The following is a 60,948-nucleotide window of genomic DNA, read 5'->3' as shown; positions in this document are numbered from 1 at the left end:
AACAGCAATTTAGGTATAAGCTATATTTAAAATATTTTCTCTGCTGTACACAGCCATTTCTGATGGGGAACTGAAGCCATTCAGTACAAAGCCATTCATTTACTGTTTGCTGTGCTACCACCGCTTCAATCAATTAAGGTAGACGTTAGGTCAGATCCAAGCTAACCATTTAAAACACCACAGTCACCATTAACAAAAGCAAACTGATGCATTGGTAGACTAGCAACTCCCATGTTCTGCCAAGTTACTTTCACTGTTTTTGTCAACTCAGTCAGGCTTTGAAGCGAGCAAAGAGAAAAGAGGAGGAAGGATTCAGTTCCCCAATGGAAAGGGCTGTCTGATGGTAATGGTAAGTGGTGAAAATATTCCAAATATAGCCTACACTTAATCTGATATTCTTTTTTTTTTAGGTGGCTTTTCCTCCTGCCCCCATCCACAGCAGTACATTGCTTAGCCAGTACTCCTGCCTGCCGACATCTACTATAAGTAATTAACTAACTATGGATAAATACTGCCTCATTTCAAATAATAGTAATTATACTTTTAAATCCTAGATTCTCTAAAAAGTGCTGTCAAAATCCCGGAAAGTCTTAAAAGTGTGCCCTTGTTCACTTTGCTATTTTGACACAAACTGCTACAGATAAGTGAAGACACAAAGAATCCTTGAATCTCTGGATCTGAGACACAGAGCGGCCCTGCTGCTTTTCCGATGTCAGATCAAATACACTGTACTGCATATCCCTGTAACACACAGACTTAGAAACTTAGCTCGTCACATGATTTTGAATCTGACCAAACTGGCTCATTTTCAAAGAGTCACATCTCGAGGAATTTGCTGAAATGTGAAAATATCTGTGACCCCTCAGACCCTTCATGAGCAGCTACAAGTCAGGCTAAGAGGCTTCCCCTCGCAAATCAGCACTTGATTGCTATATGTGAACTGTTCAAAGATGTCATCAGAGAACTGGCCGATGCCTGGCAGAGATACAAGCAGCCTAAATATCTGGACGTGTCGGGGAGCCATGCAACGAGCCACGGCCAGTGAGAGCAGACAAAGGCTGTGGGATGGAAGAGTTGAGAAGGAGAGACAGAAGAGCACCGGAGTAGCAGACAGAAACCACATGCAACAGCAGCTGCCACAATAAAATTCACAAACCATCACTTCAAGATTCCCGATTATAGGACAGGAAGTTGTGTAGTGTCAATAGTACAGTACAGTCTGACGAATTTGAAAGTCATGTAGTGTGACTAAGCTTTAATTCATACGCTATATGAACTGTAAGGACTACAAATGGAGATGTGCTGAGTCCGCTGGCCTGTGATCAGATTTCATTTTCGCTTACTCTATCACACTTTTGGCCAAACGATGTTGGTTTAGAAGAGCTCAGACAGTGTCTTCACTTCTTCTGTCAAAGCTCATTTTTCTCTTCTTAAATCTGTCATTCAGAATTTTTTTTTTTTTTCTTCACTAAGGATTGATTACATATACAAAATACTGATTTCTTCAGTTTAGGTGAAAAACCCTGAAAGTGTCCTGGAAGATCACACACTGCAGTATTTGACACAATGAGGTTTGCCCACCATTAATCCTAAATTTGACTTTACTTGACATCGTATCCACTAAAGCAGTCATAACCATTTTTCTATTTTTCTGTGTTTACTTAAAGAGCACTGGGTTCCATGGCTAAGAAATGGTTAATTATATTTTCTCCACACTCTCTTTGCCTTTCTGTGTGACAAACTAATGAAAGATTAAATGACATGGACCTGATGGAGACTTGCAGATAGTTCAGATAGTTTCTTGTGGGTACATAGCACCCCCTGGATGGCAACGGGCTCCAAGGGGTATTTTTTTTTTAATGTCTTATTGACGTAAATCCTCTTGGGTGATTTGGAGCTGTGAGTCAGCTCTGGCTCGGGCCACTATGGCTTACTGGATTACTTTACTTTCTGAAACATTTGGCCTACATACCAGGCTATAAATTAATGAGTACATTACTATGAAAATGAGGCAAACAATGTGAGAAGTGGGGGGCTAGGGACCAACGGGAGGCTGACGGAGCAAACAAAATGGAACAGAATTGTGACATAGAGTATAACGTGAATGTTAATGTTTCCCCTGTGGTGCCTGTGTGACTCACAAAGGAACCACACCTCTCTGTGGGCATCATTAAATCAATAAGATCTCAAACACAGTGGCGAGTTAAAGGACTGCACGTCTGTCTAACTTCTTTTTTCTTTTCTCCTTTTTCTGCCTTCCTGAGTTGTGTGGCCTGGAAACTTGTAGGTGTGCTGGACTGACTTTGAGTAACAAGAGACGGAGAAAACATGCGATTAAGGACAAACATTGTTTGACATGAACAAAACCTTGCTTTGTATGTTTTTCCTTGAGTGAGAATAAAGCTTTTAGAGCAACAGGGTTCTTTGTTAAACTTCCTTTCTGTTCCAAGTGTGGCCTTTCGTTTATGTGTATGTGTGTGTGGTTGTAAAGCTTGTGTGGGTGTATGTCTGTATACACAATGTACTACAATTGGCCCTTTTTCTCGTCCCCCTCTGAAATCCACACAGCTGAGTCTCAAAGGACACAGCTTTTCCCCTGGCTTTCATCCCATTGTCTTCAAGGAGAAGGGGTTTGTTGCACATCCTTAGCCAGTTGGGGGGCTTTGCAGTGTGCTGACACACAAGATGGGCGGGGGAAGTAGTGGGTGGTTGGGTGGGGGGCTCGTGACAGTGTATTACTCACTGGTGGAGTGAATCTGTGAATCAGCGTGGTTGGCCCATAGTGCAGGATGGGCAGCCTGGGTGAGGGCAGGGTACCAGATCCAGACTAAAACAAACACTACAGCAAAACCAAATACAGTCCCAATCATTCTCTTTTTTCTTTTTCATCTTCTTCCTCTATCCCTCAGTGACTTCATCTTTTGCTTATATCACCTCTCTCCCCTTGACTGATGAACTGGGCATGCATCATCCCTGTCCTCAAACCCAGTTTTTGTTAGGCACATATTACCCAAAACATCTTCTACAGTGTTGTGTCAAAGTGATGTGCTGGCTACTATATCAAGAGTTTAGTTAGGAAAGAAAAAAACATTTTTAGTCAACGCTCAGATTCCTGGTTTAAGAGGAGGTCAAAGTTCATAATATCACTCTGGTTCCTCCTCTTTTTCCCCTGAAGTCTCTGATTGTGGAGGGATTTCCTCTTCCTCTATAGCCGGCACCTCTTCCCTTTCATCAAGGCCGTCAGTCGACTCCTCCTCTTTGCTTGCTTGCTCCTCTTCTTCCTCGTGAATGGCTGTGATTGGATCAGTGGGGCTGCTGATGCAGTTCAGGTCCTCTTTCTGGGCCTCCTCCTGGGCTTCGGCAGCAATGACCCTTTTCCACATTTCATGGTTTTCCAGGATATGCTGCGTGATCTTGCAAAACACTTTCCTCCTGCTCACCTTTTTGGTTTCTCGCCGCTCTGTCAGACACAAAGCAAACAGTTAGACAAGCTACTGAGAAAACTGGGCACAATCTCGCTCACTTGCCGATAGTTAAATAAAGTGATTGGTATCACTCTCCTGTCTGTACATTAAATATGAGGCTACAGCCAAGATACAGTTAGTTTAGCTTAGCTAAAGTGAGCAAATAGGGTGAAGTGTCAATGTTTAAAAAATCTACAATCTCCTATAAAGCCTTCTTGTCATCAAGCTATCTAGTTGGTTTATTGCATACGAAAACCTAAATGTTCAAAAACAATTTGCCAAACTATTTCTTTTGTTGGGCTAGTGACTTCGTGAAGTTGCCGCTCACTTCCTGGCATCGCGACTACAAGAAGTTGTGATTTTTGTACATGATACACATTATTCATGCATGTTTATGCATGTTTATTGGTGAGTTTTGAACAGAGTTAGGCCAGCTGTGTCTGACATCTACAGCTCACCTTTGCACTATTTTGAAAGGGCCTGTACCGTGAAGGTTATAAAACTAGTTATAACGTGACACAATGTGCCGCATTATAAACCATAATAAGGGTGCTCTGATCAATCATCCACTGACTGATAATGGCTGATATTCTTTCTAATTAGTTTGATCAGTGGTTTCTATAAAGGCCAATCAGAGAGCCAACTAGACGAAGCAGGTCCTGTTTGATTGACAGGCCGTGGGGAATTTAGACATGGAGACAGCTGTTGCATCCCTGCAGAGAGGTGAGCTGAGGCATGATGAGCTGATCTTTGTTTTTAGCCTGGGAGGCTAATGCAACAGGGCCGGCATCTGTCTCAGTAAGTCTAGTAACAACGGAGGATTTTACTGGCAATCTGAAAACTAACAAGCATGCAGACAAAACTATACAAAACAGCTGGAGGTCCATCCGAGGTTTTATCTGCCAAAATCCTCTACTGTTGCTGGTCCACACTTTACATGTTGATGCTGTACACACACAACAGACGCCCGAAGCTAAAAACAAAGATCAGCTGTGCAGACCTGACACTGGCTAACTAACCTGTGCGCCTAATTCTTAGTTCCTTCTAATATCTAAAATCAAATGACTTAGTTGTTTTTTATATATATTTTTTTACCATTCAACTACTTTTCAACTAAGGTTTGTCACCAAAATAATAATAGAGGCCACACACAGCTCATTCTAATCAGTGTGATATTTTCTGCTACATAAACTATCAAGACGTTGACATACGGGAGGTGTCAGAACTTGTTGATGCGTCTTCATCTGCCATATCCTCCTCTTCTTCTTCTTCTTCTTCTTCTTCTTCTTCCTCTTCTGTGTCTTGTTCCTCCTTGGCCTCCTCTGACTCTGTCTCTCCCTCCGGTGGGTCAACCCAGCGTCCCGGCATAAGAGCAGCAGAGTTGTAGGAAGAGCACAGAGGTCCCACTATGTGAGTGATAAATGACTCCTGTAGTTTAGCGAGCTGCGGAGCCGACCGGTCCATGAATGGGCTGATGGGAAGGCCCAGGCTTGCTTCTTCATCGCCCTAGAAGGCAAATATGTGAAAAATAATTACATGTAAATGTCCTGGAAGATTTAATATTTATGTATTCATATTAAATGTATTCATATATTCATATATATATATATATATGTTGTTACAGCCCCAGGACCCAAAAGTTGGCTTGAAATGAACCCTGCAGTCTCTTCAGTCGACTGAACATCAGCTCTTGAGAATTCATGGAAACTTTGAATTTGAAAGATTCAAAATTAGTAGAAAGTAAAGCAGAAACGTTTAGACTTCTATTTCTTATCTGATCTGATCAGCGCATGGACACAAATAGTTTATTTTTATTATTTTAAATCGTTTTTATAGCTTTTAGCTTTTAAAGAGTTTTGAGCGAATATTTCATGTGTGATGTGTTTTGTTGTTGCATGATGACTATAGTATGCTTTTCTTTTCCATTTTTTGCTCGTGAATGTTTCTCTATATTTTATTTTTTTTAGTGTATTTCTCCTTGAAGAATTAAAATTATACATATATAATACAAATATTTGAATATATAGCATAATAAAATTTTATCAAGCATTCACATGTAAATAAACTCTGCATCACTGTTACATATATACATTTTGTCCTCTGTACAGCTTCATGGGCAAACACACAACCTCTAGGTCTCCTGAAAGTAGGTCAAGAGGACAACAAATGGAAAAATATAAATTCAAACCATGACGGTTCTGTAGGCATCAATCATATAAATGAGACCGTCGCCGGAGATTTGTCTCGGTAATGATGACTACAATCAGGGGACAAGATCAACACTAATAGATACTGACATGAATATTCTGACTAATTATCTTTGGTCACCAAATATGCATTGAGCGGACGCAACAGCCAATCCTGACTCCCCACAACATCAGATGTTTGGAACTGTATTTGTTGAAGAAGCCATTTGTAGAGCAATCATCTCCCTTTAATGGAGGCCAGACAGAGGCAAGCCAAAGTGGGACCATGCTGTTCCCATTCACTTCCTTGGGATATTTGTCATTTGTGCCATTTTCATTTTCTCATGTTTGGATTTATTGTGCAGATTGTGATCCTGGTGGCATGGTTCAGCTTCACACAAAGGTTATAACTACAGTTACCTTCAAAATACACCTGTTCAGTGCATGTTTCAGCAAAATGCATTGTTCCATCATAGAAAACAAATGAGAATAGAATTGTATGAATTGGTTTCCGGGCAGCATGGTGGTGCTGTGGTTAGCACTGACATACACATTAGGTTAATTGGTAACTCTAAATTGCCCGTAGGTGTGAGAGTGAGTGTCTGTCTGTCTGTATGTGGCCCTGCGATTGGCTGCCGACCAGTCCAGGGTGTACCCCGCCTCTCGCCCGAAGTCAGCTGGGATAGGCTCCAGCGGTATAGAAAATGGATGGATGGATGGATGGAATTGGTTTCCTAAACAGAATGTAAGGCCATTAATATTTTAGGATATTTTCAATTAATTTCGCCACTTCTTGACAATAAATGTAGCTGTGATTTACGTTACATTTTATCTGATGTGAAATAGCTTGTGTTGTAGTTTAATATGTTGTAATAGTCATATAGGCGTATTTTGCCTTTGCGTTTGCTTTCTCATGTCAGGGCCTTTAAAATGATTCAGTAGGAGGACAGACGCACGAGGGCTCCCATTGCTATGGCAACGTGAAACCTGGATGGTGTGGCGTCAGTGCACCGTAGTAGTGGCTTGTGTGTATATATCTATAGCATGAGCATAAGCGGGGAGAGAGAGGAAACTGTTTATCACGACCAGAAATAGCTAATATTACATTAAATTGGTGCCTTGCAGAACATAATGTACTATGTGTGTGCATGTATAATATATAATAATATATATGTGTGTGTGTGTCTGCACATCTGTACTGACTCTCTTGCCACTGAGAGCCTCAGTTCCATCCCTGTGATCTTCCTCAGTGTGACTGTGAATGAGCGCTGTCAAGGATGACACATTTAGGTCATCTGTCTCCCCTCTGAAGAGAAATACATATGCACACCCACTGTCTCTCACCCACTCTCTCTCCTTTCACCCCTCCCCTCCGATGGTCTTGCTCAGAGAACATACATAATTCTCAAAGCTATTATGAGAATTGAACAGAAGGTATGAGAGCAATAGCAGAATGCTAAGCTTAAGACACGGATCAGATGGGGAACATTTTCCTCAGTAATCATCCCAACGATGATTAGAGGTTTCTGGCTGCTACACAGCGTTCTGATATGCTTGGTACGCACATTCCTTTCATTAAAAATGGACAAAATAAACCAAATCCTGATAATGAGTTTTTCTGATTGTCAAACAAAACGTGATATGCAATCTGTTACAGCCTGTACATCTGCATACAAATACAAAGAGAACAATGAATACTGTGAATGCCACTGAGGAAAAAATCATTTCTTTTCATCTTTGCCTTTTATGAATGCACAGCATAAAACAGCTTCAATTATGGCACAAAAGTCTCAAATTAGTGTTATTATTCTCACAGCATGTCGTTGCTAGGCAAATAATCATATCTCGCTGGCTAATCAGATTTTATCTTTGAAGTGAACTGAGCTGACCAATAAGTGGTATTTTTAGTTAAGAACAGGATTTGTTGCCAGGGATCCGTCCAGTGTACTCGAACAAATTTATAAGCTAGTAAGTAGGTGTTTTGATTATTCTATTTCTGGTCAGTGGGACCATCCTGTTGCAGGCATTAAAAAGCGTCACTGAGCAAGAAACTAAATGCCTATCAGCTGTATCAGTCCTGTTATGCCTTTGCAATGAACTATCACATTTTTTTGTAATCCTTATTATTATTTTCCTACATTTTCTGTCATCAGAGTCTGATGATAGTATGTGGGTTGTTAAGTTGCTCACTCAAATCTGATCAAAACACACCTAATGAAGCTTCAGAGGTTTTGACTGTTAACTAAATAATACTTTAAGATGTTTTATGTTCTATTTTAATTAACTAAAGTGAGATATGTACCTTTTGAAAGGGGATACAACACATTCTTTCTTTTACAAATGAAATGTTGGATTCATAAGCAACTAGAATAGTGCACTTAGTAGATTGTATATCTCCAGCAGTTGATCCCTGCTTTGCTTAACCATAACCATAACTTAACCTAAACCTAATCCAGCTGCAGAGGGCACCACTCTGGGAAAACACTATCTGATGACAAGCAAAAATGGTGCTGAATATAATGTTTCATTTTAGTTTGCCAAAGATTTATTTCATTTCTATCAGCAACGGTTTTTGTACATTTTTATCATTGGGTCGTAATGCTAACTTCCAATACACTCTTATCTATGTCTGAGGTGTTCTCTGTCTAAATGCTAATAACATTGAGAGAGATGATTTTGTTCTCTATAGACCATCTAAAGACTATCTGTTCCTGTCAGATTGCAGAGATTTATAAGCGTACTTGTTCATAGAACTCGTTGACGATCCCCTCTGTCCACTGCAGGTGCAGCTCCTTACACTTCAGTGGTCCATTGACATCAGCCAGTTTGATGCACATCTGGCACACCAGCAATCGGTCGTTTTCGTTGGTCCAATCAATACCGGACACTCCTTCATCACCCACCTGTGGAGATGTGCACAGGAAGGTTTGTGTAAAAAAGAGAAACCCAATCATGGATTGCAAAGGATGCCCTACTGATGGCCTGTCAACATGAGTTTAGGATGATCTTGAAGAAAAGACAATTCTTATTACAGGAAAAAACCAAAAGAAAAGCGATAACCAATGATAACAGTAATTGTTGATGGGTGATAGATGGTTACTTTTTGTTTTACAGATTTAAATGTTTACCTTTGCATTAAATTCTGCTAAGAAGTCAAAGTGCTTTTTGAGGTCAGTGGCCAGGATGGCTTCAATAACTAGGAAGCGGAAGCGCTTGAACTCCACATGTTCAAGGTTAGCCAGGAAGTTATACTCGGGTCGAGACATGAAGAGGTTCCACGCTGAAGCTGCATGGTGATTTTCCAAGACTGAACGGTCATTGTAAAGAAGTGCCTACAGTGGAAGAGCAAGAGGAGAAAGTGATACTAACATTTAAGCTTGATATTCAATGTGAGACACAAAAGAGCTAATGTGGCCTTATTCATCACTTTGCAGCTTTGTTTAGATTGCAGTGTGGGATGAAATACAATTCATAGCCATATTTCAGGCCTGATCTTCAGCAAGATCCTAAATCTGGGTAAAAGAGAATAAGCTAGTTTCATTTTGCTATTGCAGGACAGTATTGCGAAACAAAATTGCAAAAGTTACATTGTTGTGAGCCAAAAAGTTTGTTGTTTGCTTTTTTCACCAATAAAGAGTGGCTGTTCTATATTCATGACCTTCCATTTCCTGGTGGTCAAAATTTGTCAAAAAGTGGGTTCATTTGTCTGTTTATGATGTCTGGTTCAGGAGATATGAAAAAAAGTGTTTGACATAAAACTTTTAAAAATCAAGTAGATCCCATTATGGACCTTAAAAAACAGGTTACAAAAGTATGCCATGCGACTACATGGGAACCTATTTTCTCCTGTTAGACTAATATTTTGGTCCCCACAGAGGTGGCTGCTGAAAAGCATGAATTTGATTTTGTCCATACACATGTGAATGGATGTTTGTTATCTTTTCCGGAATAAAGTTGGAGGTCGTGGTCATTTCATATTTTCCTGTGAGGTCAGGTTGGCATATTAACACTGGTGCCCACTGGTGTTTATCAAACATAATAAGTCGTTGTATTTCACCCTCACCCTGCCTAGCTTCAGTGCATCATAAAATACTGGGTAAAGGATTAATCTGCTGAAGCGCCGGTTCAAAATGTGATCCAACATTTATATGGATGTCAGGTATTGAGTTCAGCGATATCGAGATTAGCTGCGGACTGAGAGGTTCATAAACTCCTGCACACATGACCAAACACATGATCCCCTTCAGGCTGACACCTGGCAGAGATGATTATCTTTAATCTCTCATCAATATCCATCAGTGCCACCTCCCTGTCAATCCATCCCCACAGCCGCTCCCTTCTCTCTCTTTATTTACCTGTGGTGCACTGGTAGCTACTAGAAAGGCGTTGGTTCTTCCAGGATGGTCATAATCGTGCATGGCAGCAGCTACATATAGGGCCATGAGCTCCAGGCCAGGAATAAGACCAGAAAGGGAGCCATAGCCTTCCTCCGCCACAGAGTTCATCTTTGACATCAGGAACCCTGCGGCACCAGGTGTAATGCCATTCTCTGAGTCTGCGGGCACAAAGAGAACACTCTCTTAGCTCTTAGGTTGTTTATTCAGAAAGATACTTTCAAAACTTCAACTCTTACTCTAGTATCTATCTCCTAGATGTTGTTGAGTGTTAAGTGACAAAACAGTATAAAGTAGCAACAGCAGAGAGACAATAATAAATATAGTACAGAAATGTGAAGGTGAAGGTATGTTGTCACATTAAACCTGTGACGCTTTCCTTGAAGCTGTTGAGGTCCATTGTTGTGCCACTAAGTTGAGAAGATGTAAGTGTAACCCGTACTGTTAATCTGTTGAATATACAGACGTACAGTAGGGGAGGGAGTGTGGAGGGTATTTACTCAAATGTGTCACGTTGGTGTCACTATGTTTAACACAATTAATCATTATCTAACACACCAGCATCTGTCAACTGATTACAATTGACTGTGATACCCAATGACGGCCACATGGGTGCTCCGAGGGTGGACTTTTTTGACAATGACATCCATGATATGCATCACTCCAGCCAATCAACATGCTGCTGCAAGAGTCCAAGAGTGGAAACAAAAACAAGACATTTCATTTGCCCAAAATATGAGTGAGTAAGAAGAAGTCCTCACCCATGTGTATCCCATTCTCAGTCAGCAGGATGGGCAGGCCTGGCACGGGCTGAGTGGTGAGGTACCAAACAGCATGCAGCACATCAGTAGCATGGATCCGATTGTGATCTGTGGAGCAAAAAACAAAATGCTAATTCACACAAGTGGAGGGCAGTAAGACCTTTAGTTTTACAGTTTTAAACGTGACGTCTGAGGAGTGGCTTTATTCAACTGGAAAACAACAAACCCTAAAGCCCCCTTTCAGACAAGGAATCTGTAATACTGCTAAAGTAACGGTTTTCTGCCTTTTAACATAGTTGCATGTTGACCCAAATTGAAATATGTGAGAACACACTCTCAAGTTACTCGGCATCTGACAAAGGAGAAGGCAATGTAATAAGTTTCATTAAATGTACACAACAAGTAATTGGTAAAATCTCCATGATGTATGATGCAAAATTAGCTCACAGAGCAGAAACAGTTTTTCCTGTTTTCGGAGGAAGTGAACATGTTCCATGGACGGATACAAGGATAATATTTCAATGAAAATGTACAGACCATGTTATCAAAAGCACTACTACAGTGTGTCCTCAGTTCCAATAAGAAACACAAGGAAAAACATTTTTAGAGCTTCAGTCTAGACATGAATTGACATAAACACCGTAACTAATTAGATATGATCATCTTCTGATACTAAAAACTTATAAATTTGACCAAAGGTAACTTGATATTCCTTTTTTCAGCACATTTCTGTTTCTGAAAAGAATGCAATGACCAGCTTCAATGGGTAAACTTACAGACATGACAGAACACTGAGTATCCTCATGTACCAGGGATTGCAACATAATATGTCCATAATCCTCAACCCCAACATCTATATAAAAAGGAATCCTTGCACCGTTGTATTAAGCATTAACATAAAAATAGGGTGAAGATCAGTCCAGAATTCTCTATAAGGTGCTAAAGCAACATGCTTGATATTTTATTGGGGGGGTGATCGGTCATTTTGTTGTCTTTGACATGAATTGCTTTGAAAACCCTTTCTGCTTTGAAACTTGAGCATGTCACAAATGACTGAAGCAGAAAGCAGGCCTATTAGTGGTGCTTTATTTCTCTGGCAAAGCAATACATCCACCTTGTGGCAGATAAAGGAAATGCTGGATATCATAATTCACTAATGCCTGATGCTTGCTCATGTGGGGATTCTTGAATCCTTAATTTTGAATTCTTAAATTGTTGGGTCTCTCATAGATTTTCGTCTATGGAAAGCATCTTTAGATAACATTTGATATGAATTGGTGCTATATAAATAAAGACTGATTGATTGATTGGTTGACTTAAACAATTTTATAAATATGGAGATCTTCTACTCACAAGGGATGACCCTGTATCCGTTCTCCAAAGCATGGAAGTAGTTCATGAACTCTTGCACAGGAATTTTGAAGGTCTCAAACAGGCCTGTGTCTTCAAAGAGCCTGTAGGCAACCTGGGACACAACATGAGGAAAACACACTGTGTTACAATCACATCTCATCTCTAGAGATGTACAGTTAGGCCTGGTATCCTGATTGATATTAACAAAGAGCTGAGCTATGGTGTTATTCACACCTGTCAAGTCACTCTTTACTCTGCAGCACACGTTTTGTTCATCTAAAGGGTTACATAAGAATTTTCGAAATAACACATTCCCAGCACATGTCACTACCACATTAAGCTGCAAACTGCATAGATGCGAACATTTCCGTCAATATGAGTTCCTTTTAATTAAATCAGTATTGATATGTTTTAATTAAATAAATGTCACATAACATTTGCTCACTAATTAATTAGTGTTTACCTGACTGAGGATGCAGCCTGTCTTGCCATGAGTCTTCTCCACTAGACTGAAAATAGGAAAGTTCCAGTTGTTGAGTTGACTCATCAGAGGCTCCAGCCCTGGCATCAAAAGAGGCTCCGGGGCCAAGATCGGCTTGTCCTGTCAGGTAAAGGTTTGGGTGCAGAGGAGAGGTCAGAAAGATGCAGACAAGCACGTGCACGTCCGTCAGACTGCACCACTGTTTGATTTTCCTGCATTTAGGAAAAGCATTTTCAAAATATGATATTATTATGAGTCAGCATATCTACCTAATGACAGAAAAATAAAGGATAAATTATTATTAAAATCACTCTTATTGAGAAAGAAATTATCAATCTTCATTACTACTTGTTGTTAGAGGAAACACATTAAAGCACACATCAAGTAACGGTGGCTTGTTTCTTTCTCCATTACCAAATGAAGCCTGTCTGATTGCCCACCTCTGGTGATGGCAGGAGTGGGTGAAGAACGATGCCCTCTGTCAGATACTCCCTGCAACCTTCCCTCGCTTCAGGTGGCTTCTTGCCTCCTTCCCCCTCCTCTTCATTCTGTGCAAAGTCACTGCTGTCACTGTGGTTGGTCTCATAGGTGCTGTCGTAGGTGCTGTCATAGTCTGAGGAGGCTATGACACGCTCATCTGGGGAGACAATAGACGTGTTTGACAAAAAAGGCAATTTAGCGTAACCGTGTCGGTTGTCATCCAAAGTTACAATGAGGGCAGCCGTGGAGAAGGTGTGAGTGAATCAAAAATATCAAATTGTCAACCTAGAAAATAAGATGGAAGCAGTCTATATTTATCAATCAGGTTAAATTCTGGAAGCATTTCCTTTTATATCATTCACGTCATTGACTTCATTAAGATTCACACCAGAAACCTCTACTTCATCCATCCATAGATAAGTGGATATACCACTTATCCTTAAGGGTCATGGGGGGGCTGGAGCCAATCCCAGCTGACATTTGGCGAGGGTGCACCCTGGCCTGGGCCAACAAACAGAGACACACAACTACTCTCACACCTTAACACATTAACCTAACCTGAATGTCTTTGGACTGTGGGAGGAAGAATTTCCCCTGTAAAAATCACTTCTCCAGCTCAAACGGATAGATATAATGTCATTCGCTTGCAGGCTGTACTCTGCTGTTTACCTGGATGGGGTATTCTGTCTCCTTTGTCGACAGACTCTACCCCGTGGTTTAGTCGGTTGTTGAACGGCCTGCCACAGCTGATAGAACGAGAGCAGAGGAATACAGACACATTCAGGGGACACATGTTAGTCCACTACTGCGATATTTCGAAATCTGAGCTTTCTAGATTTAGAGCTGCTCATCAAAATGTTACCTGCTGCAGAGTGGTGGAGGCCGCCAGTGAGGGGTGGTGGAGCTCGGGGCACTCTGGCTGTGACTTAAGGCTCTGTGGTGGCTCTTGGGGGCCACAGAGCCAGGGGTCCGCTCTGTCAGGGGCCCAACCGGCTCAGGAAGCTGCACTGAACACGTCTTGGTAGTGGGGCTGGAGACAGGAGTGCCCTGGACGGGAGGAGACGGGCACGGAGACCCCAGAGGTGACACGTTGGAGGGGGGGAAACCTGAAAAAGAAAGCAGTCCTGACTCTCATGTTTCAGTCTTGAGTATTTGAGTATTTATCTGTCTTTATTAAGTTTAAGTGGTCAAGTTCTGAAAAGAATTTCTTTTGTAAATTTAAAAGATCTAGTGTAAACATATTTTCCCCAAGTAACTTACTCTAAATATATATAGACGCGCACGCACACACACACACACACACACACACACAGACACACACCTGGTCTTCCCAGTGGTTTGCTGTAGAGGTGGTTGGAGGTGACAGAGGCAGCACAGGAGGCAGACATGGACCGACTCTTTGAGATGGTCATCATCACTGAGTTGTTCCATGATTCACTGATTTAATGTAAGAAAACCATCAGATGAATAAATTATTGTAACCCTTAAATGCTTGATCTGTTACTGTTCAAAGCTATTGCATACCTTTCTGTGGTGTGTTTGATGCTGGCTGAGCGGTCTCGGCGTACAGGGCCAGGCTCGATGGTAGGCAGCCCTGTAGCTGAGGTGGTTGTGGTCCAAGTTGATGAGATTCTCCTAAGCAACCCCGGGGGCAGACTCCGTCTTAGACGCTGTAATGCAGATGAACAAAGACATGTTTACACACTCACAGATGTTTTAACAGTGGTAGATGAAGCAAGACACCATTCAGGTACTTCGGCACTGGACAGAATCTCAAAAAAGAGGGGATTTTCAATGAAGAGCGGCTAATATTTTGAATCTCACAGGACACGAACAAGCATTATGACCACGCTGTAGAGAAATACAGCTCTATTTGGTTCAAACTTCATCTTTCAGCCTCTAGCCATGTTTTAAAGGATAAGTTCATTATTTCTAAACCTTTTTTGGTATCTAATTGACTCATAGATACAATAAGTTTTGGAACTGGTCCAGTCGATCGTCTCAGCTGGCACCCGCAAACAGGCTGTAATGGCTGCAATGTAATCCCTTGGGGCAACCTCGCCCGTCCGAGCACATCCACGAGAAGTGCTTGCTTTTGTCACTGACTGGCTCTGACAGCACCAGCAACACTTCAGAAAGGATCCCTACACAGATAAACCTGCAAGATCCTATTTGTTTAACCAGAAACAGCCATTTTATCACTCCATTCAAAGCCACCAGACTCCATTGACAAAAACAGTAATTTTACGTCGCAGAACATGGGAGTCGCTGGTGTTTAAACACCATCTGAACTTTTTAAAACATTTAAGTCACATGTAGCATAAACATGATTGAGGCCAACTTTTTATACCTTCCAGTCATTTACGAATCCAAAATATGTATAATAAGGGTTAAATGGGTTTAAAATGAAAGTTATAAAATAAATAAAGTGCGTTCTATTTTCATACAGAGCCGTGCTTCCTTTTCTTCTCCATTAAAAAAGTAAAAAGAAAAAGAAGTAAAAAGTAAAAGACATCAAACTAGAAGGATGCCATATTTGTTCTTCCAGCCCATTCCTGTTCTTTAAAAGCATATGGGAGACAGAATGGTAAGTACAAAAGAGTCATGCTTATTTCCCCCGTGGTATCAATCTATCCACTGTTGTAAATTTTGTTGTAAAGCCATGAGCTAAACTCAGTTATTTGTCAGTTTGTATTTTTGTACAATTGTCTCTCTCTCTTCCTCTCTCTCTCTCTCTCTCTCTCTCTCTCTCTCTCTCTCTCTCTCTCTCTCTCTCACACACACACACACACACACACACACAGATGAATATAGAGGGCAGCAGAGGATCAAATTTCTCATAGCACTGAAGAAAATCATATCTATCCCTCTTTGCCTGTTCACTTCTTCAGCAGATAACCACACACACACACACAAACACACACACAAGCATCTAATAGTGTGTGTCAGACAGAAAAGGACGGAAAGAGAGAGAGAGAGATGAGATATATAACTGCTATTTCTGTCCTTACTTCAGAGCCAGACAACAGGGCAGCACAAGTGAGCTGAATCACCAACTTTAACCCATTGCCACATGCAGACTCACAAATCCCCAATGAGCTAAAATGAGGCAGCATCTCATTGAGCTCCACTACATGGGTCGAGCATTTGAGTGCACTCAGCCAGTGTTAAAGCTGCTTGTCACTTTCCTGGTAGGCTATCCTGCATTGCATCACACGCTGGATTTACTTTCTTTGCCGCCTTAAGTGCCTGCATACATTTTGAAGCACTGGCCTTGTAAAACATTAAAAAGCCTTGTGGAAGCTAGTGCGTCATTGTTAGCTACATTAAAGGCCCACACTACACCAGCAGCAAGCGAGGGAAATCAGGGTGATAGATGCAGAAGGAGGTACACCTGGCTGTGTGTGTGTGTGTGACATTTTTGTTAGTCCTCACAACTTCAAAGGGCTGTTTTGAGGGAGTTAAGATTTGGTTTTAAGGTTCAAGTTAGAATTTAGGTTCATGTTAATGTTAAGGTAAGGGTTGGGCTGTACTGTAGCATACAACTCAACTAAAAGAAACCCATAGAACTATAGACATTTAGAGATATTTTCCTTTACTTATTATAATTTTAGCTTCCTGATGGGAAACAGTTTGAGTTTAAAGAGCTACTCCACTGATTTTACAAATGAAAGTCTGTCTACAGGTCTCAGGGAGTACTACTGCACACGTGGAGAAAAAAACAAGCTTCATAAAGCCTTCTGTGGCTTCACATGGAAACAAATGTGAAGTCTGAAAGATAACATTAGTTGGGGCTGAAAACTACAAGCTCACATGAGTTGTAAGCAGTTCAACCAAAAAGAAATTTTCACTTCTAGATGAATTAATATGAATGATCTACAGGCCTCGGGAAGTGAAAGTACATTAGAGGAAAATGAAAAATAAACTATTTTCTGTTCCAGAATTTCTTTCTTGTTTTGTTTAAAATCTTTTTATTCAATTGTGAACCCTCAGATTTATTTGAGGATCTTTTTTTTTTGGGCAGTACCAAACCACGGCTACAAATTACCAATCAGACTATATCTGTGTTCAAGTTTACAGTTTACATCCTTTGTCTTTGGAGTTTGAAATTGTGGTTCAGCCGCTGGATATTATCTCAAGCACATAACCAGAGACACAACAATGGACAAAAACACATTTTTAAGAAAGACAGACATTTACCTTTGGGATGGCCAGTCTTTCTGCCTTTTCAGGCCCCTCCTCGGAGTCAGAGCAGGTGTGTGTGTCTGCAGGGAAGCAAGGCCGGTGGAGCGGCTGGAGGCTAATCTGGGTGCTGAGGAGGTTGCTGACGGCCTTCAGAGAGCTGCAGGTGTTTGGGGGAAGTGAGGGGTCTGCCAGCAGGTCTGAGATCAGACCGTGGGCCTCACCCATCACCGCGATGTCCACGACCATGCTGGTGCCCGAAGACTGGACAATGGAGGAAAAGGAGAGATAGAGAATGGAAAAATCATTCTTCGTTCACTTTTTCTGATGTAATGCAATTATGATGCAGTGAACAAACATCACAGATGCACGCAGCTTCTTTATCTCTCTACCTGAAATAGAAAGAGAATGTCTGTGTGGTGCTGGAGACAGCACATACACTGTGTGTCTGCATCCGTCTTTATTCTAAATTAAACATTTTATGACATCCTGTTGTTCTTCTGTATGTTGTATCAGCAGCTTGGTCAGGTGATGTGAGTCTAAAAATAAAGCTGGTAGCATGATGGCTACTTGGGTTGAGCATGTGAAGGCTAGTAAGGAGTAATGGCAGTGGTAAAAATATCCATAGCCATAAAAAGCACCATTAATAGACATACTACAGTATTCTTATGCAGAATAACACACCTCACTCTAACGCCACACCCTCCTGCTTGAACTTAGCTGTCATTGATTCAACATTGACTGATAAGCCCCCAGGCTCATCTATGTCAAAGGTCAGTCATGTGTGGATTCAGTAATGGATTCCACCCTTAATGTCAACATGTGGTAATCAGCTCGTCCTTAGCTTATGATCAATTTCCTTACACTCAGAAGCGCACACACACACACACAAACATGTATACGTACGTGTACAGTATACATAATTGTGTGCATGCAGAATGTAGCATTTGTAATGTATATATATTCATATGTGTAATGTACATGTGGACAAAGCTCAAGACACAATTTCTACCTGGAAAAAAAGTTGATACTGTAGACTTTTTTGCTTTTTAGATTTTTCAACAATGGAAAAATCTTGTCAATGAAATAATGTAAAAGTTCAAAGAAGAGATGCACTGACTGACTTATTCATCCCAATATGGATTCCGATACCTGGGCTTTGGGCCTTGGCCAATACCAAGTACCGATCCGATACCCAACCTTTTAAGAAACTGGGATCATTCTTTTATGTGTTAAGACAACATCAACTTGACTTAAACATTGCTTTTCTAACGTTTTAACAAAAAAATGTAATCAATAAATAAATTAATATGAATTTACTGACCTACCCTTAAAACAATAAATAATCATGCACCAGCAACTTCATAAAAAGTCATAATGTGCATTAATGCTGTAATGATGATAATTTTATATTTTGTTTACTGTTTAAAGTCTGAAAATCAGAAATAATAAATGGACAAAATTTCCAAAAGAATAACATATTGGAGCGATATGACACCTCATATTTGCGATAAGTTGCATTATGTGTGATTTACTTACTTACTCGTTATTATGTAGTAATGTCACTGATGACTTCTTAACACGTAAAAAAAACGGGGACAGAGCCAAATATTACTGTAACTGAAAAGACTTAACATCCCACAATCCAACATATTTCTACCAACTTCAAATTCTTTTTAAGCCACAGTGAGGTCAGTGAGTGAGGTTGGATACGGCCGACTCGAAAACGTTTAATTGGCAACCCACCAAAACTCTGTCACACAGTCATACACATGCGTGTGTGACTGTTCAAAAACACAAATGTATTTATAAAAACATTTCTGCAGCAACTTTTGTGGAAAAGACTAATCTTGATTCAATAGAAGAGACAGAGCACAACAAGGGCTGTTCACTGCAGAGAAAGTTGGATGTGAGTGAACTTTGGAAGAGTCCGCTGAGCTGTCACTTTCTGGGATGAACTGTTACACTGTCAAACCCCCACTCAAGCCTATAATGTCGACACTTCAATAAGAACCAAACATGTTTAAATGAGAATGACTGGGAGCGACTTGACCACAAAGCAAAAGTTTGACTGATTTGAATCCTTAAACGACACAAACGGACAAAATTTCTCTATTGCTGCAACACCAACTGGATCCCCAATAGTGCTGGGGACTGTGTGCTTGTGGATACTAGTGCTCATAAAATATACAAATCTTAATACCAACATGGAAATGAACTTAATGCTCTGCAAAGCCCTTTTTTCATTCAAGAAAAGAAAAATGAATCTCAAATGTTACATGACTCAACACAACAGACACGCGCAGTACAAGAGTTGCGCTGCAGTAAAACAGTCTTGACTGTTCATTTAAATGAGGAACTGTCTGATCAAGAAACATATCAACAAGATTACCAGGCTATTATTATTCAAAGGACTATTTTTAGGATCTTTTGGACCAGTGCTGGTAATGATATGTGTGTGTAAAGCATTTTGATAGTAGGAATACATCTGGAAAGACTTGGTTATCAATGAGATATAAGGCAGCTATATATTATAGAGGAGTGTGTTAAAGGAAAGAAAACAGTTATTTCCAAACAGTCACTATTGCCTGCTGATATGTTCTTCAGTACTGGTGACTAATCTGTTGGAAAAAAACTATGTGGCCTAACGATGACAGTTGTTGCTTAAATTTGTATGAACCTTATTTATTTGCTTGGCCATGATTAATTAAACAACAATCTGTACTGAGCTGATAACATAGATCCTATGATATATTGGCTGTGCTCTTGACACCTTTAAGAAAGCAAATCATAAAATGCTGTAAATGTAAAATAAAAAAAATCTGAAATGGAAATAATAGGGCAGCTCATGGAACAATGGATTTCTAGGTGAATCAAGACATTAAAACTGGCCCTGACGTTTTCTTGCTTTCCGCCCCGTCACTTCTTCCGCATCCTTCTCTCAACCCACTGTGCCAGCACATGAAGCAAATGAGTTCACGTGATCGCTCCATCCATAAGCCTTCACTCTCCCATCTGCCTGCCCCTCGAGGCTACGAGGCATCTCGACTGGCAGCAACCTCTGCTTGAATCTGTGCCTAACTTTTTCACGTATGTTGTCATTTCATATGGTGTTTTTTTTTTCACATCCTGAGCCTGGGAGTTGTCTACTCTATCCAGGTCCTCAGTTAACTCAAGCTATCGCTGTTTCTCCAGCTCAAAAATATAAAAAAATATTTGTCTGTGGTAGAGCTTAATCTTAGGTAGAAAAAGATGTGGACGTGTGGGTGGAGTAAAGGGGAAATTATAAAAGGTAACTGCAGAGCCACTCTGTGAATTTAAACAAAGTGACAGATGATTCTCATAATTTGCTTCCCTAAACAGATTGTATTAGCCCTTCAAACATGTCAGAGCTCAGGGCTGTTATGTGATGAGTAAATGCATCAAGCACATAGGAGGATAGTTTCCTGGAAGAGCGCCTGTCTGTATGTGTGCATGTGTGAGTGTGCATGTGTCACCTCAACCTGAACAAAACCCATTAGACCACTCCAGAGCTTTATGACATCCTGCTATTGTGACATTCACCCATTACCTGGCAGTAATGGACTCTGTTCAGCTAATGTCAGGGAGAGAGTGAGATAAAGGGAGCTTGAATGTGTGTGCGTATGTGTGTTTGTGTGTGTGTGTGTGTGTCTGTGTGTGCATGTATGTGGCAGCTGTTTTTGTGGCCGCTTTCTCTATTAGAATTTCTTTCTTTTTTTTAAACAAACTATAGTATTTGTGTGCATTTGCAAGTCCATTCAGTGCAAGTGCATGAGCATTTGAGCTGATGGAGTGCTGTCTACTAGAACAGACACAGTGGAGAGGGAAGGCGAGGGAGAAGGTTATCGATTCCTCCCAGCATAGAGGCCCACAGGAGACAGCAGGGGGAGCAATGGTCAATGAGTAAATCAACTGTGGACACACACAAAACACACACAAAGACACACAAACACACACACACACACACACACACACATACACAGGCATTCATGTACCAGAACTGCCCCCTTGAATCAATCTGTCAGGCTCTCAGTGTTATACAGTACAGAAAGATGGGTCATAACCCCTTAATAAATGCGGTGCGCTGTAACAGAAGACAATATTAAACAGCGGCCTATGATGATGTACACAGATAAGTAAAATAAGATCTGTGTAAATGAAGCTCCTAAGAATAGAACTACTGATTTGGATCAGTAATCAAGCCACATAACATCATGAGTGTTAGAGGGTAAACCAAATCCACTCAGAGCAGGGATGGGCATAGAAGCATGCATACAGTAAGTGGTCAAACCTCAACATTGGAATATACATTACAGAATTGACATGACATTGAGTTAATATATGATACAGCATCAACAAAAATGGCTTTATAAAATTCATTGCTGGACTACTTTATTGCGTTATATTGTTTTCTGGCCAAGAAAAGTACGTTTGTAGCAGAGAACGATATCCTTAACCGCTGAATATAATTGATAATAATTGTACTGTTTTAAATTCCCTTCATCTTTGAGCATTTAAAAGGCAGCCTAGTGCATGAAACTCAAATAAGGAAGTTTACGCATGCACAAATAGCAGGTAATGTGGCTTGGAACTTATTTCAGGATAGCCCGTGTGTTTAAAATGTAACACTGATGCTGTCTCTGAGAAAAATATTGACAGTGATGATTCCCCTTTCTCTCTCCCTCTTTGAATTCTTTCCTCCTCCAGTTCCTTATTTCTCTTCTTCTTCCTCCCCCCCCCCTCTCATATCTGCTATTTCCCACTATTTCAGTTATCCCTCTCTACCCCCATCCCCCAGCCCTCTCCTGAGAGACAGTTAGAGGATATGTAGGCAGATCAAGCATAAAGGCAGATGGTGAGAGCAGAGCAAGCGAGAGATAAAGAGAAAAAGAGCGACAGAGAGATAGAGCGAATGAAAGGGAGTGATAGACAGAGAAAGAGAGGAGCTGAGTCCACAGGCAGACCATGGCCAGTCAAGTGAAAAAGAGAACAGCTCACTCTAGCAGGCCAGCTGAGCTCCTCCACAAACCTAACCTACAAAAACTGTAAATACAGTGGGAAGCTGCCCATTGTTTCTCTACTGCTATACCAAGAGTACAGACAAGTTCAAAATATGTCCAAAGCCCTTACACCTCGCTCAGCTTTAAGAATTAATGCTGAAGCAGTAGTAGCCAACAAAGCACGCCAGAGGCCAAGTTCATGTTCTGGATACAGGAGGATAATTGCAGAATTGCAAACAGTTGCAGAATTGCAGAGCAGGAGCGCCACACACTTGCAAGTCTATTAATCCTCAACAAATGTGCCTATTGATTTGGTTGACTAGCAAAGTATGTGGTTGGAAGGAACACAGGCTTGCTGAGATGTGTTTTCTGAGCTGGTCAAGATGTGTGCGATTCCAGTTTCGCAAATAATCTACCTTCCTCTCTTATTCACAATGTGCAAAACTGATGCTAAGGCAAAATCAATAGATATCAACGCAACTGTTGGAGATAATGAACCTATGCAAACCACTATGTTGCTGTGAGATAACACATATATGAAACAGATAACAAAGCGACCATTAGAGGACATGCCCCTAAACAATTAGTACCCATCTAAGAACAATAGTGACAATGACTCTCTCAACAGCGGCTTCACTCTCCTGCTTACGAACACCAGTCTCTCACATGCGTAATTGACCTAAAAACTAGGCTGTATCAAGAAGCTTAATTTAGACATTGCTTCAAGTTGTCCTATTTAAACCATCTCATCATCACTGATTAAATGGCTTTCCTTTTTCTGCACACATGTGCACACACACACACACACACAGACACATACACAAACAGACAAAGTGCATGAGCGTCCACATGCACATACATCTGCATACACCCAGACTGGGGAGAGATTCCAGTCAAACCAATACTAAACCTGTTTAGGATGATGTGCATTGTCCTGATGGCATCCCATGATACTTGCTGAGTGCCTTCTCTGCATCATTCGAGTTCAGTATGAACGCAACCACTCAATCCCGATCTCGTTCTCGTCTAGATTCCTACAGATATGATACAGCAGCTTTATGCTCTTCCTCCTTCCTTTAACTCTTGTTTAAATGTCACAGTCGCAAGAGTCTCAATCTAAAGCAAATGACATTTCAATAATGTAGCCCACAAACACTTCCTCGCCCTCTCCTCTCCTCTGGTCTCCTCTTCTCTGCCGCTTCATGAACCTCCCTCTGTCCTCTCACCCGCCCCTGCCTCTGCATCTGCCAATTGCAAATGTTTACCAGTGGCTCAGGGATGAGAAAACCTGCCGTACACAGAAATCAGCTGTATTGAAAATACCTGGTTGCTAAGATACATTGGGACAAAGATCAAAGTGACTCGTCTATGAACCATAAAATAGTTGTTCGGGGCTCAGTTGGCCACAGCCATACTACGCCCACTACTTGTCAAGTATTTCCTGTGATAGCAGGTGATGCATGACAACCGAGCAGCGAGTAATGTGTATTATCAGAACGGGGCTTTCTAGATCAGGAAGCTGAGGTACATATTGATTCATTAAAAGTCTATTAAGATGGTAGGTTTGTTGTTGGCTCAAGCTGCTTGTCCAGTATATCCAGTGTGGACATGCGACTCATAGACATGGATTTGAATATTAAATTCATCAAACAGTTGTTTGTTGGGGGATTTGTAACCTGTTCAACAAACAGTATGGTGTTCTTCAGCACAACAATACCTCTTGTTGGATTTTAAAAATGGGGTAAAATAATTTACTAATAACACTGATAATATGACACAATGCAAACCATTTGGTAATAAACTTTAGGCAGTAAAAGCCTTGTGAGACCTTATGGCCTCTTATGTTCGCAATGGATCATTGGACTCTCAGTTCTGTGAAATTGACACATAACTTTGCTGCTCTATGCAAGTGTCAGCAGTTTTTGGTTCATTATTTACATCACCTAGACCATTTAAAGCCATAACCAAAACACTACGCTACTAGTGACACATGAGGTGTTCCTAACACTGTTCACAAGCCGCCCAGCACAAAATGGCTAAATAATGTGACATATGAAGAATATTTCATAAGCCAAAGTATTTCCCTCATTTGATGGTTACAAATGTCATTTGTGGTATATTTAAAATAAAAAAGATTAAAATAGCTTCAGTACCATAATGTTAGCGACTAGGAGTCAGAATTTAAAGGTGATCCTCCAGCTGAAAAATGGCAATTGAAATGTGTAGAAAATATTTTCTGACCATGCATATTTCAATTGCTATTTTGTAAATGGAGTATCGTATCGTCTTTTAATGCTATATGTAATTTGTTTGTATTCCATGTCAATCTTGTATTATATGAAAAGTCATACCAGTAACCATTTAACTCAATTCAGTTTTAGATACAGACTGCAGTCAAATAAACTAGGCACAAGTAGAGAAGGTTTGGGAGAGAAGGGACCTTCACAATGGCTACTAAAAAGCTCATGCGCTTAATGTTACCACAGCTCAAATCTACCTCACTGCTATGCAGGAATTCAGCAAACACAATACAATTCTGAACACATCCATGAACCCACAAACAGTAACAAGTCAAGTGCTATTCTACAACATTTAAGTTGAAAAAGAAATCACACCTATCCCCCTCTTCCCATGTGGACTGCACTGACCTGGGATCTGCTCAGGGCTCTCTTGTAGTCCCATTCTGGCTGGCACATAATCTGGAGATAGAAGCATACAAACAGGAGCTGCTGTCAGAGACCCGTCCACTCTGTGACACTATACAGCACTATCTAAGCACAGGACTTCTTTTCTCTTCTTCTGCTGTCCCTCCTTTACTTCTTCCTCCCTTCATCCCTTTCTCAGTCAACCAATCTAAAAATAAAAAAAGAGCAGGCGTTGCTCATGAAGAAAAAGAAAAGAACACATCATCCTTAATGCTGGAGGGCTGATCTACATACGGCTCCCCTCCACCACCACCACCACCACCACCACCCTCTATCTGTCCTCTCACGGCACTGATTTTCCATTTTTGCTCATTAAGAGAAAACTACAATTCAATTTCACACTCAGGCGATGAGTTTTTTTCTTGTGTCTTTCCTCAAATATGACAGCTTAGAAATTTTTGGAAGGCACCTTTAACAGAGCTGGCCGTTTTCTCCTGCTTCCAGTATTTGAAAATCCCAGAAAAATCTCTGTATTAGACACACAAAGATGAAAATGATAGATGGCCAGCAGGAGTATTTCCTAGAGTATAACAGGGATCATTTAAAGCTGCACAGCTTGTGGCCCCAAATGTCAGGAAGAGGCAATTCTTTGAATTTGGACACAGAAGAAGAAGAAGAAGATGAAGCCAAAAACAGGAGGCACAGCACAGACTGAATCAAGACAACACTTGCTGTGTTGGAGCAAGTTGAGCATTTTGTACTTTAGTTTTGATTAATTCTTCATGTACAGAGAGAGGGCCTCATACTCGTAATCATACCTGACAGCAGAGGTTAATTTAGAAAGCTACGGCATCTCAGTTAGAGTCTACAAGACTCTGTTCTCTGTCACATCCCCACTGCGTGATCTGGACAGATAAAATGAGTTTGTTAAAAAAAAAAACATTCTTTCCAGCTTTAAAAAATGTTTCATTAAATCACTTCTGTTCCTTGTGTTACACGACCTGTCATCAAAAGTAAGAACAAAGGTTGACACAACAATCAGCAGCATGTGACCTTGAGGTTCTGCCAGTAGATTTAAAACTGCAACTAAATAACGAAGCCGGTACTGTAGTTTTGTGTGTGAACAGATGCTGAACCAGGAAGCGGTACAGGACACCTGAGTGCACGTGTGAAGCCGATTTGAGCTGAACAATACGTAATATTTACGACAAAGTATACAACATACAGTGTGTTTTCAGTGTATGTTGACAATATTCAGTTATCAATAATCATCTATATTTATTTTATTTTCTTTAAGTTGAAAGCATGTTCCAGGCATCAGTTCATATTACATCATGCTGACGGGCAGCACCTTCATACATAATGATGACGCCCCCTCTCATTTTCTTTTTATTAGATAATACATTAATGAAATACTTGATGTGAATCATTATTCATTGAATTATTAATTCAATTGATTAAAAACAATCACTGCAATATGAAAAAGTGATTTTGGAAAAAAAATAAAAAATAGGAATGTCTATCTAGGCTGCAGTCTGCTCTGACAATGTTAAACCTACAGGCAGTAAATATACTTGACTGCTCTCTAGCTGGCTGCTAACCCTCAAAATTATGTTCAGCAGGTCATTCAGCTGGACGTAAAATAATGACTACCCTTTTCGGTTATTTTGAATGTGGCCGTAACAAGCACTGTCAACTTTTATTCAAATGAACATCGCCCAAAAGTCTTTTAATGTTTGAACGTAGCTTTTGCTCTACTGTATCGTCCCTTTCATTGACTGCATGCATCAGGTCAATGTGCAAAATGTTTCTTGCGCAAAAAGAAACGGGTGATTTTAAAAATTGATAATTATAATATTGCTTAATTCTGTATGCATGTGTGTGTGTGTGTGTGTGTGTGTGTGTCTGTGAGTGTGTGTTGTGTCTGTAGACTGCCCTAGCTGTCATAGTTGGTCTGCTGATGAACTAAAATGAGTTGACCTGACAGTGCAACTGTCATCCGCTGGAGATGACTTTGCATCATGAATGGCAGATGAGATAATCTGCCTAATACAGCGGATTCATGCTTTATGTGAGCCCCTCAGGATGGGAAGGAGGTTGTTTGGAAGAATAAAAGCACTGTAATGCTGAATCACTGTGAACGCCTTGATCATGTAAAATATGCATACTTCATTTTGGAACACTGTGCACACTGTTGTTTCTGGTTGATAATGTTCATTCAAGGCTGGTAAACAAGGTGCCGTGTTTAAGTGATAATGCAGTTACAGTGCTGCACAGCGGCAGAAATCAGACTCGAGAAAACCAAATGAGTCCCTTTCCTCTCTATGACAATCTACATATATTTCACTTCCTATTTCCCCCTTAAATCCTCCTTTGTGCACTGCTGTCCCTTGACAGCCTCCATTTCTGCTCAAATGCACTTCTCATGTCAGGTCTATAAGAGGCAGGGAAATCACAGAGACCTAATGCACTTTTGAGCCACATAATCTTTGACAGCTCCATCATTCAGTCTTAAATAGACTGTTACTAATTCACTTTACTCATGCAATACAAGCATAGATTCATCAGTATAGGTATTTACACTACAAAAAAAAAAAGTCAACATTGTGTGCAAGTGAGGATGGTCCATTTTCACACATAGACCTGAGTGTTGTGTTGCTGGGACGGCCAACACATGCATAAACACTCTGCACACTGCAGGGGGAGCTCTTTTTGTTTACATGAACACTGCAGGTCTCAGTTGGTGCTTTTGTGGTATGCAGAGCCTCATTATGTGTTAAATCCATGCATTTAAAAGACCGTAAAAAATGTGAGCTTAAAAAAAAACACCAGAATGCATTTTAAAAGACATGATTTTACATAACTGTGCAGTTATGTAATTTTTAAAACACATAACCTGAATGGACACAAATACCCATTTGAACACTTTTAATGACATTAGACGGGAAAATCTGAAAACATCTTTTTATGGAGGCTGGATCCCACCCCAGCCTGCTCTGGATAGACAAAAAGACTGCACACTTGGAATATTAAAACATGCAAAAACACCATAACTTTGTCCAGAGAGTACCAGTGATCCAAACTCGGACATACTACAGACCGCAGAATAATTGCCATCAGTTCTCCCCATTAAAGTAAAATGTAAAAAACAATACACGAAACATTGCAACATTTTACAGTATGTGTGTAATTAATCAGTTATATTAATCTTGACTACTTCTTTATGAAGTCCACAGTGCTCCATGTCCTTCATTAATCTCATTATTCCAACAAGATAAATATCATTCAAAATCATAATCACACAGCTTTTCAGGTGTTATGACCCATCTCTCATAAAAACCCAACTGCCTGAGGCTGAAAATAAAAGGAGAAATTTCTTTGGAAGTGAGAAAACATCTTTGTTTTGCATTGTAAAAATTACTCTGATTATTATTATTCACCACAGACACAACACAAAAAAACTGTGCATACTTTGACTTCACCCCTTCTTTCTTGAACTGCTCTTTAAGTACTTTAAATGAAATCCACTCTGTCAATGCAAACCAATTTGGGATTGTTTACAGAAGTTGTAAATCTTGTTCTGTAAAACACTATGTGACCGTCCTTACCCTGGCTTCTTCTAACAGTATCGTGTGTGAGTGTATGTGTGTGTGTGTGTGTGTGTGTGTGTGTGTGTGTGTGTGTGAAGTGGTCTGCTTGTGTTATGATGTACTATGACAAAGTCATGTAAGGGCTGAAGGGACAAAAGAGCTGCCTGGCTGAATGTCTGTGGGTTTGTCTTTAAACATACACACCCACACACTCGCACACACACTCACACAGGGAGGCGCAAGCATGCAAACGAGTGCACACACGTGCACTGACGCACACATGAACACACATGCTCTCTGTTTGTCACGACTCAGACACTCCAGTCCTGAAGAACCCAGCAAGCCAGACCAAAACCCCTACTGGCCAGCAACTGTTCTTACTAGATCCCAGCTGAGGCAGAAAAAGAGACAGGAGGAAGAGATATAACACAAATATGGAGAGAGAGAGAGAGAGAAAGATAGATGATCACATATGGAAATGTAGCAACAAAAATGTTTCTCTATCATTATATTACCTCTATCTTTACATTAACTACCAATGAACTAATAGGGGAGTAATGGCATCTAATGTACCTCCCTTATCTAATCGCAACTCTTTTCTTCTCATCTGTGTTTTACCCTGATGGATACAAGTGATTACATGTTTCTGTAATCTGTATTTGACTACACTAGTGGCTGAGGTGCAAGATTGGAAAACATGGTTCAAATCAGAATTGGAATATGAATACAAATATTTTTAAACGATATGGCAAATGTGTGCAAAATGACATATACGCATGGCACATTTGCACATGCAAACCAAAACATTTTGCTCAGAAAACAGAATTCAGTAACATGATATGATCAAATTGTCACATTCCAATTTACTGAAAGTCAATAATGTGATATTATTGAAGTATTGTCCATCTCTACTGTGATAAGATAAGGAGAGATGACCTTTCATCTCTTCTTATCTTAATCCCTGTCATGATCAATCAATGCTCCCCGTTGTAGCACATCACTTTTCAGGCCTCTGACAAAAAATCAATGAAGTCAATTTGCTGGTACTGTAGTGGTGTATGTTGTATTAATGCAGATAGCTTCACTCGTGGCACAGCACATAATGTTTTCTATACAAACTGGTTCATAGTGACCCCAAGAATCACACTTTACCCACTCATCATAGCTAGCTTGCCAAAGAGATTTGGCAAAGCAGCCTGTGTATGCATGGTTTGCCTGTGTGTTTATAAGAGTGCGCGTGTGTGTGTGTGTGTGAGGGAGAGAGAGGGAGAGAGAGAGGGAGAGAGACGGGGCTCCTGGGCTTGATGATGATGACTCACCCACCCACACAATCACACACGTGAATTAAGACATGCACTCATCACTCAAAACCATGTTAGCGATGCTCACTGATGCTAATTGTTCCCAATCAGCGTATCAGCGGTCCTGTCGATGCACTGTGAAACCAGACCACACCAGCGATCGCTTATTGATCTCATTACACACTAACGTCACTCTGCAAGTCAAGCGAGTGTTTATGTGTCTGTGTGCACATGTGTCAAGGGTCGACTGGTGCATCCATCGAAGACCTACAGCTAAGCCCAACGCTGCAACGACTCAAAGCGACGGATGATCGGAGAACATAATCAATACAAAAACATGTGAAGTCAGTTTTATTTATTGAGGCAAGACTAACTGTCAGCAGCCATGGTAGCAGCTATGTGAGGCGGTACGGTGGTACTCTGAGATAAATGCTAACATGCTCAGAGCCTGATGGTAATGTCAATAATTTTGCAGGTATTTGGTCATAAACCAAACACCTGATGAGACCTGATGATGGTGAAGTTAAGAGATCACGAATAAATGTCACGGCATTCCATCCAATAGTTGTCGAGACAATTCACACAAAAAACACACAGATGTCAACCTCATGACAGCAAAACTCATAACAAAAGCTAAAAATGGCCAAAAGGGCTATTTAGATGTACTTCCTGTAAAACCATAAACAAGCAATTCAAGTTTACAGGTAAAGAATAATTATTGGCTAGTTTCCCCAATGCAGACTGCAAATTAAAATTGTCACAGCTGGATGATGGAAAAAAGACACCAAGGTTAATGTCACGTATAATTAAAAATCTTCATGACAAAAAATCATTAATGAGAAGTGCAAGGTCCCCTAAATCCTCACCGAATTCCCAGAAGTCACAGAAGCTTACTTTTTTTTAACAGTAGCTATGAATAAGTAAAGGTAGTTGGGGGAGAGACAGCTTTCAGAAGCCTTTCTCTCACTATCTAACACATATACATACACTGAAAAAACGAGTTAACACTGACAGAGAATATATAGATAAAATATTAGGGTTTGACTTGTAGAAAAGCAAAATTACTTTCATTGTTTCATTTGTATCTCTCCCCTTTCTTGTCCCATGTGAATGGATTGTGCTGATAGCAACCACCAACATAGCCTCAGGCAAGTGTGTGTGTGTGTGTGTGTGTGTGTGTGTGTGTGTGTGTGTGTGCATGCGTGTGTGTGAAGCAGAGTTGCATGACTAAGCCTTTGCATGCACTGTCAAGTGAATGCATGCATGCCTCTGTCAGCAAATCTAGATCTGTACATCTCATCTTTGTAATGTCCCTCTAATGTGTGACACATGAACAGTTCACGAAACAGTGCTTTTGCAGTTGCATGTTATCATGTGACCTGTAGCATGATGCCTTGTATCTGTCGATGTGTTAAATTCTTAATATAACGGCACCCTGAGTAATTAGATGACATGCACTGCACTTAATGATGTATTAAGTGGTTTTCCTTTAATTAAGTTTAAATCAAATGTCTTCACAAACAGGGTCGCTTGTATTGCCAACCCCCATTTTCCTCATATCCATGTAATAAACCTAGTTTTATTATTTTAATTATTCGCAATGTTTCAAATCAAAGAGAAATATTGGTTTATGGTGATGTTGGATTTGAAGCATTATTTTATCCTTTATGAAATACTTTGTTTTTTCAGGTTTTTCAATTTATTGGATTTGCAAAAACAGACAGTCCCATCTAGATATTTTATCTGCAAATTGTGTCTCAGCTGAAATTCCAGGTTTACTATATCATAATATACCACTGTAATATCAAATTACATATACTGTGATCTACAGCAAAACTACCACCAAAACAAACAACACCTGCCCTAATAATATGACTGAGCTGCAATAAATAAATGAGTGAACGGATGAATTAAGCATAAACAAAACATTGAAGTCTAATAATGTAATAATATATTGATTAATAATAACAACAAATGATACACATGAATTTATATCGTTCAAAACAGTTCGAATGATAACAGTGTGCAGTAGTATTCTTGCACCATCTACTTGTCATCTTTGCATCCATGAGTAAGCTGCATTGCACGCAAAGGGGTCCTCATGCATGCACAAAACTCATCACACACACACACACACACACACACACACACAAACCATTTCATCCCTGTCTTCCTCCTCCCTCCCTTTCTCCCTCCAAGGCTCCACGGCTAAGTGGAGTGTTTTTCCCTCGCGTTGTTTTACCCATGTTAGCTACTGACGCCAGCTTGTCATTCTCTGCTCCTATTACTGTGAGAGGGGAGTGCGTCAGAGCTCCCACAACCCACTTCTCTCTGTCAGCTTTCTGCTCTTGCTGATTGACACTGACGTTGCCGGGTGTTAGCATTTCAGGCTGAGTCCCATGGGAACAACGTGAGCGTCCAGACACTGGTCTTCCATTTGGAGCTGCATGCATAATGACTTACATCCCATTTTGTGTCTGTGCTTCTTTCATGTTTCCCCTCCAAAATCTTCCAGATGATACTTTTTAAGGAAATTAAATGATAAAAGACATTTCTGCTTAAGCATCATTTTCTGCCATACTACTTTTTAACTAAAGGTAAAGCAATGATAAACTAAAGAACCACTCAGAAACCCACCACAAAGATTTCGCTGCATTCATAAATTCAGCCTACAATCTACAATATATAACAAATAGTGTCTGAACAGCCACATGTTAATATCTCAAGAAGTGGTGTCAACAGACCTACTACTGGGACTTTTAGATCAGTGATCATCAAAGTTGGGTCGAGGCACTCCCAGGGGTCTGTGGCAGTCTGCCATGGGATCAATGAAAAGTTTGTAGATTCTTTCATTTAAATTGTCATGATTAAAATAAAATATTAAAACAAAATTATAACTAAAGTCTTCATAGTTGAATTAATAATATTTTCATTTTTAAAATAAATAAAGCAGTCAGTCAGAGATCAGTAGTTACAAAGATGGATAGATTTTTTAAAACTGGCTATGGCTGCAAATGAATTCAATGAAAAACAAAAAAAGTAAGTAAATATAAAGACGACTACATCCAATATGGCTTTAGCAAATTTGGACGACCAAATGCCAAGGCCCAAAGGCCAAAATGTCTGATATGACTGCAGTGTCTTGCCAAATTGTGGTTTATATAGTTTACGTATGCACTCAATGGTAGATGGTCTGTATGGCACCTTTTTAGTCATTTCAACCACTCAACGTGCTTTTACTCTACATTCACATCCACACTTCATTCACGCAGGAGGAATCTAAGTTGGAGGAGACTATTCTTTCACACACATTCATTCACCAAAGCTCTGCTTCGGGAGCAACTTAGACATGTTCTAAAATGCACTTCAAATCAGACCTTTTCTCTTGATTCGCCTCTGACATTTTGTTTGTTCTTACTTGCAAGAACTGATCCCAAGTATAGTCTATAGTTTAATTGACAATAGCCTCCCTTCATAAGTATTTTGCCTTTTTCTCTGACTTATGATAAAATGAAATATAAAGTTCAGAATCATGAGACAAACAAAAAAAGCCAAGACTCAGCAGAGAGTGTTTGTTGTTAGAATCGATCACCGGTGGATACACTGCTTTGCAAAATGTCCGATTTATGAAATTTTGATACGTGCAAAAAGTGCTTCTTGCAAACAGCTGCGAGTACAATCTGTGCTAAAAACTGAAATCCTTGGGGATAAATAAATACATGCAAATACGGATTGCTGTAAATTGCCTGGATTACCTAAATCTCTGGTGCACCCACACCCACACTCTCCAATTACTCCAACTAATTAGAGACCTGTGGTCTATACTGAGAATTACATGTCACCAAAGTCTGTGAACTACTGACAGCGACAAAAATAATGATGTAAATTGTTCCAAACTAGCAGGTGTACCACAGCTAGCAGGAGAGAGAAGAAGCTGTCAATCAGACGCAATCTGTACACATGGGCAGTGTGCTGAGAAGAGGTCTAATTAACAGCGTAAGTGAAGAGACCTATGTGGGTGGACTATGGGTGTGTATGAGCTTTAATGTTATTAATATTTAAACCAAAACAAACCTTTTGCAAAACCCACAGGAAACGACCATTTTATGGCTGTTTATCTGAACAATTTCTCCTGGGAAACATTAACCCAGACCCCCTAGTAGATGCCTGCAAATAAAAAGTATCCACTAAATAACATGAGTCTGATATGATTATTTCTCTATATCTATTCATTACGCTGTCCCTGTCTCCTGCGGTGACACATGCACGGGCTATTGTGTAGTCCACAAAAGATAATAATTGGTAAACACTGGTCTGAGATACCAACAACAAAAAGAAAGACACCGAGTTGAAAACTTGAAGGAGAACAAATCCATGGAAAGAAAACGGCTCTTCTGGGTAGCCTTGTCTTCAGGCTAAACTAAAGACACTCAGCATGTTTCACACCAGAGCAGCTTCATCCAATAAGGACTGAATTCCTTGATGAATGAGATTGGACAGAGAGAGGTAGAGAAGGAAACAAGTGGAAGGAGGATAAAGGGAGAGAAAGATGTTGGTGAAAATAAGCTGAATGAAAGAAGGGAACACGTTGACATTAGCACAAGCTGCATCAGGCCTAAAGGAAACAAAATACCACATATACATGAGTGTGTGTGTGTGTGTGTGCGTGTGTGTGCGTGGCGCTGTATGTGTTTGTGTGAGTGAGCGATTGAGACAAGGAGAGTGTGTGTGTGTGTGTGTGTGTGTGTGTGTGTGTGTACCATCCTGTATACACATCACAGCCCAAGGCCAACTCCTTCGTCTTCTCCTCAGATGAGAACCAAGCGCTCATTTCGTGATGCTTTACCACAGCTCGGAGAAAACAGGGTGCCATTTATAGAATGGATCCAATTATTTCTAAATATTGAAACTTGACCTGAAATAAACTCTGTGCTCCATACCTGGTTAAACTTACCCTGGGAGAGACGTCATGTTAAAGCACAAGACACTGGGGGAATTACAGATGCGGCCTACGACCTGCTCATTTTGAGTTTTAACAGGTGCACAGTGAGGCATTTTGCATGCATTACAGATTACAGAGAATAGGATCTAGTGAGTTATTAAGATGTGCTGAAAACATGTGCATGTTGGTGTTGGTGCAGGAAATGAAATATTGTCCCTCTTATCAATGCACGTGGAAGCAATTAATGGTTAGATTGCAGCAATTTGCATTAAAGAATTTACTCCTACTTGGACTCTGAACACACAGACATGATAAACACATTTCAGATTTGGTGTGACTTACACTCTCCAAGAATATTATCATCTCTGATGCCCATCGCGAGTAAATATTCATAAACTCGCTTAGAAATCATAGAAAAAAGATGCTCCAGATCTAGCCTGAGAATCAGCATGTTTTGAGGTTTTCTTCACTATCAAAGTACTCCAGTGATAGTTGTCCATACATCTGTGATTACAGAGCAAACAGGAACCTTTAGCGGCCAATATGTCATGCTTTTAATGGTGCCAATTTGACAAAAAAATGTAAACAAATGCGCACTAAAAAAAAAACAGCCCTCATGTTGCAGCCCGCAGCATAACTTGCACAGCAACACTTCCTGTATATATTCCTCAATGCATTATGGGAGCCAAAAGACAATCTACAAAATAAAGGTAAGACTAAGAATAATTACAGGAGTGACAACATTTTTTCATGTTTGTTGCACAACAATTTTTTTTTTTATATTACTGATCCTCACAATGTCCCATCCACAAAGACACACACACACACATACATCAGCAGAGTCTTACATAACACAGTGAGTGATGGCAGCTGAGGACACAAAAATACTGCCTTTGGCATTTGTCCTGTGAAAGTTGGACAGAGAGGAAATTGGGTGAGTGGGAGAGAAAACAGAGAGGGACAGGCAGACAGAAAAGCGACAGAAAGAGAGGGGGGGGGACGCGGGAGGGAGGGAGGCAGAGAATGGCTGAGAGAATGAAAGAGATACAAAAGGGAAAGAGATTTTTTTGACTACAGATGCCCATGGCTAGAGGAAAAGTGCCCCGAGGGAAAATATTAGCCAAATTAATGCTGCAGTCCAGTCATTTTTATGTCTTCTCATTTCTCTATTTCATCAAGAGTCACTACAGTCTTTCGTCAGACTATGTAATGTAGCTCAAGACTACGAAATCATGCACTGAAGCTTTTGCATGCCTATATGTCATGGATCATTTGGATACCCCTTCGAGGATCAAAACAAGTCTCTACTCAAATATAAAGTAAGTAACTTTATGTTAAGTAAGGACAGTATGCAAACCTCATATTAGGTATACAGTGTTAGATACAACCAATACAAATTGGTTGATTTATCTCTCATTTGTCTTTTAATCAAAAAAGCACTCAATGCTGAAGAAATGGTTAAGCAAGCAGCCTAAAAATAGGTGCAGTTCCAGCACAAATTATGGTTTGTAAAGGGGACGGCAATAACAAAACCTAAAAATACATAAGATAAGATATACATCTTCATACCATGATGTGTCCACTGTAAAACAATAGCTTTATGGCTCAGAAATGGCCGGATGAATTCTGGTGTGTACATTCCTTCTGACATGAGACCTACTGGGGAAATATTGTTCATTTACAGATTTGGGCCACGCAAGTTTTGAATGTACGAAGACTTCTCCAAATTGTTTTATCACAGTTTTAATTTGTGAGTGTCCCCATAAAAAGCTCTTCCTTCTCATTTAAGTACAGTACAGTACATGTGCAAGAAAATGTTTGTCCCTCAAAGTGCGCATTTGGGATTTAATAAGAAGAACCAAATTCAGGTATAAATTTGTCTCAGTCAACAGACTGAATAAAGTTTTTAGTGAGCGATCTACCCTTGAAGACATCCTGTGGGGTGAGATGATGAAGTGTATGTGCTGCAGTCATGTGTAACATGTATGGGAACAAATAAATGTTTTATGTGTACCTGTGCAACAGCACTTTATTCCCTATATGAGACGAGAAGTTATGGTTATGCAACTTTTATCAAACTAATACACTTCTAAGCTGATAACATTACATCAGAAAATGGCATCCTTCCATCCAACCATCCATCCATCCATTATCTATACTGCTTATCCTTAAGGGTCACAGGGGCTGGAGCCAATTCTAGCTGAAACTGGGCGAAAGTGGGGTCCACTCTGGAGCGGTCGCCAGTCAATCGCAGGGCAGATAATTAAATTGGTAATTAACGATGCATGTGATAAGATTAGCATCCAGCTACAGTAATAGAGATGTAAAAAGATGTAACAAAGTGGATGGCGTTTTAGAGTATAGGAACTATTTGATACTGAAATATCCCTAGTAAATCATTTTCAACATCAGATGCAAAGCCATCATTTCTAGGTCCACTACCTCATCATTCCTCTTCAGACCCAGCTTCAAAGGAGCAGGTATACCAGAGTCTCTCTCAGCGAAGCTCGACTGTCAAAACAGATACAGCAAGTAAAGACGAAGCTTTTGCATTTTTATGTCCACGAGTGAACTTATTGTCTCTCAACACAGACAACCTCTGGCAATTAACTGCAGTATGTACGTCATCAATGTGTATCTGCAGTGTCTGTGTGTGCGTGTGCAACGTGTATGTGTGCATTATGAGGGCTAATGGAAGGGAAAAACACTCCCAGATGCATGTGATGCAATTATACCCTTGATTATCTGATTGGGTAATCTACAGGCAGGCTAGAGGCGTCCAAGACAAACACACTGTCGGCAGACTGTTGACCGAGCACAAACCACAAGGAAGCACACACAGTCACACGCACACGCGCACACACACACACACACACACACACACACACATGCACCTGTGTTTAAGCATGTGCTCAATGATGCATAGATGTAGTGAAAACCTAGCAGAAAGGCTTTGATGAAAGCAACAGTGATTTCTATTCATCACAAAACATTTGTATTTGTATACAAATGATAGTATATATATATATATATATATACACACACACACACACACACACACACACACACACATATATACACACATACATACATATATACGTGTGTGGGGGGGTGGAAGGAAAGTGTTCTATGGATATTTTATGGATATTATAGAAGCAACTGAGGAAACTGAACTGCTGATTTTACTGCAACAAATATGACAAACATACATACATATAAGGCTGGCACCTCACAGCGTGTGTGTGTGTGTGTGTGTGTGTGTGTGTGTGTGTGTGTGTGTGTGTGTGTGTGTGAGAAAGAGAGAGACGACCTCGCTTGACTGGGTCAGTGATCTAACCCATGATGACACCTCAACTCAATCTGAATAGAGGTCCTGCTTTACGAGGACACAGCACATCTGGGAGCTTCACCAAGGCCAGGCTCTTAGTGTGTGTGCAGTTTGTGTTCGCATGTATCTTTATGCAGTGTTGGTTGTACACACATCATTAGTTGGGCACAATACAAACTAAATAGAATCTAGTAAATAAAAGAGGTTTTGAATTTGCCAATATAAATGTTAGGTACATCAAATACTATAGATTCACACACATTCACTAGTTTTTTTTGGCCAATTGGGGGCATCACAACCTGCCGTAAATAAGACAAACAATATTATTACCTTTTAAAGCTAATGTAGTGAATATGTTAGAAAACAGCTGACTAAACTTGCAACAGACTCAGAGCAAAATTATCATTCATTTCGAGTTGTGTTTGATTCAACATGACAGACTGTATTCACTCTCAGCTACTCCTGAGAGAAATATCTTGGTCTTTAGTACCTAAACCCTCCACCATGTTCACCAGGTAGTTGCTAGTTTTGTCCGTCTGCTCTTTGGCGCTGGATTGGTAGCGTGCAGTGTTTTTTTGCTGAAAAAAGCTGCCTATTGCAAATGAAAATTGGTTAGAACAGGAAAAGTTGTGGGCTGTAAAATCAAAGCAAGAGCCGGACCAATACTGGATTTTTGGGTTCAAAATTAACATCCAATAATATATACAAGAAATTATGTTTAAAAAATCACCGTTTGTAGGAGTAGCCCAGAAATACCGGGAGCCGGACGGTGTGCTGATGGATTTACAGAGTGGAGGATGAAGCTGTTAGAGGGTTTAACTACAAATGACAGACTTGGCTTGTTGCCGCATTTTGGAAAGCTAACAGCTATCACTCTTGAGACAGACTTTATTTTCCAGCATTGCATCTTGCCAACTAACGTTAGGTAACTATGTAGCGTGAAGTCAACACTGAACAAACCACAACTGCACCGTTATCTGCTGAGCTGCAGAATGAAAGGGAAGAGTTGACTGTACTGACGGTACAGACAAACTATAGCTGGCTACTTACTGCGCTAACACAGCAAACAAATAAGTGGTAAGCATGAGTGGCATGAAGCTTGTCAGGGTCGGGGTTATATTAGAGTAATGTTGAAAAGGAAAAAATGGGGTAGTTGATTTTCTAGCAATCTATTTCACAAACTACTTTGCGGCTTACATTAAGACACTGCTTGAGTCAGCGGCAAAGTCTGCTCAGCTGTGCTGATAGTAATAGTAATGAATACGTACTGGACAAACTATGCGATTACATTATTTTCAAATAACCCAAGCATCTATGTCTAAATTACGCTGTAAACCAAAATGCTTTCTTATCAGCACTAATTGGACAACATACACCGATACCAATATATTTGTGATAGGACAATATCAGCCACCGATTTCAGCCAACTTTGTCGGGCTCTGATCAAAAGCATAAGCACAAGAGCATGAGACATTGAACCGGGGTACAGGGAGTTTCCATGAGCATTACTTTAACATTAGGCTACACACAGTCATTTGATCCAGTATTAATGTAAAAAATATTGATAAGTGCAGCTTTAAATAATTACAGCTGGGGTCATACCAGCTCTATGATAGGGGGACATTTTAACCCATTAATACCATTCAACCCATTCAACTATCATTCAACTAAGAGTGATTGGTTGAACTCACTGGTGGCCTAAAGTTTACCAAAACGTCGACTTAAATAATGCTGCTTACACTTTCCAAATGAGGTGGGAAAGCAAAAATGTTGTGAATAAACACATCTCCCTTATCTAAGTAGTAAAATTGTTGTTATAAAATGCAGGATAATAAAGGCCAAAGGCAGAATTTTTAATTGGTTCTACGTTTAAATAAGGATTCGTGCCCCAGAATGGTGTCACTGTGCAAGATTACTGAATAAGTAATGCCCTTTCCTCCAAGATCAACTAGGTTTGCCTTTAAAGGATTAGGCTGGTATTGTTTTAGATTTTATTATTGTCAACAAATCCCATGAAAACACCAAAAACAAACAATGAATGTATCTTGCTGTGTAGCCACAGCCTAATATAGCATTTTCCACGACATGGAACACCACGATCTTCTACAAACTTCTGGCATATGGATGGAGATACTCTTATTGTGCCATATGAGCTGCATTGTATTTGTATAGGAAATTTACAATGATGATGGCAATAAAAGCTGTATATAACTGGTGCTGTTTGTTAACAGGATACATTATTTTCATGGGATTTGCTGATAATTATAAAAAGATAAAATAAAACCAGCATTATACTTTAAGCTAGGTAGCTCAGTCAGTAGCCGTGCACTATTGGGCAGCTCCCAGGTAGGTCAGTAGGTGTTATAGCTGTGAAACAACATACAGAGGAGTAAATGCCAGCCATTCCTGCATAAATACAGTTTAAAAGTGTTGCCTCTTGTCCCCAAACTGCCCGTATCGTGTGTCCACGGAGTAAAGGAAAAGGTAAAAACTGGAAATCCCTGCACTTTAGATTTTCTTAGAAGCTCAAACTGACAAAGGTTGTGAAAGTAAAACTCTCACACAACACAGTCAGAGCAGAACTGTTAACTCTCACCTGCTGGCTGTCTGTTACATGGGTGAGAGTGTTTACTGTAGCGCAAAAGAAACGTGGACAGACATACAGACAGACGTATGGGCAGATCTAGATTCTGCTCGTCGATGCTGCCCCCTGCCCAGGCCAACCGCCTTCCCCCCCTCTCACCTCTCACCATGCATATTTTGGAGCTAAAACACACCATTGAATCGAGTAACAAGGCAATCCTTGTCCAAGGCCACCAAACCTCATTTGGACAGCCAGCAGGGAAGCCACTGTATGTGTATGTGTGTGTGTGTATAAATGTGTGAGCACGTGTATACAGTAGTGGCCAGGCGAGGTTAAAATTATTTGCTGCTGCCTTTCAGAAGCAAGCTGTGGAGGCTACTCTCACACACACACATTTTTTTTTTTCCTTTTTGGCTCGTGCTCTTTTTCCCTGGCCCTCTCCTGTCTCTGTGGGAGCACATGGCAGATAGCCATACTTGCATTACGTGGAGACAAAGACACAAAAACAGACGCGCAATATCTGTCACACAAAGAGTACGCGGCCGACACAAACTTGCCTCGACAGTGTATCTGTGAGTCCATGTGAGGGCTCAGAGCGATGGTGTGTTTAGAACAGCAGCAGAGGGGTTGAACGCGGGGACCAGATAGTTGTCCTTTTACCATCAACACTTCTGCTGTGCTTGGCAGCATACCTCCTCTCACTCCCCCTCTTTTCCTCACCCTCCCCAGCAAATCTTTCAACACTCTCTCTTTCCCCCCCTCTCGCGCCCTCCCTGCTCCTCTCTCACGCAGCAGCTCCTGCATTAGGTTGCCTAAAGCTAGTTTGCCCCCCCCCCACCTCCTCTCTCTTCTTCATCTTTCTCGCTCTCTCTGTCTCGCACACACATATACACACACACAAACACACTCACACACACACACATTTGGCTATTTGACTGCTGCTTGGGGCTGGATGCAGCCTGTGCTAATGCCAGTGTGTTCTTTTCTTTCAATCACTTCTTTTTTTAACCCATCTTTCCTTCTCTGTTCCACTGTCTTCAGCGTCTGAAGCCCCGTCCATGTTTCCTGTTTTTTCTCAGTGTTTCTTTTGAATGAAATGATCCATTCAAGGAGGCTACAGCTGCACCTCTGGCAACACAGACCTTGCTACTAAATTCCCACTTTCTAACCATTTAATCTTTAACCTTGCCTAATTTTTGCAATTTGATGTGGTGAAGCAAACAGTTCTGTCGTTTTTACTGAGAAATTAATACAAGGACTTTTATCTGTTTCACTGACAGGCATTGTTTTAAGTTCTAACCCATTAATAGATGATTGCAAGCATGATATAAAGGATGAATTTAGCTGCCTAGCTTAACTACGTATATGTGGACATTGATTATGTGCATATATGCAGTTATGGCGAAATACAATTTATATTTTAACACACACAAACGCACACACAAGCAGATGTATGTGTCCCTTTCGTGTTTTAGCTGTGTGACGTTTACAGCGTGCAGATGAACTGTCCTGTGTTGTTTGTGAGACACAAATAAAAGTCCAAAAGTGCTTTTAGATCTACTCTCACTCCAGTTGTTACTGTGTTTCTGCACATGAAATGGGTCTTGCCATAGTTCAGATATTTAAAGGAAACAGCAATTTAAGTTGTTTTGCTTTATAGATTATGCATAAGGTGAAGTCACCACATATCCAACCATGCAAATAATTGTCAGGTGTTTCTCAGGCTTATTTAGATGGTCTCACAATAGGGGATGATGGCAGGGACAGTGCAATTCACACTAGACTCTGCTGTCAGTTTATCAGGGTGATGGAAAATTTTGTCAAACCATTCATCTTGTAAGTGAAGTTGTGACCTAAATCATTAATTTTAGGCACAATAATGTTAAGTATTGTTATAAAGGTGCCTACAATACTTCCACTGACATCTGCAGCCTAAATTCAACCACAGCTTTGACCCTAATTTACCGTAACCCTATTGTAGTGTTGTACTAAAACACTTTTAGAAAACACCATTGCAGAATCTTCCAACATAAACGTTTTCTCTGATGAAAAGACTTTAAAAAACTGTGTTGTGTATTCATTACAAATGAAAACTATATTCTCCATTATCTCAATAAAGGTATAATAAGCGTTGATGCCACACAAGGTCGGATGACTCTGGCAACCAGAACAGGTTGTATGTCTCCCTGGAAATGTATTTGCGTCAATGAGAGAATGTGGGCCTTCCCTCAAATAGATTTCTGAGCACATGTCCCTCCCTCCTTTCCCCTTCCTCTCTCCAGCAGATACTGTACATGATGGTGAGAGGATGAATATGTTATGCAACATAGTATAGCCTTAAATCAAGGTCTGACCTCCATTTTTAAAAGACCACTGATGTCTGAACTACAATAAAACTAATTTGTTTCACCCAGAACTTTGTCATGTTTTGATGGCCTTGATGGTGAAACAAGTGACAGAATGCTAACATTTCCCGAATGAACGTGACCGCGCAATAGGGAGGAAAAGAAAACTGAATAACGAACCATTAAGAAGCAAGACACTTGGAAATATTTCTTTTTTAGACATTCTATTTATGGCTGTCGTTATCTTGCATAGAGCGAGTGTTTTTCAAATGCATGTGACCCAAAAACAACTAGCAGAGGCCTTTCCCCTGAAATCCCCATCCCACCGAGACCCTGGCTAAAACACAAACAACTTCTGTCAAAACACAAGGCCTCTGTGTGGAGCTGGTCCAGAAACATCATAATGGAGTACAATTCATGTAGAAATCCTTGGCTATAAGGACTGGCATCACATTGCATCACGTTGATAGTGTAGAAACCTGTCATTACATTAATATAAGGACATTTGTTCTACATAGCAGCACAACAGCCAAACAATAACTTCCATTCACCTTAAAAAGAAAAAAACACAGAAATAAAGCCACAGAGCCGAGCCGATGCTATTTTCCAGCTTCCAGTTCAGCAGAGTGCCTGTCTTGCCTCTGGCTTGGCAGGCTGCACCAGCCTGCTTCATAAATACTGCACAAGCAACGCTTGATGAAAACCCCCGCTTCTCTCAGGTACAACTGCACTCTGGAGAGCTTCATTATCTACAGTATGGATAAACTGTACCTGTGTGTTTGCGTGTTTGTGTCAGAGAGAGACCTTAAGAGAGAGGCAAGGAGAAGTTAGGATAAAGACATGATAAATGAAAAAAAAGTAACTGATTTGTTAAATGTCTGTTCTGTAATACTTCAAGTGAATGAGCAAATGGCAGAAGATTGTCCACGACCGACTACACCACACAAATAAAGTGTATGAGTGTTCATACAAAGGCACGATCGTTTCAGTTTGACAACGCGCAGTAGTAGTAAGATGTAAAATTCATTCATCGTGATCCCGTACGGGGTGGTTTTATTAATGATTTCAGATTATTTCTACAAATATATGTTAAAAAAAATCACAATGTTGCTATTTTTGATACATATCCCTACCGTATATCTTTATCTCAACATATCTTGAGTTATGTGTGATGAGACGATAGATGTTAGTTTAATTATTAGATTATTTTTTTGTAAATTAGGATACCCAAAGCAAAGGTAACCGTTTAACCACCATTCTAAATGACTGAGCAACATGTATTAAAGTACAGCTTCCGGTGTAGCAAGCGGATATCTTGATAATAAATAAAGGCCAGACAACCACGTTCCGACCTTAAAAAAGATATCTGCATAAGAATGCAGAGAAATTTTAAAAAGCAAATAAATCATCGTCAGACAATAGCCAGGGGGTGCTTCTGATACCAAAATACTTAAAGCCCCATTAAGCAATATTTTTTGTGTGGACAGAAAGTGGTATGTGTGTAATGTGAAGGGGGTCAATGACAGCACCGTGTCGAAAGACATCTATTACCCAACTCTGCAGCTTTGTGTAGCTTCTTAGCATCTTTTGATATTTGCTAATTGTTGTGGTCTCAACACTGTTTAAAGTGACAGCAGGCAACTGATTTTAGCACATAAGCTCTGACAAACCCACTGTACGGGCAAAGTTAGCGACTAACTGGTGAATAAGGTTGAATCTATAGGAACATAAAGCCCATAACAGATACTCACATTGAGCTACCATTCGTCAAAGAGGCCAGAAACTGGACTCATCCATTAATTTAGATATCAGCACATCTTGCTGTGTCTTTTTTTCTTATATATACTGTAAAACTGTTTAAAATATTTTAAATTACACAATTACTGTCCAATGGATAAATAATGCAGAAAGGTGTACCATTTCGGTGAATTCTTCAACTACTCGGAAACCCAAAGTGAGGTCATTTTGTTTGTGTTTCTCTCTCTTGGTGCCATACATCAATCTCCATGTTCCTCCCACTGGTCCTGCAGATTAGACGGCGATAACAGGCCACAGGAGGACACGCTGTCCTCAGCATCTGGTCAATTGTGAGGGTTTTTTTTTTAGTTTCAAAGTTCAATTTGTCATCAGTCCTGTTTCAAACATGACGGGGTAGAACGGGTAATGGAGCTGTTCTAATAGTACAGATAGTCCACTAACTCAGCGTTCCCTGGATACCAATTAGCAATGAACAACCAAGCATCAAGAGTCATACAGCTGATGAGCGATCAGCTCCAGCTTTCACACGAGAGAGGGAAATTTGCGAGATGGGACAATATGTGTAATTCTAGATCATGGCACACTGAAAGGTGTTTGTGATCCGATGTGATTGGGCCATTCACCATCACCCACACAGGGCACATACAGACTGTCTTAGACTGCACTCACAATGGAGACACTAACCTTTAGGCCTATGCATACAAGACTAAATCTATGGCTATTGCTATAATCCAGAATACAATCTGATACTGAAGAAGAGTGATGTGCCTAACACCTCATTTGCCTTGTTTTTACTTTTAAAAAAAGGTAATTTATCTGTGTGTATTCTGATTATTAAAAAGCAATAGATATCACATTTTAAGAAAATTAACAATACAAACATCTGGATGAAATCAATCTGATCTGATTCATCTCTGAACTGCGTCTTTTGAAATATCCCGGAAAATGTCAGCTGCTTTAAATTGCAGTGGCTAGTATGCAGGCACACACATGGTAACAACTCCTGAGTAACAATGAGCAAACAGTAACAGTAACCCATCATCCCACAGCGAGGTGTCCATTTCCCCGAGCATTTACCCTGTCAACTGCAATTACACCTCAAATCAAAAGAAGAGAGCTGATAAGCCATTTAAACGCTGCTTAAATGTTGCTATTAAGCTTTTCTTTCTCAGACACATAACCTCCCTCTGTCTAGTCTCAAAATCTATAAATGAGATCAGGCCAAAGTTGCCAACAGAGGAAAAAGACCAGTGTAATCAGTTAGGATTATGCTGCTTCTTTAGCTAAGCCACACATGGCTGAGTATGACACAAGCTCACCCACTCAGGATGATCACTGTCCCACTCTCCCATGTGGCAACAACATTGCCAGCTCCTTGTTTATTCGCCCCAAATCTCTTGGTGTTTATCTGAGTTTGTCACTAGTGGGCATGGGCACAATTTGGAGCAAAGACTGCAGGAGAATAATCTTCAGTGCAGGAGGCATTCATGGGTATAAAAGGATGATTAGCGGAAGCATGACTTGTTACAATGAGAGGTCAACACCCCGGCCATAAATAACATATCGAAACATGATCTGATGTATAGTTGAAACTGGGCTCTTCATGCATCTTCCGGCAGTATGCAGCTGATCCAGGCGCTGACTGACAACTGCAGACATGTTCTAGGTTGACAGTGTGCGTGTCTTTCTCTTGGAAATGATCTGATATATTTTCATGATATGCGAAAGTCAGTGAGCGAGTGAGAGACATGCGTGGATGTCAGATGTTACGCTTAGTTGTGGAAGACAGCTTTAATGTGAGCTGAAAGAACAGAAATCATAGAACATTTCCTCGACCTAAAAGATGATTATTGTCTTCCTTCTATTTTTGGTTTCAGCGATACATTTACAGTATTCGGGTCCCCCAACACCTTTGTGTTATAAAAAACTAATTATTAGAACAGAAGTCTTTTCAAGCTCACTTTTGACAATATGTGTCTTACTGTGAATATAAATATCATACAAAGCACAAAATAAAGATTTGATATGAATGTAATCTACATCCTGCAGGGCACGCTGTGTTTGAAAAGTGCTCTAAATTGGGTCTCGCTTTTTCTTATGAACACTAAACTAAAAGTCTTGGTGTGACAAAATAGGTAGTCAAAGGATAGTCGGTAGAGGCTCAGTATTGAGGCTGAGCAAATTAAGAACCTCAGTAGATATATACAGATATAGGATATGTAGCATATTTGTAAATTGTAGGAATCAAAGAAGTATAGCCTATGTGGAAAAAAGACAACACCATAAGGTAAAGGTGGTTTAATTCACTCTAAAAAAAACATTACATTGTCTCTATTGTTTGCCATCCATTTAGATGTAAAGCAGTGATGAGAGGTTGCTCTGTAACATACACATCTTTACACCTGCAAAGTAAATTAACCAGATGTTGACATACTGATTCATGGAGATTATTCTAAAGAGTGCCACATCTGCATGTCAAATATAAACGTAAACCAACAAATTGTGAGAAAGAATGTTCAGAATCTGAAATTAGAGCAGCTCCAGTCGGATTACAAACAGAGATGTGCTTCAAGCTCCAGTAGAAGCAGTATTCAGGGCAGAGCACGTCCACTACATCCATGAATCTGTGGTCACATTCAGCTAATTGCCCCGGGTCACGCTGCAAACATTTCCTTCACCTACTCCTTCTCAACTCTGAGAGTTTCCAAAACATGTCCAGGAATCTCCAGGATCAATGTCTCATTTTAATTACCACACATGAATAAGAACAGAGTGGTGTACAGTGGAACGGTGACTTTCCACAATCCTCAAAACACGCAACACAAGAGGAGGTTCTTATAAGGACACACTATCAAATTTGGCTCCTTCCTGTGTAAAGTTTGGGAACACGTGCACCACACCACTGGTCAGCACCCAGGATAAACAGAGGCTTTCAAAATATTTAGATGTGACCTCACACCTATGCATGCGCACACGCACACGCGCGCACACACGCAGGCTCCCAGTAACTTGGCATGCTAAGTGCACCATCCATTTGCTTATCAGCAGCACAAACACGGCGCACAGCACAACCATGATGACCAAATTAACAGCAGTGTCGGAGCGAAGGTAAACAGCAGTGTTTGTAAATTGCAAATATGCGGTACAAGTAATAGACCTCAGAAACTGAAGATGTGGACCTATAGAGCAGGCAAACATCATGACATCATAACAATAAAACGTGTTATTTCTATCTAGGTTGGCCCGTTGTCTTGAAGGAACCGCGCGTAAAGCTGCCATACATGCCATCAGCGAAAGAGAGAGGATACCAAAACGCGTTATAGGTCTACAGTACTTGACGGGACATGAGCAAAGCAATAAGAAAACATTCAGTATCATGTGGTTCAGACGTCTAAAGTTGGCCATGTCTTACCTGGTCCCGCGGAATGCAAGGCAGCGAAGTCCTGCGGTGGGACTTGCTGTTGCTCTGACTGTGAGCCATCATTTCCGAGGCCGCTATGGAGCTGGACCTCCGTCTCCTTTTGAAGACAGGGATGTCCTCCTCCTTCGCCCCGGTCACAGAGCCACAGCACCCCGTTCCGCTGGTCCCTGAGGCCGGCAGGAGCCGGTCAGCATACCTCGCAAGCAAAACCCCCAGCAGCCCCAGCAGGTAGGCCAGGTAGGGTCTCCAGCTGGCCCGGACTCTGCTCAGAGAGACGATGGAGACGGCCCTTATGACGCTAATGAAGACGAGGATGGACACTCCCTGACGCAGCCGGACGACCAGCAGAGCCCCGCTGCCCAGGCAGCCGAGGACTACCAGGGTTGCGGGCAGGGACAGCAGCTGCTCCTCGGCGCCGCGCAGGAGGGACTGCGCCGCGGCTTCGCCCAAGTGGCACACCGCTAACAAAAACACGGCGGTACGGATGAGCACCCCGCAGCGAATCAGATACAGCCCGACCCAGAAGAAGGCACATACGAGTGTAAAAACAGGGGAGACGCAGTAAGACGCAGTCAAAAGCAGCTCCACAGCGCAGCCCGCCGCGAAATGAAGACGAGAGCCGGATCCGCTGCTATTTCCGTTGCTGCTGCTGCTGCTGCTGCTGCTGCTGCCTGCATCCCAGTCGACCAATCTGAGCAGCAGAGCGAGAATAACGGAGACAGAGGCAACGCAGACCGCAGACGACACTCCTCGGCAAGTCCATGTCACGGCGAGTCTCAGCCACGACTGGCTCCCTGCGTCCTGGTACAACGGGGTGACACATGTCTTCACGTAGCCGTTGCGCTCCAACGCTGCCCGGGGATATTTTTCATGAGCGCTTCTTGATGAACCTCTGTCGCTGTCTGCCTCCAAGGCCATCGCTGTCAGTCAAGCGGAAAGCTGCCGCTGACCGTCCGGGAAAATAATAGATTATTTCTCTGTGTCAGTGTCTCAGTCTACACTTTCCACCTATGATTCCCATGATCATGCATGTTCTCTGTGCACAGCAGACACCAAAAAAATATTGGTGATGCTTGCCCTCAAAACAAAACTTCAGCAAGTATGCATATAATTTAAACACTGCCAAATTATGGGGTTCACAACTTTTGTTTTAGTTTTGTGGTTCAGGACTTCCACATCACATTTGGTCCACTATTGAGTTGCCCCTGATACTCAGCTGGTGAACCAAAAACAGGAACCCCTGGCGCACACAGGCCACTGCCTTCACTCCTCCACATAGTCTCTCTCACCCTCTCTCTCTCCCTCTCTCTCTCTCTCCTTCTCTCCCCTCCCACTTGACACCATCCCTTTTTTGTGCCGCTGCAGTGATCCCTCCGTCATATTTCAGCTCTTCCCCTTGTTTCTGTTCATTCTGCCCTGGATGTGAGTCAGTTTGCAGTGGATGGATGCCATGTTTACATGAAGATTTCCTGGCTTGTTCTGTGAGATGGAGCAGCCCATTATGTGAATTAACTATAGTAATCCTGTAATACATTTTAGAGGTACTCCACTGTGTAAATATGACAAGAGACCAAAAGGGGATATCATACTGGTACCACACAACTGTAGATGGTATCATTTATCAGTCTAAGGTCACTCAGATGTCAAAGACGGTAACAATACAGAACCATGTATGATCTGCCCAGTGTCTTCACTGCCAGAGGAAGCTACTTATGTCACTTTCAGACCAGTGAAATGCACCCAGTGGTCATTTTCATGGATACGCTCCAAAAAACAGACATACAATAAATTGAAAAGCACAATCCTACAAACAGCAAAGAGCTGAATTTAGCTCTAGTTATAATCATCTTACTGGCCATGATTTTATTTATTTATTTTTTCTGGATTAAAATCCCAAATCACATCATCCTCTGCCTCCTGTGCAGCAGACTGGCCGAGGACAAGTTAGAACCCTTCACCTGTGTGCCCTACATTTTATGAGAGGATTTAAAGGGATGTGCCGCAATCACATAATTTCAAGTCTGTCGTCTCGTTCTGTAGTTATATTAATTCAACTCAATCGTACAAACTGGCTCTGTGAAAGGAAAAGTGTTTTTGTAATGATTTGTTGCCGGGCCTGTGCTTTGCGCTGTTTTAAGTACAACAGAACTTAAAGTAAAACTAGAAGATTTGACCAGTTTTAGCGTTGCCTCACTGGGTCCCTATCTAAGTCAGATCAGAGTTAATGCTGCTTATTCCTTGATTACATCCTTGTACCTGTTACTGTTGTCCATCCAGCAGTTTGGTCTCAGTCTAAGTGACTCTATTAGGCCTAGTGTTCATATCCCATGTTTGCCTGCTGACAAGAATATCATTTTCCTAAAACCACTGCATCTCTCTAACCCTCTCTTTGTTGCCCCACAAGCACATTAGTGCGTTTATCTCTCTTTCTTTCTCTCTACCTCTCTATCTCTCTCTCACCCTCTATTTTCTCCTCCTCGTCCTCGCGGGCTTCTCTGTGCTGGACCATCAGCTGTCCTGAGACCTCTGCCCCTTCCTTCCCTGGTCAGTACCTCGTTCCAGATGTTTTGAATCTGAAGCTTCATCCTTCAAGAGATTCAGCCTCTCCTCTTGCCAGCGTTGTCATTGTTTATCTCTCCCCTGTGTGTGTGTGTGTGTGTGTTTGTTTCCTTCCTCCTGTCTGTGAGAACTGTGTGCTTGAAGGTGTTCGTGGTGGTAATGAGGTCCTGAGGCTCAGATCTGCTTGGTGGCACCTTGAAGTTGCTTGACCTCCTCTAGGAGCCATTCTACATGTTATTATCCTGATTGTTCATACTGTAGCTCTGTTAGTCTAGTTTGCCCATCATGGGAGAATGAGCCCTCCTCTGTTGTGGTCCTGAGTTTTTCCCCCTTGAGTGTTTTTAAAAAAAACATTTTATCTGAGTTGAGGGTCTAAGAATAGATGGTGTCATTTGCTGTACGGATTGTAGTCAAAAGTCAAAAACATCAGTCTAAACATCTGTCCAATAGATTGGGTACAGTTTGTTTTGTGTATGCATCAGAAATTTACGAGATCTCTCATTTCCTCCAGTAGTGGTTTGACTTATGATGTAACATAGGAAGAGCGTTTTATTACACAACGGGGGTCAGTACAATCAGTCAAGTACAATCAGGGCATAAATCTCATATTTTAGTCATCCCATCACATAGGAAAGTGCACATTTGCTAGTATGAATTGTTTATTCTTGCCCAAGCTCTGTGTTTGGATGTTTAGGGATTGAGAGAAGAAAATTTAATGGTTCAGTTTTACCTTTATTTTATTTCACTGTTTATACTGCCTGACATCTTTCCAAAGTGACAAACGACTTTACAGTCACAGTCCAAATTTTCTGCGTCTATGACAGGGTCGTGTAAAAGGTGGCCCACAGGTGCAATAAAGGAGCAGACTCACTCTGAGCAAACTCCAGCCGGGTTCACTGCTGTCTTTGCTGTACATCAGCACTAACACACTGTAAATCACATTTTGGCAAAGTTAGCCATGATAATAACATTCCTTGACCTTTGCCCTCAGAGATGATGTCCAGGCGCACTACTCCAGTTGTACCGAGGAAGTGTTGTAACAGTGTCATCTATCATTGTGAAGTGCTTGAAGAGAACTGGATGTGAGTGTGTGTGTGTGTGGCTTTCTTCAGGTTATCTGTTTGTGGTTGCTTACACAACCACACTTAAACATCCTGATAGTACACATTTATACTGTCATATGTAAATGTTCTGCTTTGTGTTCTCACCTGTCAGAGCGGATGACAGGACTTCCTCTTCAAAAATGTCCCTGTGAGCTTGTGTAATGTCAATAGTATATGAAAGCATATATTTCAGCATATAACTCCACAATCTTGAATATAATTCATGCTGAAATACTCACAGGAACAGAAATATGAGGCTTGTGTGATACCAATAACTTTTAAGACACAGTGGAATGAAAATGTTCCAAGTTCCTTGTCATGTATCGTGTTAATTGCTAAACATATTTCGATATACTTGTTCAACTGTTCGTTAATGCAAATATCTAACTCAATGCATTTAGGAGTGTAGATATGGTCAAGAAGTTCAAACCAAGCATCAGAAAATCAATCAAATGCAATGAGTATTATAGAGATGGTGATTTTATTTAAATTGTGATATTTTAAAACTGATTGTGTTTTTTGAAAAATCACAATTTTTACTCAAACCCTGCTGATAACTACAGAGGCAAAAAACAACCCTTTACATTGTAAGATTGTCTTTGATGTAGAATAACTTGCTGTTAAAATAACTTCTAAGAATAAAAGGGATGCCTATTTTGCTCCAAGACTTTAAGCTTCCTTTTGATGTAGGAATGGCTATTGTAAGAAATGTTGATGAGGAGCAATTCACAGGAGACTTTAAAATGTGACAACAAACCCCGGTCTCCCCTACTAGGCCAGAAGTAATCAAAGAACAAGCACTAATTGAAAATTAAGGGGAAAAGATTACTTATAAGTTTGGATTTAAAGGACTGACAGCCAGAAAACCAATATCATAGTAGGAGCTGAGTGTTTGTAATTTCACAAAGAAAGGAGTTAAGGTCTAATGTATTTATTCAACCCTTAAGCTGCCTTCAGATGGTAATAAATTTGCTCTAGGAGCACAGAGCATAATGCAGAGCGCAGCACAATTCAGTGGCAACAAAAGCCAAAGTTGAAGACGTTGAAGAGGCACAGTCAGTCCTAAGAGTGGTAGCTGATGGCAACTAGCCAAACAGTCATTTGTAGTTGTACCCTGTTGCATCTCCATCCTCCACTCTGTAAATCCACTAGCAAACCACCTAGGTCCCGGGACGTCCATCCCCGTAAGCCACCTGCAGCTCACTAGCTGGATTATGAAGGTAACTCCAGTGTTCCTGGAGCTTTACTTAGCTTGTCTGTCAGTCACAAGAGGCATCACTTGGTTGTGTATTTTGTTGGAGTAATTTGGGGTTAATCCTACAGAGGTACTGTACGTTTTTATATGCTTTCTTGTATATATTAATGGGATTTCATATCTTGTCTGTGTGTGGTAGTAGGGAAAACTACACGGGAAAGCTACCGATAGCTACCGGAGAACAAAAGCACAACCCTCTTCCTGTTCTGGTCAGGCAATGGTTGATGCATTTCCTTTGTGCCATAAATCAGTGTGTCATGTGTCAGTACACACTTCTGACCCAACCAGATGTGCAAAAGACAAGAAACCGTCAACTAGAGATGGAGGTGAAACACTGCTTTTCAGCCTGGTGTTCATTCCCTTTTTAACATCACCTGAAAAAGACTCGCTCTGCTGTATTAGAATAAAGAAATAACAAGAGACAGCAATGTGTTTTCTTCATGTGCAAGAGTGGAGTTGCTGCTACTCTGTTATGATCCAAATAGTAACAAGTTTCCCCTCATTAACCAACACATTATATGCTAATATGTTAAAAAATAAGACCCCCCCAAAAAATAGGACTGGAAATATTCTGGACACATGGTTCCCATTTATTGTAACATAATGAAAGTGCATGAAAATACACCAGGTGCAATCATGAGCACAAATTGTACTATAAAACAGCCTGGATCTTCTAAACACTGCAAGTTTCCAAATGATGGTGTGACTCATAATAATAACAGCTTTTTAATTTTGTTATGGTTGACTAATTAGCTTTGTCATGGTTAGCTTAGACCTCTGGGCTCTGAAGATTTGGCCACGCGCAGAGAGAGATGCTGTGTTACACATTTTAAGATACTAAAAATACCCTCCACACCACACAAAAAGACACAGAGAGGAATGTTTCAGGGTTGTGGGCCAATTCTAATCAAGACTGGGTTTTGATTTTTCTTCTCCCCTGACATTGCTTCAGCTTTAAATAGCTGTATTTCTGACGAACTGAAAAATTGTTGGGCAGTTCAGTTCGAGCAATCCTCTAACTCCTGCTAATGACCCAGGAACGTCCAACTGTCTCTCACACATACACCCAGAAAATGTAAACCTAAACTGAACATGTCACTGCTTTTGGTTTATCTCCAAGTTCTGGTCACAGGTTAAGTTTACAGGCTCGTCCTACCGCATGTGTTCCTGAACAAACGTCTGCTTTTTAGACATTATAGAGCTAATTCCTGCTCCTGTTGTCATAACCTTTTCGGATAATGGCACGTCGTCATGCTCTGACACACTGGGCCAGAGAGACGTCATTGGCCAGTTGTTTGGCTGCCAGAGACAACAGACTGCCTGTATTTGTGCCTGTTGAGGGAGAGCACAGGCCACGCTGCTGCCCCCGTTCGCTTATATGTGTGTATATGTACCAGTGACTCCATGCGTTTGAGTGTGTGTACATAGAGAGAAGGGACCGTGTCTCTGGGGGCTGTGAGGCAGTGAGATGACTGTTCTCTCTCACTTCTTCCCTGTGCCTCTCCGTGTTTTGCTAAACACCAGAAATGTTATTTGAAGGTGCTGCTCTGACCCTTTCCTGCTCCGAGGGGGAAACTCTTTACATGAGCCTGTGGCGCTCTACAGTTTTGGGTGCAGTGGCACACTCCAACAGTGACCAACAGAGGAGAGCCTGTATTCCAAGGACACACGACTCACCGCTCTAAACAAAGCACGCCAAATTAGCGATCCCCCGCGGATGTCACAGAAAAAGCTGAGTTTGATCATACAGAGGTTCAGAAAGAGGCAGCTTTTACAAGGCTTGTAATACCTTGGAGGGGGAAAAAACACAGTGCTGCGATAATGATTTTCTGTGTTTGCTTTTGTGTGTGAGGTCGGGGCAATAAAGATGTCTGGAAGTGGAAGAAAACAGTATACAGTATATTTAGTTTACATTTATGTAAACTATCCTGTATATCTCTTTAAGTGCTGATCTAAAAGACATCTCTTTGTGAAACTTCCATTATGCCTAGTGCATAATGGAAGTTTCACAAGCAAACTATTTTTGATGCCCATTCAAACAAGCACAAAAGGAATTTGAAGGAAATTGATTTTGAATGCTAGTTAAACATACATAGCCAGTAAGATGAGCTATGTGGTGTGTTTGTGAGCATAAATCTGATCAGCTGAAAGACTTTATGTGCACGTAACATTTATTTTGGACTTCTTTGCTGTTGAAGTCATGCTTTTAAAGGTACATTACAAATGTATTGCTTTCATTCTATAATTGAAGGTTCTTGTTAGGTAACTATTAACAGAAAGGGAATGTTAAAGTCTTTTCAGCAGAGTGACTAACTGATCCATCTAGGCAAGATTTGCAGCAATATATCATGTCATCTTCCTTTTGGCTTGACACCAAAATGTGTTGTGATGCTGGTCACTTGCTTGTAGCACCATCTGCCATCTCTGAGCAGCTGAAAATGCATGGGATGCAAAACTGACAGCATGGAGAAAGTCTGGAGAGCCAGAAAACTAAAGGAAAATTATTTTCATGATTCTCAGAAAACCACAACACAAAAAAATAAATAAATAAAATCTTGTGGATTGAAATGTCTCTAATATGAGGCTTGGTAATAAAGCCTGTTCAAAACTTAATCTGCACTGAGGACGCTGAAAGAAGATCCTCATAGCGGCTTTGATTAATGTTACATGAAACAAGTGGTGTTTTATGCATTAGTAAGAAACATTGACTGAATTGCAAATGATAGAGGAAGCTATTGAATGCCTCAGAGTTAGCTAATCAATATTGCCTTAGATCTGTTACAGTAAAGCAAAAGACATAAATGAAGTACAAGAACAGCATATGGCGTCACTGATTCTCCACAACCAGACAGAAAGATGAACAGGATGCATGGTGGAAATCATTGTATGTTCTGGTACCTTAAGAATAACAAAGTAATGAGGAGACAGCTGTTTCGTAGGCTCAAGATGAAGCCGCAATATGTTCTCCAGAGGTCATGCACTGTAATGTAAGATTTAGACACGAGCTTAACATCTTGACCTTGAAACATCTTAAATTATTTGGTTTTCCCGTAAATGACAAATAATACAAAATTGCTCACATGGGATCACTACCAAACTATGGAATTTATTAAATTCATTTGATGAAACAGAAAAATTACACTGATATGCGCACATGCAATATTCCAAACTGCACCCCACACATAAACACACCTTAGCTCAGTCCAGCTCTGTCTCGCCTTAATTGTTACCATATGATGGACTATGAGTTGTTTACGAGTTAGCACAGCAGAAAATGTACCATATCCTGTTTGTTACTCTCCACCAGGGATAAATCTCCAGCAGTGGCCTGTTCGCACTAGTAATGACTTGGAACATGTAGCTCAAATACCCTTTTCTTTATAGGTTTTGTATGTGTGTGTGTGTGTGTGTGTGTGTGTGTGTGTGTGGTAGCAGAGAAGGTTGTTATTGTGGTTGTGAAATATGCATTTTAATGTTTAATGTATCTTATTTACAATTATGTTTTGCAAGCAGGAAAAAAGTTATAAACGTGCAACATAATCTGCGACTACAGCAGAAGAGCCACAGTATATTTTGCTCAATCTTTTCTGTCTAACTGAAACAGATGCCTAAATGAAACAGACTCCTGCTGCTTCTTGATGTCATCAGACCAGACCAAGAAAACACAACTAAACCAGTCAGTCCCTGTTGGTCGAACTAGAAAGAGTCTCTCAACTGGGCAGCAGGATGGCGTTGCGTCAGCAGCATGATAAGCTCTGTCTGCTAACCCTTCAGGAATCCATGGATAAAAACCTGCTTATCAGGGCTGTGATAGCAGCCTCAGTGCGTCTGTGTGTGTCACAGACAAGTCACAGAATGGGCCAGACTGTGATATTCACATCACTTCTATTCCAGCCATTGTGCATACATGTTTGCATGTATGTAGGTATGTAGTATGTATATGGCGATGTGTGCTTAATATGTGTGGTTGCAGTATCTCGGGGCTCCTTTATTTGTATGCATCATACTGTGTGACCTCACTGTATAAAGACACAGAGAAAAGGACAGACGTGTTATCAGGAGTTGTACCTATGCTTCACCACTGGTCTCAGTCCAATTTATTTGCACATGGTCCCTCCATTCTTGTGTGTCTCCCTCTCACATCTACCACCTCTGGCTGACCCTCTCCGACTGTGTGTTTGTCCAGCTATCTACAAACCACTGTGATCCACTGGGATTACACACACTTACACAGACACACACATACACGTAGAAAGGCCACTCATCCCCTTGTGCCGTACAAATCCCACTTAAACAGAACAAATACAAGGTCTAACCTGGTGTGGTGGTATTAGTGGTTTGAGATGAAGAGACATGAGGTGTGCCTGCCTACAGAAAATACCAATGAATAATATAGAAAGGTCTCTCACTTTATATGTTAGCAAGGTAAGATTACTGATGCTACAAGATATGATTGCTGGATGGTTTTTTTTTTCACGGTTTTGTGCAATATTTGCTCTCCTTGTCACTCTGATTTGGTCTCCACCAACTCCTCAGCAAAATATCTCCTTAGCTGATGAGGCTCCACTATGTTCCCCTGTTACTTGCTAACTTTGTCTAGCTGCCATTTAATGCTAAGTAGGCAGCATAAAGTGGGTTTAATGCCGTGTTTTTCCCTGAAAAAGCCTCCTGCTCTAACTATGCTAATTAGAGCAGCGAGAGTGAACCAAAACAGTTGAGTTGCGGACTAGAAAACGAAAATAATGAACATGCTATCAAGATCTTTCAAGCTGAGGAGACCGTGAGAGTCTTTTAGTAATTCCCTGACGGTTTGTCACTGAAAGCAACAATTTTCACGAACCATTGTTAACATAAAAATGTTGATTACATCTGCTTACTGTAAAGTCTGATGAAAGGATGCAGTTGATGTCTCTTGTCTATCCAGCACGGTCCCAACAGTAGATTTAAGCCTCAATATACCTGTTCAATTGCATTTGAAATGAAGTATTTGCAAGAATTGTATTTTTTGGGGTGCCTTCGAAATATTGTTGGCTTGTAATTCTGAAGCTTTTCATGACAGAGCAGAGCTGCTGAATCTGCAAGGGTCAGTGCAGTGCATGTATTGTGTGTTGGCATGTGTGCATACATATAGAAATCAGTTCATGAGCTCACCTTACAATGAATAGAATGATAGATGAGAAACTGATTGTTTCCTATTCTTCCATCTGATTAGACAGAGCAGTGCAGCGCCAGAGAGCGCGCTTGTTGTTCCAATCTCTGTTCTGGGAACTACAAAATGTATGTCCACACGTAAATCATACAAACACATGGTTACACATGCATGTAAGTGTAAACTTAAGCAACATGTTGGCTTACTCATCCTGTACAGACACACACAAAGGTGTATCCAGGTTGAGTGACTGACTTACAGCTTATTGTGTGACCGAGCAGCGCAAATGCATGTCATAGTAAAGCACCTGCACATACCAAACATGGATTCATTGATAAAACAACACTAGATATGAACAATGTGCTGCTCCTTCTCAATATGTAAATGAAAAATTTGCATTTGTGTGGAGCAGTGTGTCTAAGTGGCCTAACAAAAATCAGAAATTTGGTTAATTTGGGTTCAAAAACAGAAGAGGCATGAAGAAGAGAGAGAGAGACAGGGAAGGGACTTTGAATTACAAGCTGTGTGTGTGTGTGTGTGTGTGTGTATGCACAACTCCAAGGGTCTCTTGTGACAAGTATCTCATGCAGTGTGAGTTGTTCTTTGCTTTTGAACCTTATGCTAATAGTCTATTTATACCTGTTTGCTATTCACAATAATGTTTTGTTTGTTGTTTGTCTCACTACAGCATGCGCGCTGTGTGTGGGCAGCTGATTGTCTAATTGTCTTTATGATGTGGTTTCATTTCACACAATACTCAGAGCATCACATTATACAGTAATTGTAATCCTAACAATTGTAACAACATCTAACAATGCCTTAAGAAGACATAACAAACACTCAAAAGATAGGTCCGTTAAAAATGTTGTTCCCGATTGCATTGAGGAAGACTTTTGGATAATCATATTTTACTGCACTTCTTTTTGCCAGCACTTTTTGTGACTCAACTAGAATTTTGCCAAGTCTTGTCTTCACCTTGTCTCTTAGCAGTTGGATGACTATAAAACGAATAGTTTGGCATTTTGGGAAATATGCATACACAGGATCCCCGTCACTACAGATTCTATGTTGGCAGATTACCAATCACTGCAAAAGTCTTTGATCCACTTCATTCTTGTAATAAATCTTTCATCTTCTAACATTTTTTGTTAAGTTGTTCAATTGAAATGATCCCTTTATATATTTTGGTTTTGCTAATTACCTTTGACACAGTGTAAGCCTTGACAGAATTTTACGTTATGCTACATGGAAGCCTAAAGAGCCATGTAAACCTGGAACCCACCAGTACAGAGCTGACTGACAGATATGGTGGAAGGAAAAAGGTGCAAGAGAGTTAAGAGAGAGCCTGTGGGCCCAGTGAAGTTAATGTAAGCGTGCCAAGCTTGATTATCATCAAACCAGCTCAGTTTCCCTGACCACCTTTACATACAGCCCAAGCGCTTGTGCACACATATCCACACAAACACAGATTGGATGAACATGATTATTACCATTTTTGGTTGTCATTCATCAGCTTTTGTAATATCCAGTGCTCAGAGGGCACTTTCATTATCATCACATCATTCCCTTCCTACCCCTGCCTATTACTCACAGCCGAACTGGGGCAAGTGGATGGAAATATATTCTTATTACCAATGGGTAATTTGTCAAGTTATGAACAAGAACACATTAGCCATGTAACTTGTTTTCCTTCATATTTCTCCTTAAAATTATATTGTCATCAACAGAATGCTTTTGATAATCCTCCAAAAAGATACAGAAATATGTCCTTAAAATGAAAATAATCCAAATAACGTAATAAAATTACATGAAGCATGTGATCATAGTTCTGAAGTATTTCCAGACAAAAACCAAATGCTGGGATGAAGATGTATGCAGTCAGATGATGAAAGACACTTGTGTATGTGCATGCATGGTTGCACACACTTGAGCAGTAACCCAAGTACACACAAATACACAACCAAAGACACAAAGATGTGGACATAGAAGAAATACACACACTCCAAAAATGGAGATGCTGCATCGGTACAAACGGCTCCTGGTCTAAGGTCAGAAACAGCCGAGGGCCTAGATCCTAAACGTCTGTCTTTCTGTAAGAATCATCCTTACAGAGAGAGGTGGCATGCTTCTACCAGACAGCCTTTGTTTATATATGTGCCTTTGTGTGTGTGTGTGCATGGAGGTTGGGTATTTTCATGCAACATTCATCTTCACTGAGAAGGCCCAGACCTCACATCCCTGCTGATGTTACTGTAAGTGACAGAACCAGTCCATTTAGCACAATCCTCCCCTCATCTTATCATCGTACCCTCCCCTGTTGCTGTCCCTGGCTGAACTCTGGTCAGCGCCGATCAGCAGTCTAAGCCTGCATATCTGTTATGATGCTGGCCCTTCCCTGTCCTCATCTGTCTTACCTCACTGGCTCACACTCCGCTATTATCCTCCCCACGTCCCACCCTCCCTATGCGGTACCAAGGCACTTAAAGCATGTTACCACACATTGCTCTTACTTCACTGACACTGCTAACACACATACACGCACACTCGTCCATATGCTTGTCATTTTACAAATGTAAGCTACAAAGTGCTGGAATACAAACCAATGACAGCAAATAGCTCTAGTAAAAGCTTTTATTACTAATTCTC

General features: G+C 40.8%; 1 protein-coding gene across 1 annotated transcript; it reads right to left on the bottom strand.

Moving 5' to 3' along the window:
• Positions 1-2,330: 2,330 nt before the first annotated feature.
• On the bottom strand, positions 2,331-49,154 carry LOC139199966 (cGMP-inhibited 3',5'-cyclic phosphodiesterase 3A-like). The gene is made up of 15 exons (XM_070829183.1): positions 48,228-49,154; positions 17,320-17,565; positions 14,644-14,789; positions 14,441-14,556; positions 13,982-14,225; positions 13,789-13,865; positions 13,080-13,276; positions 12,622-12,759; positions 12,159-12,270; positions 10,806-10,913; positions 10,006-10,205; positions 8,779-8,982; positions 8,392-8,553; positions 4,676-4,970; positions 2,331-3,460 (listed from the first exon to the last, which is right to left on the bottom strand). The coding sequence occupies exons 1-15, from the start codon at positions 49,152-49,154 to the stop codon at positions 3,144-3,146; spliced, it is 3,489 nt and encodes a 1,162-aa protein (XP_070685284.1). The 3' UTR covers positions 2,331-3,143.
• Positions 49,155-60,948: the final 11,794 nt, after the last annotated feature.

The sequence above is a fragment of the Pempheris klunzingeri genome, chromosome 4 (genome assembly GCF_042242105.1).
Source record: "Pempheris klunzingeri isolate RE-2024b chromosome 4, fPemKlu1.hap1, whole genome shotgun sequence".
NCBI classification, from domain to species: domain Eukaryota; kingdom Metazoa; phylum Chordata; class Actinopteri; order Acropomatiformes; family Pempheridae; genus Pempheris; species Pempheris klunzingeri.
Note: the sequence above shows the minus strand (reverse complement) of the source record. Positions and strands in the feature narration are given on the sequence as shown.

What these genes read in the sequence shown, in the direction of transcription:
- LOC139199966 (XM_070829183.1), bottom strand. Translation starts at nt 49,154, where the DNA reads ATGGCCTTGGAGGCAGACAGCGACAGAGGTTCATCAAGAAGCGCTCAT. An exon ending in AAAGACTGGCCATCCCAAAG is followed by an intron (nt 14,790 to 17,319) that starts GTAAATGTCTGT and finishes TCTGCATTACAG; the next exon opens with CGTCTAAGACGGAGTCTGCC. An exon ending in CGGATACAGGGTCATCCCTT is followed by an intron (nt 10,914 to 12,158) that starts GTGAGTAGAAGA and finishes TTTGCTCCACAG; the next exon opens with ATCACAATCGGATCCATGCT.